This window comes from Taurulus bubalis (genome assembly GCF_910589615.1).
Source record: "Taurulus bubalis genome assembly, chromosome: 10".
Lineage (NCBI taxonomy): Eukaryota > Metazoa > Chordata > Actinopteri > Perciformes > Cottidae > Taurulus > Taurulus bubalis.
Window position 1 is genome coordinate 314,313 of NC_136598.1, and position 72,089 is coordinate 386,401.

The 72,089-nt window shown below is 45.7% G+C and overlaps 2 protein-coding genes across 2 annotated transcripts in view; one reads left to right on the top strand and one right to left on the bottom strand.

Annotated features, from left to right (window-relative positions):
• Positions 1 to 12,548: 12,548 nt before the first annotated feature.
• Positions 12,549 to 43,563, top strand: LOC306742043 (uncharacterized protein; the record flags this gene model as incomplete). The annotated part of the gene is made up of 3 exons (XM_079224384.1): positions 12,549 to 12,652; positions 40,994 to 42,533; positions 43,370 to 43,563. Coding segments are annotated over exons 2-3 (1,527 nt in total), but the record flags the coding sequence as incomplete, so codon positions are not given.
• Positions 43,564 to 57,688: 14,125 nt separating this feature from the next.
• LOC306742202 (transmembrane protein 87A) overlaps positions 57,689 to 72,089 on the bottom strand; it is a 29,789-nt gene continuing 15,388 nt past the window's right edge. The window contains exons 14-21 of the mRNA XM_079224542.1: positions 68,705 to 68,802; positions 68,566 to 68,624; positions 67,900 to 68,003; positions 67,725 to 67,798; positions 67,482 to 67,543; positions 65,132 to 65,184; positions 65,022 to 65,052; positions 57,689 to 58,319 (exon numbers count right to left, since the gene is read on the bottom strand). Of these exons, the coding sequence (XP_079080668.1) occupies positions 58,278 to 58,319; positions 65,022 to 65,052; positions 65,132 to 65,184; positions 67,482 to 67,543; positions 67,725 to 67,798; positions 67,900 to 68,003; positions 68,566 to 68,624; positions 68,705 to 68,802 (523 nt within the window). The 3' untranslated portion in view covers positions 57,689 to 58,277. The remainder of the gene's footprint in view (positions 58,320 to 65,021; positions 65,053 to 65,131; positions 65,185 to 67,481; positions 67,544 to 67,724; positions 67,799 to 67,899; positions 68,004 to 68,565; positions 68,625 to 68,704; positions 68,803 to 72,089) is intronic.

The following is a 72,089-nucleotide window of genomic DNA, read 5'->3' on the forward strand; positions in this document are numbered from 1 at the left end:
GATAAAGAAAATATAAAGGATAATGTTGCAAATTGCTGCATTTCTGATTCATTCTTGATACGTACACTTTAGTAATTCAGTTAGTCATTGAAGGGAAAAAGTACTATTCCTCTTCTATAATAAATATTATAGATATTTGATATTTTCAAAATAAACTAACACAAATAAGTTTTTTTATTATCAACATAATGAGTAACCACTTTTAAACAAATTAAATACTAATAATTGTCGTTGCATGTTTTTGCCGATCGGACAGATCTACAAAAACATGCAACGACAATTATTAGTATTTAATTTGTCTTCATATTCACTCTTGTTATACACAATATTCGCTTGTAACAGAAACAAAGTGTTTTAATGCCAAGTAGGTTTGCACAGACAAATAATTGATCGTGTTTGGTGCATAACAATAAATACAATGCAGAAGTCAAGAGACATAATATTACATAGAAAATGTTACAATATAACAAATGAATGTAGTCAAAACGTTGTCTCTCAGCGTATGATACAGAACTAACGTGTAGTTAGTGAAAAACACAAGTTACCATAGTTATATTTTGTGACAAACATTTATTTTAACCACAAACCATGATTTTTTCCTGAGCTTCACCACGTACTTTTGTGGCCTAAAGCCAACCAAGCCAACCCTATGAGTGAAGACACGGTGCTGTAACAAGCAGCGGTGGACTAGCACACACCTCCACACAACATGGTTGCCTTGTGTTTTTAGTTCACGGCATTGTTTAAACCCCCAAAATGGAGAAACCAAACCTTCAACACCCAGCAGCTGGTGTCCCAGCAGCTCTGTGGAGAGAAATGAGAAGAATAAGAGAGGAGAGGTAGAAGGGATTGTCCTGCTTTGAGATAAGAGCATTTTAAACTGGGAAGAGGACAAAGATATGACGGTATTCAGTATTTTGTCTTATATGTTGTACATTAGAACTTAAAGTTATAATCCCTACCTTTGCTGTCTCCTCATTCAAGCTCCGTTGTTCACGTGGGTGGTTGGCACTTGGACAAAGTGTCTGAGACAAGATAAGGGACCAAGATCTGTCTCTGACCTTCACCAAGAAGGTTTTTAACCCAAACCATGATCCCTTCCCAACGATAGCCAAGTGTGTTTTGTGCCTAAAAGCAACCTAAGCCTAACTGCAGAAGCGGCAGAGAGATTCTCACTCTCACCCGTCGGCATCGGATGCTGACAGACCTGTAAATATACGCTCGTTGCATCCACACAGGGAGTCAGGACGTGGCAACAAAAGAAGTTAGTTAGGTTCAGACAAAGAGCGAGGTTAGTGTAACTTGAATTACTCGCGATTCACGTCTCCATGTGAGTCATTTGACAAAGACTCAAATGACTCACGAAACTAACGACTAATTAGGTCATACATGCTAAAAAGGGCCTTTGTGTGTCAATTTCTGATTCCAAGGGAAACGTGAAAAGTTACTCCTCGTTATTCATGCTTCTTCTTCTTCCTCAAAAGCCAGCGACACATTTTTATTTCCGCTCGTATACGTGCATGAAAACTTCTGTCTTCACAGGAAACTAATTTAGGTTCGGGCAACAAAACTACTTAGTTAGGTTTAGGCACAGATTGTGACATACTTAGTTAGGTTTAGGCAACCAAATGAACTTAGTTAGGTTTAGGAAAAGGCTGCTGTTCACCATGGAAGTGTCTAACTAATGATGGAAGATACATCAACGATGACTTCTTTCACTTTGGGAACAAACAGCGGTCTCCTGGCTGAAAGATCACTGGTTGGATCATTTTGGAAGACAATATAAACCTGTTTTGATGTTTTAGGATTATCATTACATTTTTCTAAATGAAGTGTCTGTATTTATTATACAGAGAATGAAGTAGTGTGCACAGTGTCTGTGATACCCACTAACACACATGCTCAGTACTCACACACATTCACACAGAGCTCATGAGGTGTTTGCCCTAATGCGTGGCGATAGCATGAGTGGGAGGGAAGAAACCTGTGTGTGTGTGTGTGTGTGTGTGTGTGTGTGTGTGTGTGTGTGTGTGTGTGTGTGTGTGTGTGTGTGTGTGTGTGTCCTGGTTGTTCACAGCTGCCTGCTCAGTGCGGAGCTAAGATAACAGAAATTACTTCACTGTCAAATCTCCCACAAATCCCTCTGCCTTTGTGTGTGTGTGTGTGTGTGTGTGTGTGTGTGTGTGTGTGTGTGTGCATGCATAACCATGTCCTGCTCCAGTCACATAACGTCATCCTCTCTCCCTAACTCCCCTTCTCCCCCTGTCTTAATGTCTTAGCATGTTAAGTAAAACTAATATGTCATGTGAAATAATAATATAATATCACTAACCTGGGTATTCAATCGACGCAAACATAGCATACTAATAAGAAAATGAACAGTGTCTTTGGGAAATTAAAAAGGATTTCACTGGTATTCATCCAGTAAAACTTCTTTTATATTTCACCTAGTTAGCTAAATACTTTTTTTCACATGACATCTCAGAGAAATCAGGTCAGGTTATAAAAGAGCTACATTTTCACCAGCTACTAGTGTTATAGAGCATAGTGTGGCTAGCTGCCAACGTGTTGTAACCCGTAGACCCCAAATGGGGTCTGTATTTTTTTTCCTGTGTTCAAGTAGTTAAAGTATTCGTATGAACCCCAAATGAGTTCTATTACTTGTGTTATTTTTTTAGTCGAAAACTGTGTCGTTGGAAAGATTACTTTTTTTATGGCAATACATTGTCTCACTGGAGCATGCTGGGTATTAACATTTGCATAAGCCTTACCCCTTGCTGTATGACGTGTTTTGAGAAACCCGGGGTTTTAAACTTAACGGTTACTTTAATTATGTTTTACACCAGACGTATCTTCTCACAAGGTTGCGGTATTGTAGCAATTTAAATGAAGTTAAACAACGATGTGGTTCCGGAGATAAGTAAGGAAACGTTAAAACAAAACGATTATCATTTTTTTGTCCCATAATATGCGCGGGGGCGCTGCTTGCCCTCCGTGCATAAAAGGATACGTTTTTAAGTATACGACCCGTCGCCTTGTTTGATATCCCTAACACCATTTACCATGTTCAACAAACCTGACAAAGAAATATCCTTCAAAGAAATATACTCTTTGCCGCACCATTTTACCAACCAACATAATTTACCGTCACCAAGACTACATACCTAACATAACACCATTTCTTGTTTTTATAACCCGATGGCATTTAATATGCCAAACACTATTTACCAATCCTACTAAACCAACACTTTTCTCCATGCCTAACACAATTTACAATTCTTACGAACACTGCCTACTATGCCCAACGCTGCTCATCACTCCTATTAACTAAGCACCAACTACTGTCTCCTATTCATTAGCCTGCCAATAACCATTTATGAGCCCTAATAACAATTGATGTGCCCATTGCCATTTTAAAAGATCCCGAAGCCCCATTTGCTATCTCAAAGACCACCACATACATGCCACCAAGGATCATTTTTAATTGCTCATTCCCCATCCCTAACCTAACCATCAACAAAACCATTTAGTAACCAATTTACCAACCACAACACCATTTACAATCCCCACTCACATTTACAATTCATAATACCTTTAATACTTTGTGCATGTTCATCAAATCATTTCAGACACTTTTCTTCTATCCCCTGCACCATTTACTGGCCCTACCAATGCAACGTTGACTACTACAACCCCAAAGTACGAGCAATGTAATTTACAATCCCTACTCACCCAAAACACTAACCGTCTATACCACTAGTTTCCATTTCCACTCACTATAGCTAACCTGTTTATTATCAAGTCATACCAATGTAATACCGTTTACTTATCTCACCACCACAAGTTCTAACAACAAGCCTAAAGCCTAGTTTATGGTTCTCCGTCAGGTCGACGGCGTACCTACTTCGTCGACGCAGACCCCTACTTCGTCGACGCAGACCCCTACTTCGTCGACGCAGACCCCTACTTCGTCGACGCAGACCCCTACTTCGTCGACGCAGACCCCTACTTCGTCGACGCAGACCCCTACTTCGTCGACGCAGACCCCTACTTCGTCGACGCAGACCCCTACGCCGTAGCCTGACGCGCACCTCCAAAAAATCCTAACTACGCGTCGCGTTGACGCGGACCGTAAGCGCTGTGATTGGTCCGCTCAGAACGTAATTTCCGGCTGTTGCTTTTTCCCAGCCTCGACCGGTTTAGTGGTCGTACAGACCACCTCCGCAAACGTCTTCTCTGTCGCCTGCGCGTCAACATTTGCAATATAAGCATTTGCTCTTCAATATTGATGAGCTTCAACTCCAAATGCAGCCGCTCCAACTTGGTCGCCATTGTTTACTGTGACCGGAATTCGGCTATAACCCCTGAAACCACACAGCCACACAGACTCACCCCCCTGGCGGCATGGCGGTTAATTGCAGAGCAACGCGGTCCCTCGACGCAGAACTTCGAATGCTCAACGACGGAGAACCATAAACTAGGCTTAACACAAACACCATTTAGCAATCCTATTGCAAATTTACAAGTTCTGAAAACACCATTGAAATTCTCGACGGGCACATTTGCTAATTGTTGTATCTCTAAACACAATCCTCAGAATGTAACAAGCCCCACAGAATGTACTTTCTACTGTGCCATTCGCCTGTCCAATAATGTAACACCATTTACAAGTCCAACAAAAACCATTCACATTCCCTACTGGCACAAAACCTTTTCCATTTGGTATCCCCAAATAATTCCTAACAATTTATTATTATTATTTATTGCCTCTAACACTATTTCTACTACCATTTAGCAAGCCTCTCACCGTTTTGTTTCATAGCGATAACATCAATCTGATTAGCTCTCTATGTACGTCTGTCTGTTTTTCTGTTGTATCCAGCCCTTTTCCTCTGTGTGTCTGACATCCCAGTGACGGTTATTTATTACCCAGCAGCCCCTGCTTTAGCAAGGCAAGTCAAGGCTGGTCGCTCTGTCCTCGGGCAAACTCTCCCTCTCTGTCATTACCTCCTCTTCCTCACTCTATCGATGCCTCTATCTCTCTCCACTGGTTTAACGCCGCTGTACTGGCATTTTCTCCGTCTCATTGCTTCCTCTGTCTTGCTTTCTGTCTGTTGTTTTTTGCCCGCCGCTTTTCCTCTGTCCGTGTCGCTCTTCTCACACACACACACACACACACACACACACACACACACACACACACACACACACACACACACACACACACACTCCTGACACCAGAGGCAGAGGACTCTCGCTAGACATCTCTCTGTCTGGTGACATCCAGACGACATTGGACTGTTGTGTGTGTTTGTTTTTAACGCTTGTGCGTGTGTGTACAACTGTGTGTTTGTCCTCTGCTTGTACACATCTTTATTTCATATGTACGTGTCTTTATTTGACAGGCAGGTATACAGATAGATGCACAGACAGATAGACAGATTCATCTTTGCACAGATGCGTGTTTCCATTTGCATAAACTGACTAGAAAAAGAAAGGATGCTTTGAAGATGGAGTGATGGAGCAATAAAAGAAGGGAGGAGGCAGTCGAGGTTGAGATATTGAGGTAGAGGTGTGAGATGGGATCAAGCGAGAGTTTATTAAAGGGCGATGGTGGAAATGAATGCAAAGGTGGAGATAGAAGGAGTGCAGAATGAGGGGATGGGGGGAAAGAGATTTTTAAGAGGAAATTGAAGATGAAACCATCTCAGCATGTTTGTCAACTTTGTCCTGAAGGCGTGTGTGTGTGCGTGTGCTTGTGTGTGTGTGTGTGTGTGTGTGTGTGTGTGTGTGTGTGTGCGTGTGCACGCGCCGGTGCAATTACAGCCACGTACATCTGTAGAGCTTAATTAGCCTTCAACAGCACACTCATTGGCTTGGTTTGAGCTACAAGGCAAAAATGGGATATTCTGCATGGTAGCTCCTCCCATCAGTGTATGAATGCATGTGAATGGATGAATACGACATGTCGTGTTAAAGCCCGTTGAGTGCTCTAAAACTATAAGCGCTGTACAAGTACAGTCCATTTTCCATTTAACACACCATCAGTCAGTAATTTGGGCTAGATTGTGAACACAATATGTTGTGATCATAAAATTCTACTCAATTAAATTAATTAAATGATGCTTATTAAAATCAAATGCCACTAATCCTTAACTCAATACATGTAATTGTACACAACTTGTAGCCTAGGGGGAGTTTACTGCAAAGATTTGGCGGCAAAACTGTGAGAAATAGCCGTAGCTGTACCTACGATGTTTGAATGTGTGTGTGAATGTTAGCTACCACCTTAGCTCCTCCCATCAGTGTATGAATGAGTGTGAATGTGTGAATGATGTCATGTAGTGTTAGAGTGCTTTGAGTGGTCGGAAGACTAGATAAGAGATACTGACGATTGAAGCTGAAGATCAAAATTTGCATTTTCTCTACTGGCCAGCGGGGAGGGGAGGATAGGTCTGGTTGTATAGAACTCTATGACAAAATGACGATCCTTCTCTATTGATTTATTCCCTCAGTAAACATAGTAAACATGAGTGTATGGTCTCAATCTCTAGTTTCAAGTATTCTTCAATGCAACATGATGTTCATTTAGCAAATGATGGTCCATTTACAGTTAAATAGACTATATAACGGAGTATGCTTTAGGGCGGGCTTAATGTGATTGACAGGTCGCTGCCGCTACCAGAGCTGTATACGCCATCTCTACGTCACTCCTCCACAGTCCAAATACGGTCACTTACGTTTATTGGTTGCAAAAAGGCAAGATGGCGATGACTAAATCTCGGAACTCATGACTTTGAAACGACTTCCTTGGGGAAATTCTTCTCTGTATTTGACCCATCCTTGGTCAAGGAGCAGTGGGCTGCCCTGAGAGGTGCCTGTGAGTCTAAAAAGGCAACAATGCCAAACATTTCCTAGTTCAGGTTCCTTAATGAGAGTTCTTTGTCCAAAAATGCATAGTTTGGAGGATTTGAAGTGGGGTTTATGAGGTACCTATCCACAGTCAATGTATTACTACAGTAGATACGCTTGGTACTCCCCCGGTTTGGGGAAACTGACAGGAATACCAGCACAAGAGCAAAGCAATGGAATGCTGTGGACGGGGTAGGTAGCAGAAGGGCACTGTGAGTTGAGCATGATCAGCTGCTTGGTGGACTGACACCTTCACCCGCCTTCACCCGCCTTGCCCATGTCCACTTCCAGTTCCAGTGCTCTGATGCACGTGATGGTTTTTTTGGCTGGTGGTGGCCCATGCTGGTGTTGATGGCGACACTCTCAGTAATTGCCTTAAGCACTTGGTCATGGCGCCAATTACAGCGGGAAGCTGCTAACGAGGTGTTCCATGGATTCCTACCACCCTGCTGGCTCATACCACCTCCATACCAGCGGGCACTTACCTTTGAACAAGATGCTGCCGCTCTTCGCTCTGGACAACCTTTTTTTGGTTTCTCTCTTACTGAAGATCCAGACTAGGGGTTGCTATACCTTCCTGTCCTGGTTGTTGTCTTTCCAAGCAGTCAAATGTCTCTCTCTGGTTTCAGCGGTTTAATCGAGACACATCAGTATTTTCCAAAGGAGAATGTGAGAATGAGTTTCTTGGGATGGTCTATAGATCAAACCAACATAACAGTACAAATGCATCAGCCAAATGGGGGGGATTACTTGCAACGATTTCATCTCCAACTACAACAGAAATGCGCTCAGGTATGAAGTGGCTTTGTAAGTGAGTGTCAGCAATACCAAGCTCATCTTCCTGCTGCAAAGAAACAAACAATTCAATTTAGAGAATGACTCCAGCCCGGTTGGAAGTCATGTATGTAAGAATGTATGCTCATCTAAAAGGACAGTCTGTGTTGATTCAACTCTCTCATGTCAATATGTATGTTGAGAGTTACTGTAAGCAGAAAGGTTTACTCCCGTCCATGCAGGCAACCACTTCCCAATGTAACTTCACTGTAAACGGACAGTGTTTTCTCGCTGAGCTTAAACAGACGGCTACCTCCCTAACCTGAAGCACATGTGGGTTTGCTGCTTCTAACAGAACACCAATAGTAAAGTGGCACAACACAGCCAGGAACAAGAAAACCACTTAACCTCAAACCAAGACAGCTGAGGCCTCATATTGGCTCCAACTGACTTTTCGAATACATTTTTGCAAGTGTGTGCATTTGTCCTGCATTTCTTAGAGTTAGGTTGTGCTAGGCAGAGATTGCTCCGTGGCTAGGAGAGGAGGAATGATTACAGCCACCTATTCCTTGACTGTAGAAATCATATTCGAGTATAGTATTGAAGTAGAAAGATCCAGATAATCTATTTTAATCTGGAAAATGTTGGAGGAGTCTTTCAAATCGGTTTCCCATAATATAGCCTATGTATAACAGCGTAGCGATTGTTACTGACATTTCTGTTCTTTTCTGTGCTCTGAGTACTCATACTGAATAAAGAATAATAATCATTGTACAAATGTTATTCTAGCACATCAAGCGTGTCTTATCAATTTAATTTCTAAAAATAATTCATCCAGTTGCAATTATCTACAAGCCAAGTCCAATTAACACAAACGCAGTGACCCAAACAGTGGGTGGTCAATGGAAGCGAACTCTCACCCTAAGTATGACATTGTTAGGGATATGGAACACAGTGCACTACATAATATTGTACATGTAAAAGCTTTTTTTTACAATTTAACTTCACAAATTGATTTAGATGGTTCTATTTTTTAGAAACACATAGGAATGAGTTGTTTTTCAACTCAAAGGTGTTGAACCAGTAGTGAACTCCTTTCAGGAACAACTTGCATAGGTTGTGTGCTGGCAGCATAGCGAGTGTGCGTTAGTGACAACTTTGACCCAGGCTCACTTCTGAGCGGAGGAGTACGTTTTTCAAAAACCTGCATTATAAACAACGTTTAGTCCACATACTCCTGAATAATTAAAAACAAATGTTCTACTCCTGATGCAGAGATGTTTACAATTGAGAGCATACCTTTGAATGCTGGGGAAAGAACAGTGTCACTCAATCCTCAATTTGATCCTGCAAGAACAGATTTAACAAACAATACGGCATTCTAGTCACCAGAAGTCATGATCAAATGCTGATTATATAAATACACAATGTGACTAAGCCAATACAGTAGCTGCTTTCTAGTGATTCAGCTGATTTTGAACACGCTGGAATGCATTCAGCAGCACTCTATAGTCAGACCTGTTATGTATTCTCACACATGATTAATGAACAAAAGTCTGACCTTGATGACCTCTAACTTATTAGAGGTTCAAACTACCGGAAGGACCATCATACCAACCAATCATTTTAAATATTTGCCCCATGCTTTCTAGGTTTTCCCATAACAAAAGGTCACAGTATGCAGATGCTTTCAGGTTTTCTTTTTCAGTTACTCTTCTTTTTCAATACTACAAGGCCAAACCTCGACCTCAACAAACCAACTTCATTATACATATTTAAACACCTCAGGGACTTTATTTCCCCCAAAGTCATTTTGGCTGTGTATCTCTCCCAACAACTTCAACACATTTAAATCTTCCCAGTTCCAACAGACGACCTGATAATTCAGGATAACTGCAAATGGCTAGTTATCGATGATCTGAACCCGATTATTTCAGAAAAACTCAAGTGTTTTGAGCATCTACACAGAGATGGATTGCTGTAAATATTTGTACGGCTTTTTGTGACAGGCATTTTCTTCAGTTCCTCAGTGTGTGTCGACTGTGCCCCGAGTCTCAAAGCCTCATTAGGCGAGCGTATGACGGGATCTGGAATGGCGAAGTGGAGCAAAAACGAGTCTGACTCAGCACTCCTGCCGCTGAATTACAGCTGGGGTTTTTTCTCTAATATAATGGTTTATTGGTAAAATGCACTAAAATCCACCTGACTTGCCTTCACATATCTCAGATTTGTTTTATTGTCCTGCAGATGATTTTATGTCATCTTTACCAGAGGTAGAAAGTGAATGCCTTGAATCAATGTTTAGCATTTCTGACCCAGATATAAAGTATCCTCTGAGCAGTACAACCTGTTACTGTATTAGAGCTTCAATGGAGTCGTCTGTGTTTTGGTGCACGTAGACACATGCTTACATGAGTGCAAGGGATCTTTGTCCCCAGTTGATACAGGTATTCAGTTTAATTAAACACACTGCAAGTCAGTTAGTTAGTCAGATAGAAGACTATAGTTTCTGAATAATTCTTTCTCAGCGTATCTTTTCCTCATCTCCTCCACTCACAACCCTGTCTCCTAAAAATGACGTTCCCCCAGAGCTAATACGCATTCCCAACTACGTTTGATCAGAAACGTATCTCCTCCCTGATCATGTTTGTGTTTGACGTATTACACATACGTTGATTATACACGTATATGTTGATTAAACAGGTATGTTGGGGCGGGGTGAGGCCAGTGACCCGGCCCGGGAGTCGGCCGCACCGGGAGCCGAAGACCGTTTGCCCGCCGTTGTTAGGCCGGTAACGGGCCGTGTTCAGAGCGCTTGCACCGGGGCAAGCGATGAATGTGTTCAGAACATTTCTGACCACATCCAAACATCTTAACTGTACCAGTAAGTTGTGTTTGACATGTTGCAATATTTCTGTAAGACCAGTACAGTAAAGATGTTTGGATGTGGTCAGAAATGTTCTGAACACATTCATATCAGTTTTTTGAAAACCGGATGTTAAGTGTGGAATCAGCATAAAAGCATGTTACAGAATAATGATGAGCTACAATGACGTTTAACATGAGAGAGGGTTGGAGGTGACGAAGCTGTCTCCTTCACCTTGACCCGGGAATTCTCATATCATCGTTTTGCTCTGCCGCCTGTGTCCCGACTAACATGTGAGGTTTTCCTACGCTTAATTTACTAGTATTATTATATTATATTATATGTGTTGTATTATTATTAATTTTTCTTTATTATTGTAATCTTTTTTTTAAATATATATATTGTGCATTTTTATATATTTTATTGCGTAACACGTATGTACAAATACTGCTGAAGCGAAATAATTTCCCCTTGCGGGATAAAGTATATGGATAAAGTATCTATCTATGTATCTATCTGTCTGTCTGTCTGTCTATCTATCTGTCTGTCTGTCTGTCTGTCTGTCTGTCTGTCTGTCTGTCTGTCCAGCCGTGTCCACTCCATTCAGCTGCAACTTGTTCCAGAACTATATCTCTCTAATTATCGATAATTCATGTCCACTCACTTGTAGCTCTTTTCTGGGCTTTGCTGTCTCATGCATCGGGTTTATTTTGCAGCACATGTGCAATTAGTGTTAATCAGTGCAATTCATTTGTATTTTGTCACTTCTCTCAAAGAGCAAGATCGCTGCAGTTTTCTTATACCTTGCATACACAAATATAAAGATATATACAAACACTCAATACAGCTTTAAAGTATCTGTTAACTATTTGTTTTACTCCAACTATAGACGCTCTCAGTGGACGCTGAGCGGAGACGTGGTGCAGCAGCTGGAGGGCAGCGCGGCCACATCCAGAGGACGGCTGCATTTTACATGCAGCCGGCTTAGTGGAGCATGACGTCGTCCCTCTGCCTCTCCATCTTCTCCCAGTTCACACTGAATGGTTGATCTTTAAAAGAAGGGGGGCCTCCCCCTCCCTCTTCTTGCTCTTGATGCTTTGCCCCCATTGTTCTCCTGCCTTCACACACACACACACACACACACACACACACACACACACACACACACACACACACACACACACACTGGGACAAAACAATGCCTGAACCATGAATGAAGCAGCCACCATAGGGGAGAGTTGTAAGCTGTTGGCGCCCAGACTAGTGCTGACTCTCTCTCTCTCTCTCTCTCTCTCTCTCTCTCTCTCTCTCTTTCTTTCTTCGTCTCCAGCTCATTTATCTCTCTCTCCATCATCCATGTGTATATATATATGGAAAAGCTTGTGCGCATCACGTTGTGTTCTCAGCGGCTTTAGCGCGCAAATGAACCCCCGAGAAGATAATTTTCTCTAAACCCTCTTAACTGGGGGATGAAATTTAGGGCGGCGGCGGCGGGGGAGGGGGGGAGGGAGGGGGGCTGGTAGTGGTCTTCATAGTTGCTAGGGGCAACCATAGGGGGGAGGGAGTGAGGTAGAAGGCGTCCTGTGCGCCCGTGTGTGTGTGTGTGTGTGTGTTTGTGTGTGTGTGTGTTTGTGTGTGTGTGTGTTTGTGTGTGTGTGTGTTTGTGTGTGTGTGTGTGTGTGTGTGTGTGTGTGTTGGGGGGAGGGGGGGGTGTCTACCAACGTCCCGCTACGAAACCCCTCGCGCCAATTCCATCCCTCACAATTGGCCGAGAGAGAAAGAGAGAGAGAGAGAGAGAGAGAGAGAGAGAGAGAGAGAGAGAGAGAGAGAGAGAGAGAGAGAGACTAGAAATAAAGAGATTCAACCAGTGAGAGAGAGACCTAGGCACAGACGGGGGTGTGAGAGAGAGAGAGAGAGAGAGAGAGAGAGAGAGAGAGAGAGAGAGAGAGAGAGAGAGAGAGAGAGAGAGAGAGAGAGAGAGAGAGAGAGAGAGGATGGCTGGTAGGATTTAGCCCGGCAGCGTCTTTTCCCGTCCAACACATCAAGCTTATTACCTTTCTCTCCACGCGCTTGGAAACGGATTTACGCGCACGAAAGGAGGTTTGTTTGGCTCACTTATTTATCTTTCCTCTGCTCTCATCATCACCCCGTTCTTTGCATTCATCTCTTTTTCATCTATTTCTTTTTCTCACCTCCTTGAATGAACCCTTTTAATCGCCCCGCCGTTCACCGTGCTGAGGCTACAGGTCGAGGGAACACGTTTAATGGCGATTAGCCGGCGGGTAATTAGCCGTTAACGGGCAAATTAACCTGCTGGTCGTAGTAGTGGGAGTGGAGAGCTGTAGCTGACTGGGGGCTGCGGGAGGGACTGCTTTGTGTCGGTGCTGGAGGGTCTGCGGTGTGCGAGAGGAGACGGAGCGGTGGCGGAGGGGACAATGAGCCAGGCTGTTGTTTGGCGGTGCGGCGCGCGCGGGTTTGAGCCCCAAAAACATTGATCCTGCTGCTTCTGGACGCAAAAAAAAAAACATGAACTAGAATTATGTCAATGTAATGCTTTAGTCAATCACATGGCCCGGCTCCATCCCTCAGCCCGGCTTCGGTCTGGCGCGTGCGGGTGCGCGCGCGCGTGTGTGCGTGTGTGTGTGTGTGTGTGTGTGTGTGTGTGTGTGTGTGTGTGTCTGCACGCGGCTCCTTCTTATGAAGCAACACATGCACTTCAAATATATGTTATCATGTACATGTGGGCCTCAACAGAGGGCTTTATGATATGTATTATATTATTTAATATACTCCGGTGCATCTGACACGTGAGTCTGTCATCTGTTCGTGTGTGTGTGTGTGTGTGTGTGTGTGTGTGTGTGTGTGTGTGTGCGTGTGTACATGCATGTGTGTCTATAGAAAAGCACCCAACTCCAAAGGTGCATGCATGTTATCGTGTTCAGCAGCCATCTTCGTTGTCTCCGACGAAGCGCGTTTAAGAGGCGCGCACATGGCGACAGACAGACTGAAACACATCATAATCACAGGCGGCGGCCATGTGCGAGACGCGCAAACCAGGTCAGCGCGAGGAGAGAGAGGCACGCGGGGTTCTTTACGGGGAATCTAACTCACAATTCATCTTCTCGTGATTATTGTTATCATCATTATTATTATTGACTGCTGCAGTATCTTTTCGATAAGCAGGTTTTGAAGGGAGGAGTATGCAGCCCATCATCCCCACAATAGACAAGGGAGCTGCTTGTTGGGAATTTGGCGCTTCACTTGTTTTGCTCAATGAGGAATTCAATGTGAGCCTCTCTCTCTCTCTCTCTCTCTCTCTCTCTCTCTCTCTCTCTCTCTCTCTCTCTCTCTGTTGTTGTTGATGTCCTCCGTGAACCTCTTCCCTCGCTGCTCTCTTATCACCATCATTATTAGTACTCGATTGACTGATTAATTGATCATTTAACGGATGCCCAATGTGCAATTGTGACGTCACACTCGGTCTATTGTTCCCCCCTGTGTAGATGTGAGGAAGAAGAAGAAACGCGTTTAAATCGGCTCATTAACCCAAACGACATGTTGAGTTGTGTATAATGCTGCTCCAGTAAATCAAGAAGGTCAATTGTATGAATTTGTTTATTTCTCCTCTGATATTTATAAAATATTACAGCGGAGACTTTTATCATTATTGCTGTGAAACCTGTTATATAGTCTATAAAATAAAAAGGAATTATGTATTTATCTATTATTTTTTATTTTTTGGAGGAATAAAAACATGTCGCCATATTAGAAGCTTTTTGCCCCCCAAAATGGAGGGGGAGGATGCTCAGAGCAGCTCATCAGCGATGCAAATTAGCTTTCCCCCTTAACGGGGACTCGGGCACCTGCTGTCTCGAGCATGCGCGCGCGGCTGGATGGCTGACTGGCTTCCTCCTCCTCCTCCTCAGCCTCTGGAACGCGCCTCCCTCCCTCTTTCTCATTAGAATTATGCTCCTTATCCGCTGCGCGCACGCGCTATTGGAGCTTTGACGGATATAAACAAAAAAAATAGAAGCAGAGCTCGAGCGCTCTACTCTCCTACTTCATAATATGCTGTGTGTGTCTCGCGCTCTCAAGCCGCGGCCGCCTTCAGTAACAAAAGGAGGGGAGGACATGAAAAGAGGGCGATTTTGGAGGGAGAAATAAAATACACGGGATGAGGTGATTTAAAAGGAAGTACAGAGATAAAGGAGACAAATGGAGGATGGGAGGGGGAGATGGACGTTTTGAGCATTCCATTCCACTCCACTAATAAATGCAACTGTAATGTAATTTAAGTGTTTAGTGAGCTGGTATTTCTCCAGCCATCTTTACCACATCGTCATTCTCTACATTGATACAGCAGCCTCACTGGTGGGTGTCCAGGAGGAGTTGCATTCATTAACACAACCTTACAGTATGTTGTAAACCATTTATTACACATGATCCTAAGACCAACAGTACAAACCGATCTCAAATGAAAAGCAGACGCACTAGCTTTAAAACCAATGCAGCGCACGTTCTCACATCACGTCTGACCCTTTAACGTGAAAGTTGGGCCATAAGACGTCTACGGGGCGTCTGACCTCTCGTGTGGACTTGTTGACCCCAAACATCAGACACATCACCTGGATGCAGGATGCTGGGCCTCATCACATGTAGCTCAGAGAATACATGCAACATGTCATTGTTAAGTAACACTGCTTTACGGTCGTGGATATATTCAACAGCCCAGTGGACATGAGACACAAACGAGATACAAGCGAGACAAATTAGGGAAACAGAGAAGAAGAAGAGTGGGATGTTAGGACAATGAGAGGAGGAGAATGTAAAGAGGGACATGACAGGAATGAGGAGGAGCAAAGGATGGATGATGGACTTACAGAGAATAGAAAGGACAGGACATGTACAAAGGAAAGGTGGGACCAAGATTGAAAATGGGAGGATGACAGGACAAATCAAAGGATAGCAGAGTTATGACAAGAGACAGAACATCATTTGAGAAGAATGAAATAGAGTGGCGAGGAGGAGGAGACAAGACAGAATGAGAAGGAAATGGTAGAAGGCAGTAATGAAGTTGACCAGAGAGGAAAGCAGTAAGGAGACGAAAGGGAGGATGGGGGAAATGTGGACATGTGGAAGTAGGAAAGAGGAGACGACGAAGGAAACTGGGATAACTGATGCTAGAGGAAAAGGGAGAAGTTGAAGAGGGAAAGGAGACATGTTAAAGCAGAAGATGGGGATTCCAGTAAAATAAATATTAATGAAAAGAAAGAGGACAGGAGACAATTTCAGGACGAGAGATTTAAGACAAGCGGTTGAGAGAGAGGACAGGAAATGAAAGGAGTAGGAGAGAGAGAGCAAGTGTGGAGAGGAGGTGAAAGGAGGACACATTTAAAAGGCAGATAAAAGAAGATGAATGAAAGGAGTAAGTGCTGGATGACAGCGGGCGGATGAGCAATGGAGAAAAGAAGAGGAAGAAACTGGAGGGGAAAGCTGGGAGAGACATAACCGTTCTGTGGGCATGAACTACACATGGAGCTGATACGGCAGGTGAAGAGGAGGAGGAGGAGGAGGAGGAGGAGGAGGAGGAAGAGGAGGAGGAGGAGGAGGAGGAGGTGCATTCAGCGTCGGCCTCGCGCACGCCAGCGCACCGCAAAAAATCCTGCCGAGCAGATGGAGGAAAATGGTTGATTAGACGTGGAACATGGCGTCCGCTGTGGCAAGAGGAGGAAACTGCTCAGTAATGTACAGCACATTACACTCTGCTCCTTTCCCCTTCTCAACGCCACATGGAACCAGCGTGTCCTGGAGAAGCAATTCCCTTCACCCCGAGTGTCAAGTTTCCCTTGGTGTGGCCACCTTTGCCTTTCCCCCAGCCTCTGGGTTGATACAGACTGGCTGAGCCTAAACAACGGCCCCCTCATCAAACACGCGTGAAGCCGCACCTGCGGGCTCTCCCTGAAGGTTATTGTTTCATTTCATGAAGGTGTGACGAGCGTCCGTGGGTCAGCTGAGGTGAGCTTTGTTTCATAACCAAAACACTGAAGGAGACGCTCATCCTGGTGTCTCTGAATATTCAGCCCATTGACTCTGGTGCTCATTTGGCAAAGCATCTGCATGCAGGCTGAATACTTACCTTTCCAGTACGCAGCAGCAACAACATCAGCTGGAGTTTACGTTTGGCCAAGTACAGTGTGTCATTGTGAAAGCCATCACATTACAGTGTCATAATTCTGCCGTGACGGTGATGGATCATGCAGCTCCGGAAGATTTCAGGTCTCTGCAAGCTGTTTTGTTGTACTGTCGAGAAATGACGGAAGCCCACTGGCTGTGTGTATGAAACCCACGCCGGCCGTGGTCGCATGTGCTTCAGCAGCAGGAGCTCAGTCCGTGGGGACCTGAGTCTTCCCCATGGATCCCAGGACGGAACGAGGAGGTAGCTGGAGAGCTGGCCGTTCCTCCTGGGCACTGCGCCCTGCATTGTAATGCTGTTAGTACTGTTAACTGCACCCTAGTATACAATGTGTACTAGCAAGCTCAAAACGCATCCAACTTTAACACACGTTGCTCTCGCTTCGTTTTTAGGTCGAACAGTTGAATGCATTATGGAAACGCTTTTACCAAATATGTTTGACGTTCACATGACTCATCCGCCGTTTCTGCTGTCAGCGTCTTCCCGGATGTTTATTTATATGTTCTTCATCTCAACATTACCAATCGCTGACATGAAAGAATATTTCAAACTTGTCCAATTGGTGAAAACCTCCTGAAGACCTCTCAACAATTATTCTCTCGTTGATGGTTAGATGAAACGTGGCAACTTGTTTTCTTCCAGTTTTGCAAGCTCTATTTCTTTGTCTACTTGTGGATTACGTCCATTCATTGGAAGAAAAGGATGGTTCGTCATTTTGTACACAGTCTCCTTCAATTGAGACTCCCGTATTTGTGACTTTAGGAAGCCTTGATATTGAGACTTTAATAAAGCCCTAAAAGTGAAAAGTGCGGACATGCTGCTCATCTGAGCCTGACACTTGTATGTTATCTGTCTCTCTGGAGATGCACCTAATTGGTGCTGACATCATTAGCAATAATTGAATTGAAGGAGTTTTGTCAGAATTTTTATAATCATTTAATTGTTTAAGCCATTAATCACGAAAACACCCGCTGGTTCCGATCTGCAGCTTTTATGTGTTTCGCGTGATTGTAAAGTGAATATCTGACGCAATAAGTGATTTGAAGACTTCACCTCGTGCTCTGGGAAACTATGAAGGAAATAGTTGGGGATGATATTTAGAGCCAAATGATGAATTGCTTTATCAAGAATAATAATCAACGGATTATTTGCTATTGAAAACAATAGTTTGGTGCGGCTTCAGTGGATTTGTCTCCATCGAGGTGCTTGGTTGCCTCATGGCAGACAATAACTGGACGTTTACAGTCCAGCGTCTGCACGTCTCCCATCCAGAGAGCTGGAGAAGACAACGGCATGACATGGTGCACAGTTTAGATGTTGCACAGAAGAGATTATTTGATCAGAAATAAAATATGTGTGTGAGGGGAGCTCTGCTGGAAGACTTAGGAGGTAACATCAAATCGGTATTAAGCTACACAGACAGATAGCATGGCCATGGATGAAATACTTAGCTGGCTTCCCAAATCAGTCTCTTCCCCCTCACTCTGCATGTGTGTGTGTGTGTGTGTGTGTGTGTGTGTGTGTGTGTGTGTGTGTGTCCAAATCCTAACCGGCATGCCTGTTAGCTGTGGAAAACAGGGTCAGCCTGGAGAAGAAAAAAGAGAAAGAGGGAGAGAGCACATGATGGGCAGATAAAGGCTTGTCTGTGTCTGAGGGAGAAGAGAGCAAGGAGGATGAGTGGAGGAGGAGGAGGAGGAGGAGGAGGAGGAGGAGGAGGAGGAGGAGGAGGAGGAGGAGGAGGACAGCGTGATGAAGGGGCCTCTCTGTTGAAGGAGGGAGTCGCGGCTCTATAGAAGGCTCCCATGGCGATCAGAAACAAGGCATTTAGTCTGCGAGTTGGCCTCTGTAACGCCGTAATAGGCTCTTATAATGATGCCACTATGGACAGCTCGGCGAAAAAAGAAAACCCAGAATGCCTTGAAACTGGGGGCTTGTTGTGAGGAATGCCTGTGGTAGGATGGAGGTGGATGAACTGGTGGGAGATTGGTAGCAAGAGACAGCCTGATCCGGGTGAGAGTTTGGGGCCGGAACGGGAAAACCTGAACATTAGAGCATCTGATGAGCCCCGCTCAAATCTGTAGTCCCCCTGCAATCCTGACTTGGTGAGAATATGCAGTGGGTGTATGGGTTCAGCCTCCGCCGGGTCGCTGAGGTTCAAGATTGTATAAACCAGAGGTGGGTGGGAGAGAGTGAGGTTGGATAAAAGGAGGAGGAGGGTCTGAGATCTCAACCGCGTCTTCCATAAATCACGTTGATTTACGACTAATGTGCAACAGCAAATACGCTTTGAAGGAAACGTAATGATATCTGGATTCCATTTGTTATCAACAAAAGTGGATAACACTCATTAAATGATCTGCCGAAGGCTCACTGACAACGCATTTCATTGGTTTTCCCACGATGTCGACCTTTTGAGTCACTCTACACGGTCACTTGTTAAACCCCCAACACCAACTACAGCTGCAAGTTATTAGAAGTGATGGCGACCACTGGACTGATGCAAAGATGCTTCTGCTTGGAGCGGCCATTTAAACCCTCTGAGTCTCTGTCATGGTGCTTGATGTTCTGGACGTGAACACTTAGTTGAAGCATCTGGTGATGTGTTTGCTGTAACTTAACACGCCAAATGCATGTCTGTATCTGGCCAGTAAACATGGGCTCACTTGCTAATGTATTCTACTCAGTCACTAATAGGACACAGATCTGGAAAGTGTTGCATTTGCCATCTTTGGTGCGTAATTCACTTCGCAGTATACTGTTGCCGAACTGCATGCGCTTATGTACGTCATCATTGATGTTTATCCTTCGCAGCGACGAAAGCTGAAGTAAAGATTACATGTAATGTGTTTAAGATTCACGAAAGATCATGCTTTTCATTTATTAAATTCTGAAATCATATGTTGACGGAACATTTAACTAAATCCAAGATCTTTCCCAAACCTAAACCAAGGTGCTTTTGTCCTGCCTGTCCCTACCACTTGTGTGCGTTACCAAAACACCCAAATCCATCCCATCAACACAACCCGGGAACCAATTATGTTTCCTTCCAAACATAACACAATTGTATTGTAATCGGGAGTATTTAAATGTTAGAAACTATTAGTTGAAAGTGAATTATTTGGCTTAATGGAAAAAGAGCTGTAATGTGACCGGTCTACAGTTTGAGAAGTGAGTTTGATTGCTACATCAGGACAGAAAGTGCACAGTTGGAATTGAGATTGATTTTTGGAAACAGACAATAATGGAGATCCAGTTAGCTTTGGGTCCACGATGCATTTCTGCTTCCACTCGCCTACGGTTCCAGCCATCCAGCAGATTTCAAATTGCAAATGCTGTGTCTTTTGTTTTGGAGACTTTCCTGCAGCTTTATTCAATCAGGACTGAGCTGGAATTATTAGACAAACAGTTGCAACAACAACCAAAAAGGAATTATTTTGCTTTTGGGGAAATGACAAAGTTGGACATTCAGTAGGAAGACATGTTTGAGTTTTGGCAGATGGTTCTCAATGGATTCATTTCAGTCTACCTCCTGTGCAGGATTCTTTTTAATAAACCAAATACATCATCCATTCTTTCCCTGACTATAATACCACTGGAACGAACCTAGAAGATACATGACAGCCTTACATTCACCAATTGGTCTGTTTAAATTGCTGTAAACGGTTATGTTTCACAGACAGGGCATGTGATGGATTATAAATATGACATTAGGTCAGTTGTGTTTGTAAATTCGGACAAAGATGTCGTCAAGATTCACGAGAAAAGTTGATTTATTTTCTTGACACAATGAAGCCTAAATTGGGTTTAGAAACTATTAGATTTGACACAATAATTAAAAATATGTCATAGCTGCTCTTGTTCAAAAATAACTAGTGCTTACACATAGCACGGCTATGATGGAGGACGACGTTTAAACTCTCTCATGTTGGATCCTGAGATAAAGTCATGCGGCTGCTTTGAGGTCCCTGTTCGTCATGACCTGTATTCATTCTCATAAAAAGAAATACCTGAAAGAACATCTGAAAAAGTTAACGTGTTTCAGGATGTCCAACAGGACTCTGTTTACTTTAGTGGCTGTGGGTTTCTCAGAGTGAGAATCTGAATCATAAAACTACCAAGTATATGCTTGCACACACAAATGATTTGACTCGGTGATGGGCATATAGCCATAATTAAAGATAGGAGTATGAACATGTTAAATATAATATGAAATATGATGTGTATGTTAAAATATGTCTGTTCTGTACAGTTCAACATGGCATGACTAACGTCACTCCGCCTCTGCTTTTGATGTGTTTTGGGCGCAACTATCCTCAAGCCAATTCGATTCTTTTCCCTTTTCATGATCAGGATCGTCTGTTCGATCCCCGGCTCCTCCAGTGTCTTTGGGCATTCGACCCTAACTGGCTCCCGAAGGCTGAGTCATTGGTGTGTGAACTAGTTTAGATCCTGATGGGCCAGCGGCACCTTGCATGGCAGCTCGTTCAGCGTGTCCAGGTTCTTACGTCATGGAAAACCTGGAAAAGTCATTGAATTTTAAAATGGTTATTTCCAGGCCTGGAAAAGTCCTTAAAAATTTGAAAGTTTGAAATAATGAATATGCTTTTAAAAGAAAGACGCTCAAAATATAAGCAGGCATACATACAGGTTTATTCTTTTCATCAAACTATTCAACGGCGCTTTGACTAGAGATGCTCTTTAAGACTACATATTCTTTGAAATCACATATTCAGCGGTGGTTTGTGCTCGTTCGTTTAGCAGTTGACTTGCACAGGTCCATTTGGAGGATGACATCAAACTATCTACAACTACAATCTAAAGCAGAAGCCAAATGCAGCTTGTGTATTTTAGCGGTTCGACCTGCAGCCAGGCCGGCCGGTTAGAAGCCGCTCATACTCATGTATGATGTCTCAGGTCGTGTGTTGCCCTGCTGCCTGTATATCCTCCTTCACATGTAAACCTGTGTGAGCGCTTTGCGTGCAGCCTCTTTTGAGCCCTCTGATAGATTTAACAGGCTTAAATCAAGTGCCATGTAATTTGAAACTGTATTGCTCCCTGCAGGGAAATCCTCTTTTCTCTCGACCCTTGACTCTCAGGGGTTAGAGGTCAGAGGTGAGTCAGCTACAGAGAAAAGAAAGAGGACAACAGTGCAGGTCTAGGGTTTTGCTCGAGGACACGTCGGCAGGTGTTTGTTACATCACCCTGCAGCTCTGCCAGCATGTTAAAGGCGCAATCTGGGCTGTTAAACAAAACACAGGACTTGAATCGGAGTTTCACTTTGTTTCCTGCATTCTGGTGACTTTTGAGGAAAGAAAATAGCAAAATAATACAATACCCTGCAACAGATTTCTTTTAAATCTTCAAATACTTTTAATACAGAGTTATTCTCTTGCGGGAATTTGTGTGATTCTCTGGCATGAACTAATATATCGTTTGTATTCGTTTTGTCACTAATTTGTTTTTGGCCCCTGCTTGAGTATTACCTTTTCTTAGTACTCTCTATTTCTCTCACACTCACTGAAGGTCCTTTCAGACAAAACGCAAATACTGCGCTTTTCTTTTTACTGTTATTTGGCCAGGATCATCTCATTGAGGTTTTGATTCTCTTTAGACAAAGGTCCTGGCAAAAGTGGCAGCGTATACGAGTCACTACTTAACAAAACAGACAACAGCCTTAAAAAAAAGAGAAAAAGAAACCTGCAAAAAAGAAAAAAAACATATGATGAAAGGGGGGGAAGTAATTAATCAGGAGAAGGAAATGAAAAACATCAATCATGAGGGTCGTGAGCCTTCATTTTGATATTTATTCAGTTTTGATATATGTATAAATGCAATATAACATAAGGCTATGTGACGGTGCAATTCAATTCAATTCAATTCAGTTTATTTTGTATAGCCCAACATCACAAATACAAGTTTGCCTCGGAGGGCTTTACAATCTGTACACGACATCCCTGTCCCGGGACCTCACATCGGATCAGGAAAAACTCCCCCAAAAAGATAGTAAAAACCCTTTCACAGGGAAAAGAAAGGGGAAGAAACCTGAGGGAGAGCAACAGAGGAGGATCCCTCTCCCCGAATGGACAGAAGCAATAGATGTCATGTGGCCAGAATGAATAACGTAACGGAGTTACAGCACATTACATGAATGTGACAGAAATGATTCATATAATGAGTAGTAGGCATGGTCCACGATCCAGATAGCCACGATCCATTAAGCAGAAGAAGGTAGAGAGGAGGGGCATCCCAGGGGCAGTGGGAGGAGAAAGCAGGGCCATGGCAGCTGGCAGGACCGGCTCCAGGCCAGTTGCATCAGCAGGGCCATGGTTGTATCAGCAGGGCCATGGTTGTATCAGCAGGGCCATGGTTGCATCAGCAGGGCCATGGTTGTATCAGCAGGGCCATGGTTGCATCAGCAGGGCCATGGTTGCATCAGCAGGGCCATGGTTGTATCAGCAGGGCCATAGTTGTATCAGCAGGGCCATGGTTGCATCAGCAGGGCCATGGTTGCATCAGCAGGGCCATGGTTGCATCAGCAGGGCCAACCAGGGGGAGGACCGCGGTCCTCCCCCTGGTTCCAGGCAGCCACGAATCCATGGAAAAAGAAAGTAGAGTTAGTAATATGCATTGAAGAGACAATCATTTATCCAGAAGGAGAGAAAGAAGAGGTGAAGAAGAGGAGAGGAGGAGCAAAAAGAGGAAGAGAAGGAAAGGAGGAGCTCAGTGTATCCTAAGATGTCCCCCAGCAGTCTAGGCCTATAGCAGCATATCTAGGGGCTGGACCAGGGCAAACCTGAGCCAGCCCTAACTATAAGCCTGAAACAGCCCTAACTATAAGCGCTATCAAAGAGGAAAGTCTACTCTTAAATGAGGTGACTGTGTCTGCCCCCCGGACTGAAAGTGGAAGCTGATTCCACAGAAGAGGAGCCCGATAACTGAAAGCTCTAGCCGCCAACCTACTTTTTAACACTCTGGGAACCACAAGTAACCCTGCATTCAGTGAGCGTAATGCTCTCGTGGGGTAATATGGCACTATAAGGTCCTTAAGATTTGATGGTGCATCACCAGTTAAGGCTTTGTAGGTAAGGAGAAGGATTTTAAATATGATTCTCGATCTTACAGGAAGCCAGTGGAGAGCAGCTAGTACAGGAGTAATGTGATCTCTCTTCCGCGTCCTCGTTAATACACGAGCTGCAGCATTCTGGATCAGTTGGAGAGATCCAAGGGATTTACCAGGGCAGCCTGAGCTAAACGCTGATAAGCATCATAATAAACACTGTGAACATGTAATAATATAATGTTCACCATCTAAGTTTCGCATGTTAACAAGCTCAAACTGAAAATGGGGTTTAAATTGTGTCCTTCTGACTGTGTATATAACATTTGACCAGTGAGTAGATGTTGAGAGTTATCTTCTATAGACCTTCAATATCTGTAGCCAATTTCATGGCAATCCATTTATTAGACCTTTCCATCCCTAAAGCCGTGCCTTTTCCATCTATAGATCAAAACTGTTAAGTTATATACAATATGTGAATGTTCCTATAACGTATAGGGCAGGAACACGTAGGGATTGAGAAAATAATGTATCAGTCTGTTTCCCTTTTGGCCTTTTTTGGCATTTTATTCATTTTTACATATCCTCTTTTAATCGAATCTGAAATTATTTAACAATCCTCCCAAAAGTGAAAAGGTTCTTTCCCAGAGTAATGAGCACTCTGCTACACAGAACTCTTGCTCAACATTCTTTTTCTTCTTTTTTTATGTGGACCAACTGAGTTGAACATAAACGGCCCCTCACAGCGAGGCACATGAAAGCCTTTTCAGAACACCCCCTCTCATCTTCTGGTGCAAAACTACGACAGCAGGGATAATTAGTGAATTGTATTTTTGAAAATATAGGTCTGCATGGTAATGAGGGCATACAGCCGAAAAAGAAAAAAAACTTCAATTCAGCTCAAACTGCTCGAGAGCCGCAAAGAAGAGGAATGGCTTCGAGGCAGATATTGAGAAAAAAAAGAATGTATTACTGTGGATTAAAACAGATCGCACGCACACACACTGTTAAATCTCCACAGGGCCGTGACATATGCAGGAATGGAATAAAAGAACACAGCAATTTATTAAAGGAAGATCACAGAGAACAATGATACACATGTTTAGAGCTGCGACGAAGAATTTTCAGTATTTATTAACCTCCTGAGTCCAGATCTAATACCGGGAACATTCAAAAACACCATCACAATTTCCCTGTCAGCACATGTCTTGTTTTATTAATCTAACATGACATTGTGGTGACCCACATACGGACTGTGAGAGACATTCACCTAAGGGCTACTGTGCCTTTAAGAGCTGGTGGGGTTTCCGGGGTCGGGGTTGGTGTTGTTGTTTTTGGTTTCCGGGAAGCGTGGGGTTTTGCGCTGCCGCTCTAGTACTGTATTGTAGTATAGTACACAAGCATTGTACATTTGATGTGGAGAAAGAGTAAACTATCTCGACTGCAACTACGCCTACTGTCTCGCTGTTTCTCAACTCTACACTGGTGACCCTGAGAGTGAATACGGCATGTCCGACAACGAGAACGGCGCCGCCGCACCGACCGCCGGTGCTAACGACATGGCTAATGTCTACGCCGCTACCGTCAAGTTGCCGGACTTTTGGCAGCATAACCCACGGCCGTGGTTTCAGCACATAGAAGCCCAGTTCCAGCTCAGGGGAATAAGTCGGGATGCCACGAAATACTTCCACGTGGTGGCCGCTTTGGATGCTTCGACGACGGCACGAGCGATGATGCTGCTGGAGGCTCCACCGGCTGCCGGCAAGTACGAGGCACTGAAGACATTTCTGCTGAAGCTCTTCGAACTGTCTGAACTGGAGAAGGCGGACCGCCTGCTCTCCCTCAACGGCCTCGGCGACAGCAGGCCGTCGGAGATGATGGAGAAAATGCTAGCCGTGCTAGGATCGGCTGATCCCTCCTTCCTTTTCACGCACATTTTCCTGAGGCAGCTCCCAGTGCCTGTACGCACGGCACTGGCCAGTTCCCCCCTCGCCGCGTCCAAGGACTATCGCACTCTGGCTGCTGAAGCAGACCGGGTTTTTCTGGCCAACCGGCAGCAGTTTGTCCATGCCCTGCTACCCCACCAGGGCACCCCGCCCCCGCCCATGGAGAACTATTCAGACACTGCGGCTGCGGTGACGGCCCGCCGCCAACCCGACGATGGGCTCTGTTACTACCATGCTAGGTTTGGGGCCAAGGCCAAGCAGTGCCGTAGGCCGTGCAGTTTCAAGCCGCAGGGAAACGCCAGGGCCGGCGCTCGTTAGCGGCTATGGGCGCCGGCCGGGGCTGCAAGCTGTTATTCATCACTGACTCCTTGTCGGGCCGGCGGCTGCTGGTCGACTCGGGCGCACAACGCAGCATCCTGCCAGCTCAACCCGTGGACACCGTGGCCGGCGGACGCGGCCCCCGGATGGACGCCGCTAACGGCACGCCCATACGTACCTACGGCACCAGGCAAGTGGAGGTGTGTTTGGGCGGCCGCCGTTTCGGCTGGGACTTTGTTGTGGCTGCGGTATCCACGCCGCTCCTGGGCGCAGATTTCCTCTGTGCTTTCAGCCTGCTGGTGGACGTAAAGAACTGTCGCCTGATTGATGCCCTTTCTTTTGCCTCGTACCCCTGCACGCTGGGGGGGGCTGGGGCGCTCTGCCTGTCAAACACGCTGGTCACCGGGGACCCGTATCAACACCTGCTCGCCCAGTTCCCCGACCTCACCACACCCACGTTCTCGTCTGCGGTGGCTAAGCATGGCGTGGAGCACCATATCACCACTGTGGGTTCCCCGGTCTACGCCCGTGCCCGCCGCCTTGACTCAGCCAAGCTGGCAATCGCCAGGGAGGAGTTCTCGACCATGGAGCGCCTCGGCATTGTGCGCCGATCAAACAGTCCATGGGCGTCCCCCCTACACATGGTTACTAAGGCCAACGGGGGTTGGCGCCCGTGCGGCGATTTCCGTCGCCTTAACAATGCCACCGCTGCTGACCGGTACCCCGTCCCGCACATACAGGACTTCTCTGCCCACCTGGCAGGGGCCGTCGTCTTCTCCAAGGTGGACCTGGTGCGGGGATACCACCAGGTGCCGGTCCACCCACAGGATGTCCCAAAGACGGCCGTCATCACGCCCTTTGGGCTTTTTGAGTTTTTGCGTATGCCGTTTGGCCTCAAGGGGGCGGCGCAGACGTTTCAGCGCCTGATGGACTCCGTTCTTCGGGACATGCCTTTTTTGTTTGTTTATTTAGACGACATTCTGGTGGCCAGTGCGTCCATGGAGGAGCACATGACTCACCTCCAGCAGCTGTTCGGCCGCCTCAGCGAACATGGCCTCATCGTCAACCCAGCTAAGTGCCAGTTTGGCCTGTCGTCCATCACCTTCCTCGGCCACCACGTCACTCCGCGGGGAATCGTCCCCCTTCCCGCCAGGGTGGAGGCCGTCGCAGGTTTTCCTCGCCCCCGCACCGTACGGTCTCTGCAGGAGTTTCTGGGCATGGTGAACTTTTACAACCGTTTCCTTTCCCGTGCTGCCCACCTCATGCGCCCTATGTACGAAGCCCTGCGGGGAAAGCTGCCCAGGGATGTGTTGGACTGGTCCTCGGAGATGGACATAGCCTTCACTGCGGCCAAGGCCGCGCTGGCCGACGCTGCTCTGCTGGCGCACCCGTCTTCCGCTGCCCCCATTGCCCTCACCACGGACGCCTCTGACTACGCGGTGGGGGCGGTGTGCGAGCAGTGGGTGGGGGGCGCCTGGCAGCCGCTGGCGTTCTTCAGCAAACAGCTCCGGGAAAACGAGCGCAAGTACAGCACCTTTGACAGGGAACTGTTGGGACTTTTCCTTGCCACCAGACACTTCAGGTTCTTGTTGGAGGGCAGGCGTTTTACTGCGTTCGTGGATCACAGGCCCCTGACGTTCTCCATGGCCAAGGCCACGGAGCCGTGGTCGGGGCGTCAGCAACGTCAGCTCTCGGCGATTTCCGAGTTCACCACGGACATCCAGCACGTGTCGGGCAAGGACAACTTTGTCGCCGACTGCCTCTCTCGGGTGGTCGTCAGGTCCGTCCACTTGGGGCTCGACTACGCCGCTATGGCGGCGGACCAAGCCGCGGACTCAGACATTCAAGCCTTCCGGTCGGCTCCTACTGCGCTGCGGCTGGAGGACGTGGTGTTCGACACAGCAGACGCCACCCTCCTCTGCGACACCTCTACCGGTCAACCGCGCCCGCTGGTGCCTGCTGCCTGGCGGCGGCGGGTTTTCGACACCATCCACGGCCTTTCCCACCCTGGGGTGAAGGCCTCGGCTAAGCTAGTGGGCGTCAGGTTCGTTTGGCCTGGTCTCCGGAAGGACATTAGAGCCTGGGCTGGCTCTTGCGTCGCGTGCCAGCGTGCTAAGGTGCACCGCCATACAAAAGCCCCTTTGGCACCGTTTGTGGTGCCAGAGAGGCGCTTCGACCACGTGAATGTGGACCTGGTGGGCCCCCTGCCCCCCTCCCGCGGATGTACTTACCTTCTGACCATGGTGGACAGGACCACCAGGTGGCCGGAAGCTGTCCCCCTGTCCTCCACTACAGCTGCGGAGGTCGCCCGGGCATTCATCGGGTGCTGGGTGGCCCGATTTGGCACGCCGGGTGACATCACGAGCGACAGGGGCCCACAGTTCACCTCGGAGCTCTGGACTACAGTGGCTGAGCACCTGGGGGTGAAGATACACCGCACTACGGCGTACAATCCGCAGGCTAATGGGCTTTGTGAGAGGTTCCATCGTGACATGAAGGCCGCCCTTCGTGCCAGCCTTACGGGCGCCGACTGGATTGACCGCCTCCCGTGGGTCATGCTCGGTCTCCGCTCTGCCCCCAAGGAAGACCTCCAGGCCTCATCCGCCGAGCTGGTATACGGCCAGCCCCTGCGGGTCCCGGGGGAGTTTCTACCGGACGCGACTGCACCCTGGTCCGCCTCCTCTCACCGAACTGTGTCCCGGGGCGTCGCCGACGCTTTCGTGCCTGTCCCGACGACTCGCCACTGCCTCCCCCAGTCCTATGTCCCCAGGGACCTGCCAGCGGCGAGGTATGTCTTCATCCGCCATGACGGCCATCGGTCTCCGCTGCAGCCCCCCTACGACGGCCCCTTCCGGGTCCTGGAAGCGGGCGCTAAGAACTTTGTTGTAGACAGGGGTGGCAGGCCGGAGAGAGTCACTATCGACCGTCTCAAGCCTGCTCATTTAGACGTTGATGAGCCCGTCCAGTTGGCCCTGCCCCCACGCCGGGGGCGCCCCCCTGTTTCAGCCCCGCACCCGGCCCCGGCCTCTGTCCCTGCCCCGGCCCCACTGGAGCCCCCTGCTGCGAAGCGCAGCCGTTTCGGCCGTTTGGTCCGCCCCCCGCCACGTTGACTTTGCCTTTTGGGGTCGGACTCTGTTCACTGACTTTCGTCTATTGCACTTTTGGTTGGGTGAATTCTGGGGGGGCCTGTGTGGTGACCCACATACGGACTGTGAGAGACATTCACCTAAGGGCTACTGTGCCTTTAAGAGCTGGTGGGGTTTCCGGGGTCGGGGTTGGTGTTGTTGTTTTTGGTTTCCGGGAAGCGTGGGGTTTTGCGCTGCCGCTCTAGTACTGTATTGTAGTATAGTACACAAGCATTGTACATTTGATGTGGAGAAAGAGTAAACTATCTCGACTGCAACTACGCCTACTGTCTCGCTGTTTCTCAACTCTACAACATGTATCTTTAAAAACATAAAATATCCAGGTTCATCAGTAATCTCTTAAAACTGCCCGTCACTGTAGTTTCCATCAAACAAAGAAGAGGAAGTAGTACATTTGTAGTGGATTATTTTCCTGATGGATCAATCCACAGTTGGTGCTCTAGTATTTGGGGCAACAGGAAGTCTTAAGTGGGATTGAGTCAAAATAAACTACAGTGTGTGAGTGAGTTCATGGTAATGAAGGAACCTCATGGATGCGTTTTTAATGGAGCTCTATGGCACAGAAGAAGATATATGGCCGTTCTTGTTTTTAATTATTTCATGAGATTTATTGGCCAAAAGAGAACCGTAAAATATCGCCAGGTCACTGAATACCATACGGGAAAATGAAGAGTGGTAGTGGACATGAAAGCATATTAAAGACATAATGGAGGGAACATCCCAGAGAACAACAGAGAGGCTGAAGTAGGCCCTAGAGGCTAGAGAGGGACAGATGAGCGATGTGTTGAATCCCGTTTAAATTGGCTACTCTCCGAGCTCTGGATTAGACCTGGGTTTAATACCTTTACACTAAAAGGCCTGTCCCTTCCCTCCGAGGGCAATCTGCTGCAGGAACACACCAGGCTTTAATCCACAGCAACAACAACAACAACAATTTATCTGGCTGAAGCTTGGCGGGGTAGATCACACCACGCCAGGCTTGCTCATCCATGCTCCATGTCAACATGTGATAGTCCATTCTGGATGCCTCAGAGCTGATTAAATCAGCGCATGAAAGAGACGAGTAGCCAGACAAATGGTAGCGGCTTCCGTTCCTGGCAGCCATCTTTGTTTGGGCCAAAGAAGAAGCAGCTTGTGAAATGATTTTGAGGTCTGTAACAGCAGCAGGACCGAAGGGACTGCCAATAAGATGAGTTACTAGACAGAGCTCGAATGAACAACCTTTTTGAGAAGAGATTATTTGTGTATGAAGCAAAAATGTCAAGTGAGAACAGGTTGCATATAGAGTCCCTTCTCTCTGTGCCATGGGAAGTGTCTATAATCAACCTATTGGCTCAATCATTTCCAAGAAAATAACATTCCACAGTGAAATAATTCACCGTTTTCTGCCAATATAAATTTCACCTTCATTGAGAACTAGTTTCTTCGATCAATCTTAGGAGGCTTCAAAGAGAAGTCTTGCTCTTGCCCGAAAGGCTCACAATCATTGAACATGGGAATGATTGATTAGTTTCCAAAGAGTCCAGGAGGGTGTCATAGTAAACCAATGTATATGTGAGAAGTACTATTCTGCAATTATCTGAGTGATTTTCAATAATAAACAAAGTATTTATTTTCCAGAATGTTATATTGTAAATCAGCCACCAACCATTTGGGCCCCAGGCTTCATTTTATGGACCCTTTCACAGCCAACCCCATCAGAAATATACAGTATGCGCACATGTTGGCAGCAGAAGCGGCGTTTGGCTGCTCGAGATGAATTAGGACGCTTAACAAACTGTGACCAGAATCAAAATGTTGTTGGTTGTTGCATGTTCGGTTTTCATGATCTATATTCCAACCGCCGGGTTCCACAGAATTCCGAAGTGACTGTTAACTGGTGACTTCCAGCTGAATTATTCTGTAGTTGCGTTGGCGTGGATAATAAACACAGATAAGAATATATTATTTTTGTTTGTAGCACCCAGTTTGAAACTCTAAGACTCAAATCTCTATGTCTATATCGTGGTATCTGTACATGGCCACAGACGTGAGCATCTAGGGACTTTTTTAGAGACATTCTTCGCTGGTGTAACAGTACACACTGGGTTTCTCCACCAAATACACACATAGGTCATATACGTCATTGTTTGAAAACTGTATAAGGGGCTGGATCAACCTCAGCTTTGTGCAGAACATCCAATCAGGAGCCTGCGTTTATCTGACTTGCTCACAGTTGGACTCCAGCAGGGACCTTTCACAGAGGGGCAAGAATGAAGATCAGACTTAAACGGGTAATCAAGGCAATCAAACTGATATCGCATGCGGCTTTGATTTATCTTGCATCGATTTCACCTTCACCATACATTTGTTGGAAGAGTGAATTGTTTTTTAGGGCTTTTTAGTCTCCAGTAGATGCTGTGCTGGAGGCCAAATGAGCTCCCAAAGCAATGATTTAATGAGATTTCTTTTTTTTTTTTGATCATTCTTCGTGTTTCCTGATGTTGGTGACCATTTTTGTTTTTGTGTGAGAAAAAACACACAGAACAGTGTGGTTAAAGCAGCAACAGCAGAGATGAGATGCCGTTGCTGTTTAGAGGCAACTGTGCAGAAAGCATTGTTGGAGGTATCATTACTCAGGCAGCTGCTGCATGTGTGTTACACTGCCTGTACCATTCAATCCTGGGAATCAGCAGGAGCTGCTGCAAGATCAGTTTGTCTGTCTGAGAGCAGGATTTATCTAAAACCTTTTGAGCAGCTCTCCGTGAAATTTGGCAGTTGACAGTTTGGCCTCGAGCCAACGAACAATTGATTAGATTTTTTACAGTGATTTGTGTCTTGGATTTTGTTGTGTAGCTGTGGAAGTAAAGGAGGCTTTGGTTTAAATTCCAGCTGGGATGTTTTCAGCATCAATAGAGTTAATTCATCCTAAATAGAATAAATAAGTGTTTTAGGTGCAACAAGGAGCTGGATCTGTACTCAGCAATCAGGTTGTGATGTCGCTGCTGCTCTTCCGTCTTGAGGCCACTTCTCCTCTGAGTGTAAGATGTGTTATATTCCTTCAATGGGAACAGAGACTCACCAATCAGAGGGAGATATGGACTGCAGTCATATCCTCCTCCTGGCGGCATCCCACCATCTCCACAGTCCTCTGCATGTGAAGTCTCAACACACGGGTTTGTACAAGTAGAGATGCACACTCTCCAATGGTCTCTCCTGGAAGATGCAGGATGAAGAAAGAAAGGTTGAGATCAGTTTTACACCTAATGGCAGGCAATTTTTTGGGGTTGTCTTTTTCAGAAAGTTACAAACATTTCCTCACTTGAATGCTCGTATGGACGCCCAGTACCCTCCATGTCTTTGCTGAAACTGGAGTCGGGAAAGCCGGCAGATTGGTCCGGTGTGTGGAAGAGAAAGCAGCTGAGGTCTGAACTCCTCTCTCAGGCGTTCTCTTTCACTCTTCAGAAAGGTACCATACATCCCATTCGGAGCATCCTGGACCCTTAAGACGAGCCGACAATAGCTTTCTTTGAAGCATACTTATGCTTTTAAGATAAGGTTACAAATCAGGGCGCCGACACAGACTTTAAATAACCAGCATGGATCCCAAAATGATGCAGTTATCCATACGATTGGGAAGAATATATAACAAATATTGGTAATATAGTTTTAATTGGTTTAAATGTTTTTTGTAATTTTCTTTCCAAATGAAGCACATTCATTTGCCATTTTCCTCCAATTAGAGTCTGATTTTGTCGTATTTAGTGAGTCATGCTGAGTGCACGCCGTAGTCCTGGGAAACTTTCTCTCCGCTGCGACCTTTCATCTGGTCACAGGGTCGCTGTGGCCGTGCCGTGTGAAACCTGATTTAATGCCGGCCCGTTTACAAACCACACAAATGAATGCGGCCCGCTCTCGCCTGGCCGGACGCAGTTTGCGTTCCGCTTAGAGGCTCTGTCTGAGAAGTCACAGGTTCAATTCCCACAGCAGCTACTGCAGAACGAGAGGCGGAATGTCGACCCTCTCTCAGTGAAGTGTGAACGCTCCGAGCGGAGCGGTTTTCCTGCAGGCCTGATTCCGTTCAACGTGACTGATGGTTTTTTATTACAAAATGCTGCAGACACTCGGTGTTGCCAGCTCCATATTTCCCTCGTACAACTTCATACATCACCTGAAGTGTCACCTTCAGTGGTCTTTACATACATTAAGGCTTTTTTTCCAGACTCATCATGGCTACAATATGCAAAATCATTTTAATATTCAAAAGTCATCCAGTGCCCTTAACAAATATAGTTTATTTCCTTCTGACCAAAACTTTCTGCATAATCAATACTTTTTCTGGGCTCACATACATTAAAGCATGAGGATGACCTTGACACTCACGCGCATCACCTTGATCAGTTTTAGACTCACTTATATCAGTGTAAACATCTGATATTGATAATTGATCACTTTTGCTCTTTTGCATTTCAATTTAGAACTCTTGTGAACGTTATTTCCTCATAGTTACTTTTCACACACGCACACACACATGCACACACACACACACACACACACACACACACACACACACACACACACACACACACACACACACACACACACAGTGGTCGTCAGCTTGGACTGACATGAGTGAACGTGTTTGAGCAGAAATGGGACGTGTAGTTGTTGTGTTAGAGATTGTGCTTCACATGCAGCACTTCAGTTCAATTCAAAATGTATTTGATAGTAACTTTGTTTGTAGAGGAAAACAAATGTTGCACAATCTAACGTGAGCCCCATCAGATTATATTTAGAAACACTTAATGCAATATGTTCATGGGAAATATATGGAGTCCATAGCAGGTATAGCAAAAACAAATATGTTTGTGCTCAGTATACTTCATTTGTCAGCTTGTCTTCATTCATGCACCATCCCCGATCAATTTAATTCCTGTGCGATTTGTTGTGATATGGGTGAAAATAAACAAACCAAGGCCATAATGTAGTTTTTCAAGTGTAAAAACTCTTTAACTGGAGGGAAGAAATCAAATAATTCATGGGTATAACTTATTCAACTAAAGCAACACAATATTGAGTGCATGATTTAGCCTGACTAGCGGTTTGTAGTGTAGTTTGTAGTAATTGGGCAGAATTTTGCACATCTGTTTATTAAATTACATTTGCACTCTTTCCTACTTTGCACTGGAACTGTAGCAATTTCCCTCGAGATAAATGAAGTCCTACCATCACTCTTATCTTAAAACACGTCTCACCTCCACATGAGGCTGTTTTCCATATTCAGGTCCTGAAAGGTCGCACATCTGCACCACAAAGGGTTGAACTGAGGACCCAAAGCCGTGTGCTTGTGTGTGAATGCACTGGGTAGAGGACATGTTGGTAGGAGGAAGGTGTGAAGATGAGGGCTATTATCAAAGTGTGAAGAGGAAAACTGTGATTGGCCACTCAGCCGCCTCCCCATTGACCCCCATTATAGCTGCATTAACTGGAGGATTAGATTGCCATCAGAGTGAAAACAAGGCATTGCAAGACCTCACATAATGACAAAGTCATCTGAAGCAGAAGTTTCTTGCCTCCAGAACTTTGAAACTTTCTAAGATAAACAGAGTGCATCTGTGAAAAGTGCCCGACAAGACAAGATTACTTCTGAGATCTCTACATGTGTGCGCTTATCGAGCTGCAGGTTCTCCAGCAGAGGCAGCTTGTCTCATGCAAACCTGCAGCAGCCCAGTCACCAGGAAACAGATCTTGGCATTGCAGATTTCTGCAAACCACAGATAAGTTGAATGTGGACATGTTTGCAAGTGACGTTCGGTATCTAGCCGTCGTTATTAAAAGTTACATGGTACAATAAAGAGCGAGAAAGCCCAACCAGGGAGGGTGTGGGGAAAACACACTAACCCTAACACACTAACCCTAACACACTAACCCTAACACACTAACCCTAACCCTGCTGCCATGTTGAGAGTAAACCAACATGCTTCAAATCATTCAAATGCATTCAAACAAGTAGTTATGTTGCCCAAATCATATTTTCAATAATGGTCGCTCAATAGCTCACGTACTCTGACTGGCAGACAATTTGATATTTGCAGATGCTGTTATTGAGTTTTTTGCATTTATGACATGTAAGCGGAAATACAATATTAACTAATTGTGTTAATATGAATAAATGCATTGTTGGCTCTGTGAAGTATAAATGCCCGTACATGAGGTGTTGCTTTCTGAGTTGTATAGAAACATGGTCAGGGGGGACAAACCGCGTTGTCTTTCCAGAACCATAATCATAATCAATAATCATAATCATAATCATAATCATCATAATGAGAGCTTCCTAAACAGCTCCAGAAATGATCAGGAATGCATTCGTCATGCCAGACACATGAATTGTTAGAGAAGTCCATTGTCTGTGGACATTTTGTGACATTGCAGATACATTCATTCAATGGGTTTTCTCATTATGCAGATGAAAAAAAACATAAAAAATATGTAATGATTAGATTTTTTTCTAAATGTATTTGCAGTTGTAAATTAGCGGATTCACGTTGTTTCCAGGGGACAGACTTGAATGTTGTGTCCCACTCCTGAAATAGAAACACAAATCCACTTCTGGCTGTAAAGGAACACAGAGAGACGGACAGTCTCTCGTCTCTCGCTCAGTTTGGTATTATTCATCCTTCACATAATGAGCATTGATTGGCCAGTCGCTGTACTCTTGCATCTCCTTGTGTCCTCCATAGAACGTGACTGACATCCTGCTGCTTCTTGTCTCTTTGCAGTTGCATGTGTGAACACCAGATGGTCGCTGTGGAAGGTTTTGGAAAAATAAATGTATTATTATTTCTTAACATCAGTGAAACAGGCTTTATCTCAGCATGCTGGAACCGGGTTCATGATGTTATCTGGAGTAGCATCCGCTTGAGTCTCGCTTAACGTTGACTAGCTACGTCAACTGGAAACACAAATCCACACAGTTCCATCTGTGGAAATCATTTCAAGATCCCAATGTCACGAGCAACACTTACTTATTTCACAAAGAGGGAATGCAAGAAGAACAGCAGAAGCTTTTGTGTTCTTTTAAATAGTAAATGCCATTGCCGGAGGTAAAAAGCCAATAGGCTAAAAACAGGTACTACACCACGGCTGCATGACTTCACATCACCACTATTAAGCTAAAGGCTTTAAAAAAGCGAAAGAATTCAAGAGTGGGTTATTTACTGACACATTTTATGTCAGATAAAAGAACATTGGAATATCTAAAGCTTGTGTTAACTACTGAGCTTATTTCAGGCATCTAACACAAAACCCACTGAATAAAATATTTACTTTGGGTCAAAACGCTGTCTCGTTTCCTGGTTGCAGGACTCATTCCTGCAGCACTCAATAACACCAACTCTACATATATGTTATGGTATGCTTCACACAGTTCATGTAATGTAGTAGGCATGGGCCACGATCTATGAAGCAGAAGGAGGGAGAGAGTTGTATGGATAATGGAATGGTAAAATATGAATTGTCACACATAGCCTGTTAAAAGTGCAGCAGCTGTTACTTCCCTGGCCTGTAGGTGGCGGTTCGATGGGAACCTGGTTTCAACCTGTTGAACTTCAAAGACGCTGCGTGTCCTTGATTCTATTATTTTTAAATGTGACTTCTATATTATAGGGTTATGGGAACATTTGCTTGGTCTCGGCTATGTTCAGTTACATGTGATGAATTCTGAACTGAAGAGTCAGTCAGACATAAAGGTCATGAACAGAAAGAAAGAGAGATGAAGACTGACGGAAGGGAAAAGACCGAGAGACGCAAATCGAGAGGGATGGAGACACATGGATAGAGGGCATGTAGGTGATTAAGACAACACATGCACAGGACAAAAAAGATGGCGAGAGAGGATGACAATGATCACGAAAGGGGAGAAAGAGTCAGAAGAGCAATAGAGAGCCCGAAAACAAGACACAGGAGGGGAATGAAAGAAAGCCACAGAGACAAAAAGGCAAAGAGTAAAGAAAAGACCGACTGAAAAGGAGAGACTGAAAAGATAGATAGAATGAGGCAGAGACGGAGAAAGACATCAGCAAAGACATTGCAAAGAAAGGATGGAGACAGACAAGTTGAATCAGACGATTCGCAATCCCCCCCCCCCCCCCCCCCCCCCCCCCATCTCATCCCATCCCCCCATTTTGTCGTCCTCCTCTGTCTGATGCCGTTCCAACACCTCGGGGCTTCAGCCTCACATCCACCATCCAGCCAATGCTCCTCTGCTGCTGCAGCAGCGTAGTCGCCCACCAAGAGCATATATATATATATATATATATATATATATATATATATATATATATATATATATATATATATATATATATATAGCATATATATATATAATCAACCCAAAACAAAGAGACAACCAAAACAGAGGCCGCGGTGGAGCTTTGTCTCGTGCGGCCGAACGTGCCTCAAACAGCTGGTTAGAATCCAGGAGAAACACACATGTATTAATATTATACGTTCAGTTTCAAGCTGCAATTTTGGGGATTTTTATTCCTCCGTCTATTGCTGTTCAATTAATCCTTAAATGCTTTTTGATGACTTGAAACCAGTGAAATCGGGGTTGAGATGATCAGTCTGCTCCTGTATTGAATAAGCTACCATTTTGTAGACTACTCTTCCCATTGCTTCTTGTGACACTTCAAAACGTCCGGTCTTCCCCCTCTGGTAGAATCTTGGATTTAAAGGCTGGGGCTGTGTTTGATAATAACTAGTCCATACAACGTGTCATGAGGCCAAAGGGTTTATATGGCCACATTCGAAGGTGTGGTGAAAAGAGAAAGGAGACTTCATAATCGCTCATGGCACACACCTTTCGACTATAGAAATTATGAAAGAAAGAAAGAAAAATGGCAGCTTGAGAGAGAACTTTTAACCCAGCCTACTTCCTTGCCTCCACACACCTGGCTAATGCGTGTCTGGAAGTCTCAGGAAGGGTCGGGCCCTCCCATCCAGTTCTGACCCTTAGAGGGATTAAGATGTAGTTCAGTTGGAGCAAAGCGCTAACATAACTGGTGCCGTGCAACGACGAGTGTGATTGACTAGCAACAAGTCTTGTTGATCTACTTTATATTCTTTTTTTAACATTGGAATAACCGTAGCAGCCTTCAGTTCTTGTGGAAATGCCCCTAGCTATGATAGGATGGTTCAACAAACACACTTTCACCCAAGAGACCGCAGTGAGCATGTGTTGGAAAGACTTTCTTGGCTTGGATTGGTTAAGAACTTGCCTTCGGGTTAATGGAGACAACTCAAGTTTGAGGCGCATGCTCACTTTATCCCTGAAGACAGAAAGCACCTCAGACGCGTCACAGTCCTGGAGTCCGTGAGGCCTCAGTCAAGTCCAGAAGGTTTCTAATTGGATTGAACTGCTGGCTCCAGTTGTTCTGGGAGAACAGTGCCATCGGTTTGGCATTTTCAAGAGATTTACCTCCACATGTTGCAGCTCATGTACATTAGAGGATACAAAGCCATTAGAGGCTTATAGTCTTGTCACGACAGGTCTAATTTATATTCTATTTATTTAAAGATAGACTCTTTGATTAGTTTTAGTGCCAAAGAGAACCCTTATATCACACCATGATATCCACTTTGAAATCTGTCGAGTCTCAAAACTATAATTCCGCATTTTAATTTAGAAGTTCATCAAGATTAACATGAGATTAACATGATGACAGAGCAGGCTCAAGAAAGGAGTCCAAATACGTATACAGTGGAGGAGGAAACATGCAGAAAACAAAATTGGACAAAACTAAAATGTAAAGTATGATTTCAGATATTTTCCTGCAGAGGTTCGAATCCGACAGAAAGGAATACTGAAGGTCAATGAAGCCAGCAGAGTCTCCTTGGACGAAACAGCAGAGGAGATTCTAGTGTTCTGAATGACTGATTACTAGAATATTAGACAATTGACATCTGCAGATAGCTGATAGTAAATTCTGCTCTTGTGCTGTCATTAGCCTTTGCATCGGTGTACTTGTAAAACCCGTCAGGAAAGCAAGAGAGGAGGGGATCACATGCTCCAAACGGTGGGCTTGCCATGAAGGTAATACAACACGCCCCTGCCCAGCAACAAGGGGGCGAGTCCGGCGCTGCCTCGGGTCCCTCTGAACAGCATGACAAGCACAGAGCACAGACGACCATCAACCAGACTCAGATCCACGGGGTTTCCACCAGAAGCAGCTCTGTGTTTGAAGAAGGCATTGGCGTGTGGTTTCAGGCCCCAGTGAGACGTTGACATATGATCCACGAAGGCTGGTTTGAGTAATAAATACAAATTATTTGGACGGACAGTAAACTGCAACTTGACTGGTTGGCGGAGGCGCCTTCTAGTACACTAGTACTAGTTGTTTTTACCAAAGTCCTCTGACTGATCAAACGGTTTGATGTGAGTGAACGAACTAAGCAGCCAGTCACTGAATCAACTCAAAGCTCAAAGGCAGCCAGTGGAGCGAGCGAGCCAATAAGGCAGTGGCTCGACCAGTGGGCCATCCAGTCGGTCAGTCAGTCAGTCAGTTGTGGCAACAACATAGCGAGATTATCTGGAGCATGTGATGCATGTGTTTACACCTCTTTCTCTCTCTCTGTCTCTGTCAGTCTGTGTTTTCCTCCCTCGCTCGCCCCTCCATCTCCCCTGTGTGATTGTGCCTCTGTCTGCATCTCTCCTGCAGTCTGGTTCACTCGTTCACTCCCCTTCTCCTCGGAGAGTGTGCGAATGTGTTCACTAAACGACGTGTCACACAGCTGAAAAGCATCGGCGTGTGACTCACAAATTCATTGATCTGCTGATTCATTCATTAAATTATCCAAAGGTGTTACAACCAAGCAGCCTTTAAAGGAGACATCTGGTATATTTTTCTTATAGTCAACAAATCCCATGAAAAGACAAAAAAACAGCAATGCATTGATCCAATTAACAAGTAGTGTGTGTGTGTGTGTGTGTGTGTGTGTGTGTGTGTGTGTGTGTCAAAGGTTGATATATCTTCTTGCTCTGTGCCATAGAGCTCCATTAAAAACACATCACTGAGACACACTGTTGAACTGAGTGACATGTTATCATGAATATGAAATATTCTAAAGATGTATTTCAGTCAGTATACCAAACCGTTGGAACGATAACGTCTTGTGGTGCTTAGAGGATCAAGCAGTGATGAACCATTGAAAGATGTGAGTGTTTGGTGGATGCATACGTCTAACCTTGTGCAAGTCTTTATTGAACCTGTCGTAGCCAATATTTTTAGAGCTCGACCCATATTAGCGACCATTCTGTTTTCAATTGAATCAGTAAGTCAACTTCATGGCCGTGCCATACCAAATCCCTTGAGTAAACATTCAACCCATGAATCGCCTGCTTAAATAACGTGCCAGAGCTTTTTCAAACCCAGCTCAGGACCGTCCATCTGTGGGTTTGAAACCCCAACTGATGAAAGTTAAGCATCAAACTCGGATCAGAATAAATAATGAGGCTTTGAAGAGCCAAGGCCTTTTTATTGCTCCTGTGTAATGTAATGTCGTTTCAAAAAAGTAAACGTAGGAGTGTGTGTGTCCTACAGTAGATCACACAGGGTGTGAATTCCAGAAGTGTGACTGATTAGGAAACATCATAATTGCATTGCATTTCCTCTGAGATTCTCTATTTTGTTACACTTCATTCCCCATTCAATGCACAGTCTAGACGAGACTAATTGAGTGTCTATGGTGTTGATTCAGGCTATTAACCATCTGCCCCTCTTCTCATCACTCTTTTCTCTGCAGGAGTTTGGAGGACTAGTAGGATGCTGAGTGTCTTTCCTCCTCATCACTCTTCTCCACCCTGCTCTCCATGACCTGAGAGCGTCACCACAGCGGGAGGAACGAAAAAAAACACAACAGAAAGAGAGAGGAAGAGGAGGGCAGAAGGCCAGGGAAAGAAGGAAAAGAGTACACGTTTTATTTTGTCGTTGTTTGTTTTCCCTTTCCAAAATGGCGGCGACGGAGGCCAGCGCGGCGCCGGTGGTCCAGGAAGACGGGAAAACCCCGGAGAGCAAGCCGGCGGAGGCCGAGCAGCAGGCTGAAGACGCCAACGCCAAGTCAGAGACTGTCAACAGTGAAGTTATCGATAAAGATGGCACCGCTGTCAACAGCGAGGTCGTTGACAACAAAGAGACAGTGAATAACGACACAGCAGCGGTGACGGGCGCCGAGGAGGGAGAAGCAGCACCGAGCGAGGAGGCGGCTCCTCCTCAGAGTTCGGAAAACGCCTCCTCTGCTGAGCCCAAGACCTCGTTCTTGGACTCCTTCCTCAACAAGAGCGGCCTGGGGAAGGTGATGGGAGGGAGGAAGAAGAAGGAGCAGAGCACAGCCACTGCAGGAGGAGAGGAGAATGCCACTGAAGGAGGGGAGAAAGAGGGAGAGAAAGGAGGCGAGGAGGGTGCAGCAGTCGAGGGCGGAGCAGAGGGAGGGGCAGAAGGAGACGCAGCGATAGAGAAAGCTCCAGAAAACGGAGAGAAGGAGGAGGAGAAGAAAGCAGAGAAGGGAAAACCTGCAGAGGCTAAGTCCACAGTTCGAGATTTAATTAGGAAGCCGGTGGCGAGGATCTTCTCCCATCGCAGCACCGAGAAGAAGGACGGCGCCGCCGCAGAACCCCAGAAACAAGTAAAGGTGCGATCCAAGTCCCTGGACCGGCTGGAAGATCCTGAAGCACTCAACGCCATGGCAGACTCCACCGTAGAGGAGGGTGCAGCAGCAGCAGCAGAGGGAGGTGCAGAGGGAGAACAGAAAGCATCGTCCTCCTCGGCAGCCACCAAGCACATGAAACGCTGGCACTCCTTCAAGAAGCTCATGGCTCAGAAGGCTCACAAGAAGAGCGGAGGAGGAGGAGGAGGAGTAGAAGACGTCAAGGAGGATGAAGCTGAAGGAGGAGAAGGAGGCGGAGACTCCTCCACTCTGGACTCCAAGGAGTCGGGCCAGAAGAGGTGGAAGCTGAAACGCTCCTGGACCTTCCAGGGCATGAAGAGGGACCCATCCATGGTCGGCATCAGCGGTAAGGCCAAGGGTTCCGACAAAGACTCTGGTGACAACGCAAAGCCGGAGGAGGCGGCAGGAGGCGAGGAGACAGGAGAGGAGGCGAAGGCGGAGGGAGGAGCAGAGGAGGTCAAGGCGGAGGGAGGGGAGGAAAAGGCTGATGGAGGGGAGGAGGAGAAGGCAGCAACGGCGGGAGGTGTGACGGTGACGCAACACGCCAACGAGATCTGGACCTCCTTCAAGAAGCGCGTCATCCCCAAGTCCAAGCGCGCCAACACGGAGTGCGCCCCCAGTGGGGAGGAGGACGCAACTGCAGCTGCCACCACAGGTTAGATGACAGAAATTGTGACACACAAAAAAAAACAAAAAACACAGCATCTGAGTTTTAAGCAGTTTCACCAAAGACACGTTTCCCCTGTTTGAGGCCCAAAAATGTGAAATTATCCAATATTTCAAAAATACTCAAATAAATCCACAGATCAAAGGAAAGTGTAGCAACACTTTACACCATCAATCATCTCATGACCCCTACCCCCTTCAGGTTTATCTTGTGACCCTTTTAGAGAAGGCCAGACACAGAGGTCAACATGGACCCCATTCAAGCATTGAAGCTCTGACACCATGTCACGCATGGCGTGTGCGTGTCTGTCCAGGGAGCACAGGCAGCAGCTAGTGGCTTGCTAACTCTGGGGGAGGTAATGTAATTGAACATTGTCCCAAATAAAATATTCAACATCTGATGTGAAATTCTACTCACGCTGTGGATTCAGTCAACAGTAAAGACTACATTTAGCTGCCTCTCTACTTTCTGGCTGCAGAAAGAAAATTATACAAAAATACAGAACCCTGGTCATTGAGACCCAAAAGGAGCTAAAAGTAGAGTAAATATTGGACTTTTATTCATCAGTTGGTCTCAATCTTCAATTTCCGCCTAGGGACCACAAATGAATTACGGCAAGCTTACATTTAGTTACAGGTATACTTATCATTATGCTCATTAAACTCAACTATCAATTAATGTATGTTAATCCTTTATGATGGATCATTCAGATGATTTTTCAGAGGTAATCAATGAATAGCTCATTAGCTATGAGGAAGCTTTAACCCTGAACTCTCTTCTTCCTGCAGGCGAGGATGGAGCAGCAGAGGAAGGCAAAGACGGCAAGTCAGCCAAGGCCAAGCGCTCACATTATGGCCGTGCAGTTTCCCTGAAGAACTTCATCCTCCGAAAGGGCAAGTCCACGAGTGTGGACATGGGTGAGGGCGCCAAGGAGGAGGAGGAGGAGGAGGAGGCGGCCGCGGAGGGAGGAGAGGAAGGAGAGGCCGTGGAGAAAGCGGCTGCGGATGGGGAAGTTGACGCGGCGCCCAAGGAGACCAATGACAAAGATGTAGCGGAGGAGGAGAAGAAGACGCCGGCAGCGGAGAACGGAGAGGAGGCGGCAACGGAGGTGGAGAAGACGCCCATTGAAGCTCCCGTGACCAATGGGGAGAACGGCTGCTCCAACGGCACGGGGGAGGAGAACGCTGAAAACAATCACCAGGAGGAGGAGAAGACGACGGGGGGCAGCCCCGTGAAGAAGAGCAAAGAGGCGGGAGGCGCGAAAGAGGAGAGCAACGCCAAGATCATCAATGCCACAGCCGTGAACAGCGGTGAGTTAGAGCACACCGACCGGGACTCTGATGAGACACAAAACAGCAGCAGCAGCAGCAAAGAAGGAGATACTAACAACAGACAACAACAACAACAACAACAACAAGCGCCAGCACTAACAAACGGTAGCAGTAAACAAACTAAAGCCAGCCGTCAAGAACCTGAGCTAGCACTAGCCGTTAGCAGGGAGGAGGAGGAGGAGGGGGGGGAAGCAAGGGGGGCGGAGTCTTCACAAAACAGAGGTTGTTACGACGGTGCAGAGTCATGTGACCAGGGAGCGAGGGAGGAGGGAATTGAGGAGGAGGAGATGAGGAAGAGGGATCTTCGCGATGCAGCGGTGGCCATTGTTCAGAACGTGATGTCAGCCGCAGCTGACCAATTAGAGAGGGAGCTGTGCATCGACAACGGAATGAATGGGTGTTACGACGCCGACATTTGATACCAAAAACATGCACACATGATAACACAAATGCACAAATGCACTCTCATGTATGTGGAAATACACTCTTCATACTTAAATCGTGCCAAATGTAAATTCACAGATATTAGTACACGCGTTTCACTTTTCAACATTTTGGGAAGCACACTTATATGCTGTTTACCCCCAAGAGGGAGATGATGAGATATCCATCTCATGTCTGTGGCGAAATAGAAGAGCTGGAGTCAGGATGTGGTAAACCTAGCTTAGCACAGAGACTGGAAGCAGGAGGAATCAGCTACCTTTGGCTCTAAGTAAAATATAAAATACACCGACCAACATCTCTTACGCTCACTAAGGCCCCTTTACAATTGCTAAAACCTTCCCCAGAGACTAGACACCTTCTGAGGAACTCGTTGCGCCTCAACCGCAGGTCTAAGACCTATATTATGTTCTTTTTGTCGGCTTCAAGAATCACTTGAAAAAAGACAGAGAGAAGAGATAAACATACTGGCGCTGGAACTTAGAGGTTATTTTATCTTAATTTTTTCTGATTGGTTACATTCTAAAGCCCAAATTAATATCCATAAAATACTCAAACAATGATTTTCTGTGGTGACAGACAGTACATTCAACATGCATCAGTAAATCCGATGCAGCAGGCTGTAGAGTGTGTTTACCCCTGCGACGAGATGTTGTTTGCCTAATATTCACAGGTCTTACGTCCGATATGGAAACTCAGACAGCAATGGGCTGGTGTTTGTTCCTTGAAATGTAGTCCAGGACCAAGATTACCTGGAACTTCTTGGTGGAAACGTGGCTTAGTGCGCTTTAGGGATCTTGGTGTCTGTAATTCTTTAACTTTGGACAAGCTAGCTGTTTCCCCTGCATCTAGTCTTTGTGCTAAGCTAGGCTAACCACATGCTAACTGCAGCTCCATACTTGATACACAGGATTAAAATAGAAAAAGCTTATTTTCTAAAATGATGAACTATATATTTTACCCACACATAAGTAAAACCACTGTAACTTTACCTGAGTGATTGCATGACACAACAATAATGCAGCATTTCTTCCTGAATTCATTTCAATGAAATCTTAGTTGTTCAATAAGTGTAAATACCCAGCGTGCGTTCGATAGACGAGAGAAAGAGCTGGAAGGAGAGCGAAGCACCCCTTTGACTTTGGTGACGGTTAATTTCATTATCGCGACAAGTTGATGAACAGCCAAACAACTGAAACTAGGTAACTTATTACAAGACTCGCAGAGCAGCTATGGTTAGAGGCTGACTGTTCATGAGCTTCTGTGCTAATCTGTTTACATGGCACTCTGTCAAAGTGCAAGCTAACTACAGCGCCCACCAAACCAACCCTTCCAGAGCAAGGGCCTGTTTGACTCTCCGCTTTTATTTACCTGGATTTAGCATTGATGTGAGGAAATACAAGGGTGGAGATGCAATTTTTTATGCATTTATCTTCTGATATTTTCAGCTATTTTGGCATTTTTTTGTTATTTTCTTTCAAGGTACTTTTCCAGCAAAGCTTCACTTCTCTTTGTACCGTTTTACACATTCCCACCTGGGAGCGCAGGTTTGAAAGCCGTTGGACACTAAGCAGGAGGAGGTGAAGTGCCTGTGAACCAGAAGGTGCTGTGTTCCCTCCTCCATTATTTATCGGTCCCAGCCTCTCTCTACATTCAAGTGCAGTGTGGGGCTCTATGTCCAGCAACCCACCTCGCTTTGATCCCACGTAGCCCGGCAGATGTTTGTGGAGAGCACACAGCTGCTGCTGCTGCTGCTGCTGCTGCTGCTGCTGCCATTTACTAGAAGCCTCTTTGAAGCTCCAATTGAACTTCATTGAACACCTAGCGTTTGGCTCTGAACTCTAATTGATCTGCGGTATTGGGCTGTATGAATTCAGTTGAATAGCCGACTCTCACCAAATGCCGTATGTATGACGTAACAATTGTAAGTTATTTTGCTTGCAATAAGAACGCCTTTCTCGCTTGTAGCGTGCCATTTGGGCGCCATGTAGTCTGTACTGACTGCAACATATACGCATCCGCGTAACAGGCCGCTTATGCTGGATAGGTCAAGACTGACATGAGATCAGTTTCAAGTTACATTAGTGATGCTTTCCTTACTAATATTGTTTTGTTGCCTAAACATGACCGCAACCTTTTCACTGTAACGACGTAGCACTAAGTGATAGGCTAAACGCTGTTTCACAACGCTACCCGTGGAAAGTTTAATGGACATGCAAAAAAACTAAAATGCAGAACGATCAGTAAATGACGGGCTATTTATAAGCCTTCCCGAGAGACGGGGTTGGTTTCAGATATATTTTTCTTAAATGTAGTTTATAGACCTCAACTGTAACTGAGCCTTTGCCGTCATGTGGGGCGCTAGCTTTCTTCCCATTTACAATTTACAAGCGTCATCAAACTACTCAAGATGACTGTAGACTGTAGAGTTAGTGGTTTGATGGTGTGATTACCATTTAGCACTATTGAGTTAGATTTTCTCAAACAACAGACTTTTTTTTTTAGGCACATTTGTAGCGCCATGTTATTTTTATTATTATTATTATGTTATTCAATGAATTAAGTCAAAAGTTTGTCATCTCAAACTACTTTCTTTACATATGTATATGCACATATGCGACTATTCTCCCACAGTCTGTCAGAAACGGTTGCTTATCGGCCCATACACCATCCATTTTGGATGGAAATGATGACTTCGTAATCAAAGACTTCCAGCCAACACTGAATGTGTTGCTAACCCATTTCAGTTGCTATAAAATATTTTAATTGGACTGGGCAAGTGCTCTTTCTTTCTAGTAGTCTTCCATGTTAACACTGAATGAGCCCAGGCTGCATAACACCAAAAATGATAATTGTCTCAGGAAACATTTTGCAAGATAAACAAGCTATCTGCTGACAATGTTTCTACAAATGCTCAAACTGAGCGTGTGTTAAACAGTTGATTCGCCAGGGAAGATTTAGTCATTGCACATTTTTGCAAACCATGGGATACATAAGTGTTGAAGTCAAGAACAGCTAAACCAAGACCAAATAAGGACCAGGACCAGAGTGTTCCAAGTCAAGACCAGATCAGTGTGACTATTTGATTGAGATTAGAAAAAAAGATCATGGTTTGTGTTAAAATAATAATGCAGCACCTTAACTTAACAATTTAATGTAACTTCAACAACCACCCTTCATGGCTTTCCTTTGCAGAGTTAAGTAAAGATGTTCTGTTGCACAATGTTGCGTAGCACAGCCTGATGTAGCATTACGCTACGTAGCACACCATACGTCGCTCAATATACGTAGCACAATATACATAAATCAACGTTAAATAAAAGGTGTGATATCAATGTTTACTTTTGATTACCACGGGACATAAACAGTAGTCTCTTTTTTACAGTGGTTACATTGTTCTTATTATTTTAACACTAAACATTACCATTTTCTAACCTCAATCAAGAAGTTTTGTTTCACAAACCAAACCAATCGTTTCTCAGCGTGAACCACAAGGCATTGTGCGTTTCTTCCAGCACGAACAAATCCTACGGTTCGCAGAAACGTGCAATACAAAAAAAAATTCTGTCGACCGAGTTGGTGATTATGTTTATGTTTTAACGATGCCTTTAAATTAGTACAATCACCAATTTACAAAAGATAGACGCTGCAAGACTCTTTTTTTATGAGGCTAGTCAGTGAATTGAACGTGTTTGCCATTTCAATGGAAGAATCTTGAGGAAGACAGAAACAACTTTTCACTGATCATAAAGGCACCGTAAGTTGATGAACATGAAAAGCATGCGTGTGACCTTGGGTAGCCCATAAGGGTGAGAACCATCAAAAGGTTAATTGCGGACTCTCGACCTTTGTGTTTCGGCCTCCCTCCTCAACCCTCTAGCTGATAGGCAGCTGGCTGCTAGCTCTAACTAGCTGTAGCTTAGGTAGTTAGCTCTCTGTTTGCTGTGGAAACGAAAAGCTGGTTTAGCAGACATCAATAGAGTTGAGTCCATCAACGGATTAGTGGACAAAATCAAAGTGTCACGGAGCCTCTTCAACAGGCCAGATTAGTAGCCTTCTCTCTCTGCCGCCTCTCATGGGGGAAGCCAACGGGAAGACGAGAACATAGCAGATCAGACGATGGTCAGGTTATTCGATTTCAGGGAAACACCTTCTCTTTACGATCAAGAGTCTGAGGGGAATGAGAGACAGACAGCCTGTCTTCCTATTGGTTATCATGGGATGATGATGATGACGATGATGATGACGATGATCCTCCACTTCTCTCATGAAACTGTTTGTTGTTGTTGTTTGCTTTGTCTACATCCTTAACAAAGAAATAACTTAAACTAACCCAACACTAGACCAACATCTGTACTAAACCACTAAACGCACATTCAACATATAACCCTTTTTATGACTGTTTATTATTATTATCCTTTTTTCAAGACCTATTTTTTAATACATTTTTCAATCTCTTCTGTTATCATTTACCAGACAAAAAGGCGGGAAACGTGTGAGGCCACACAAAGAGGATTAGAACTGCCCGGGATTCGCTGAGCAAGGAGCTCTGAGCCCCCCACCCCACCCCTCAACTCCTCCTCCTTCCTTCCCCTCCTCCTCCTCTCTCCCTTCATCTCTCCTCCTTCCTCACAAATAAACGGAGTAATCACGTGTTAACAGAACACCATGGTGAGAAAGAGAGAGAGAGAGATTGAGAGAGTGAGAAAGATGCAATTCATGTAGATGACAAGTGAAATTAATAATTACTCAGAAAGCAATAATTCAAGCCCTTCTTTTTATCCATCCATCCATTCATCCCCTCCGTCCGATACATGCAAACATACATACATACATACAAACATGTACATCCAGTGCTTTTATTATTTTCTTTGCTTGTCTGTGATATTTTATATTGTCTATGAGAGAAAAGAAAAAAGCAGAAATGTAAAAAAAAGTAAAAATCGAGACATCCCCCCCCACACCTATTTCCCCCGCTGCCCTATTTTCCAACTCTTCAAGCTACTTAACTCTGCTCTCTGTCTCTGCCGACTCCTGATTGGTGGATTTAAAGAAGGAAAAAAAAGAAAAAAGAAGACTGTTAGTTTTGTATTGACGGCCATTTTGGTTTGTAGTCCCCCGTCATCCCCTCTCCGCCCCCCCTCCCCATCTGCCCCAGTAGATATTCGACAGTACAGCAAGACCATGTTGCTAGAGTATATAAACTGCCCTAAAGACTGCCACCTCCCAACCAACACTGCAATGTCGTCAGCTCTGTGTTCAATGTTTTTAGACTGTTAAATTGTGTACATGGAAAAAAAAAACAAAAAAAAAACACCATCAAATATTAAAGTCAAAATGTGTTTTTTTTTCCCGTTTGGTTTGAATTCTCTTTATTCTTTGTTTTATTTTTTAAAAACACATCTTCTCACTGTTACCGCAGTCTGGCGATATGCTGTAATTAAAAAAAAGATAATAATAATGATGATGTTTTGTTGGTCAAAGTTTTCACATGTCCGCTAGCAAATTGTCAAGAAAAAAAATAGTACAATAAAGACTCAAATCTAACAACTAAACTGCAAGTCATTGTGGGGTTTTCTATCTGTATCTGGATAATGGAAGTGTTGTGTTTGATGCACAGGGCAGAGCGGGGGATGTTCATTAATCTGTGTATCGATAATCTCATCCTTTTACGTAATGGCCCGACTAATACAAGAGTTCTTTGTATTAAAGTAGATCTGCATGTATTATGTGGCAGCAGGCTGCTGCTGTTTCATGTAGACAGACGTCCATATGCCGGCAGCACATCACCGCTTCCCCTGTGTTTACAGTCACATCCAGATACACCTCTAAAGGACACTGTGACCTTTAGCCTTTCCATTGCCCATGTTTTAGTAAGTTTAATGGATCATTTCCAAATGTAAGTTATTGTCGTTGATAGTACAGAACATGCAACTAGGCTACATGTCACAGTGGAGCTCCAACCATGTGAGTCGCCTTGACGACACACTTAGTGCACTGAGACTGATCTTCATGGTTCGATCAAGGCCCCTCTGTTCCAATGACGGAAACTCATTGTGTTCAGCATGAAGTCATATTTAAGAGTAGACCATTGATCAACAATATTTGATCAGGACATCCAAAGGCTCACCAGAACAATCTGAGGGGTTGCTAGATGGCATTTGAAAAGTGTGGATGAGCCAGCATCGTTTGTTGCAGAATACGCCTCGCACTTCATGAGCTGCTTCAGTCTCACAGCAACTGTGCAATGGTCACACAATTGAAACCTAGTGGCAGGTGGACGTGGACTCAAATCTTCCACAAAGACCACTTACGGTGGCAGGATCCAACATAGGACCTTCAACCACGAGACTGGTGTCATTGCTGTGAAATAATTCAGAAAGGTGAGAGTCTTCTGCCTCCCATCTTGGACACTTGATTCACACAATCGCAATCATTTGAAATTGACGGGCGCTTGGTTGCTATTTGCAATCAGCATACGGTGACGCTGTTACAAATACAAGCAGAGCCCGACTGAAGAAAATTAGACGATTGTGTCCGAGGTGGAAGGTCGAAGGTCACAAGTGTTTCCACCGGAGTGACGGGGAGAAGAATAAGAGGCTTGGACAGGCAGCGTCTGCTCCGTCAGCCCGAGATGAGAGACTGGATGCCACTACTGGACAAACCTCCATGAGCAGATGTGAAGCAGCGAGGGTGAAGGGACGTCCAGCAGGTGATTTGTTTCATTAGTGTGTTAGAAGTGCACCAGGCACTTTGAAGCTTCATTCATAGCATATTCCATTTGAATGCTGCGCAGCTTGTGTTATGGTGGTATGTGGTGGTATGTGGTATGTGTTATGGTTATTTGGATGGAAAGAAGATAGATGTAATCATTTCCAGTTATCTTGACTTTTATCTTAATCTATTTAATATTCTGCTTCAATCCATATTTGCTGGCCTTTCAAGAACAACATTTTCACTGCAGTCAAAAAACAGTTTGCTCTCCTGCTTGCCACCACGCTCCTGTATTAAATGGCTGTTCTCAGCACTCTAATAGCACCATGAATTTCATTTATACAAAAACATGACATAAATCATAGTTTTCTCTTTTGTGTGTATTTCCTTCAACAGTAGGCGACATAGTCGGCATGAAGAGGAGTTAAAAGAAGGAAGAGCGGTTGCTGCCGGTAAATGGAGGTTACAAGCTCAACGAAAAGAGGACTTTTTCATTATTTTATCAAATTATCATAGAAATTAACAATCAACATTGATATTCCATAGCCAGTAGCGACATTGTTGGTTTGCGTCGCAAAGTGGTGCACATTGGTACCGAGAAATTACACTAACATTAATTTATTCTGATGTCATTGCAGGTGAATTGAGCCTTTCAGTCTTCATGCAGCTTGGGAGCAACTAACTATACGGGATGACAAAGGAATGAGTTTTCCTTTGTCATCCTAGGATAGTTTTTATGGTATATATATTTTTATTTGTAGGATGTATATGTTTGGCCGCAGACATGTTGGTTTCTGAAGCATTAGAAAAGTGTTCGTTTGATCATATGCTTTATTAAAATGCATGAGCTAGCTCACGGTGTTTGGTGTTTGCAAACAGCACTGTGTCTGTTCGTGAATCGTAGGATATCTGAAAAACATATTTACTGTGTTTGTTACATTTTGACAGAAAAATGAGCTCTATAGACTTCAGGATCTCTGAACTCACGTCAGTTAACCTGAATTTATTTCATGTTTAATTTGACGTTCATGCAATTTAATCCAAATTCAAACTCATTTAAACAGCTTGCAAGTGTGACGAGGGGGAATGTACAGCGAAGTGGTACTTTATATGGTAATTTGATGTATTTCTATGTAAATCGGTAGTTTAGTTTAGTGATTATGTAAATTTTGCAGAGTTGAGTCTCTGGAAAATAGAGACAGATTGTAGTCAATTACATTTTATTTGTATAGCCCAATTTCGCAAATGTTGCCTCAGAGGGTTTACCGGTCTGTACGACACCCTGTATGGACCCTCACCCAGATACGGAAAACTCAAAGAAAAGATAGTTTAAGAAAGGAGGGAGAGCCACGGAGGAGGGATCCCTCTCCCAGTGTGATGTATGTCGTGTTTACAGAATGATCAGCGTATGGAAGTAGCAGCAGCAGCAGCAGCACCAATAATAGCAGAACTAATAATATATAAAGGTTTACAGGTAAAACCACAACAATGGAAACCTGTGAGGCGAGAAAGCAAAGAGACTCCGGGGAAGACGGCAAGTTCGTAGCATGTGAAATGAGAGACGATGATGATTCATAACAGTGAACGTTTATGAAGTGGTTTCTGATGATATTGCCTAACGGAAACATACAAGGTGGCCATAAACTTGTGGAACTCTGTGACTAATGTTGGTGTTCATGGGTCATTCGTCGTTGTTCAGTCAGGGCGGAGATCTGGTTTATGTGGTAAGAAATGGACACGTTTCATGTGAGAAAACGGTTCAATTTCAAGGTTTTGGGTTTGTTTGGACTTTTTTGCATTTATAAAAAATATATAGATGAATGGAAATGTTGCTCATGTTCTTGATAATCTTATTTCAATGGAATATTAACATTTACTTGTATTTCCCCGGCATTATGAACCATCACGTGGACAGTGTTCATTGGTGCATATTCAAGGTCAAAGGTAGAACGTGTTGACATTCTCTCTCTGCTATCAGTATGTAGGGGAACGGAATGTTTCTTCAATGCTACGATTAATACAAGAACAAATAAAAGTACAAAACACACAAAAAATACAAAGGCAGTAAAGTGCAGGTAGCATTACGTTGAGTAAAGTGCAATGAATGAAAAGTAAAAATGTACCAAATAAAAGAGCTAAAACAATATTCATATACGTCACGTTAAAAGGAATGTCTGAACTTTAACCATACACGTTCCTCCAAGCCTCAATCCCCACAGTCAGCGGCCCTCGGAGGGTTGGCGGGCCACATGTTGAGACCCCAGCAGCAATAATAACACATGTCTGGCCGTCTGTGAAGTGCGTGGAGACAATAATTCCCTACTGTCAGTTGAAATCGGCAGCATACTGTCTTGCTGTCGGGCCAAATCTCTGGGATTATGTTATTACAGCCGTAATGCCAGAGTACAGTAGCTGCGCGCGCACACACACACGCACACACACACACACACACACGCACACACACACACACACGCACACACGCACACACACACGCACACACACACGCACAGGATATCTGATGCTTTGTGGTATAAAAACGACTTAATGGACAAAGTGGGGGCATAATAATCACGTCAGTTTTGACAATGTGTGGGAGTGGAAATGAACTGCAATGGAACCCAGACCAACACAGAGCGCTCTCCCTCAACTGAAGCAGCTTTGAATAGCAGATGGAGAACATGCTGGGTTACACTCGTCTTTAGATATGTCTTTCATTGGGTTACAGTTGAGGTCAAAGACATGGAGGGGGAGGGGAGGAGAGGGAGAGAGGGAGAGAGAGGGAGGGAGAGAGAGAGAGAGAGAGAGAGAGAGAGAGAGGCCTAACAGATGGATTACATGTCAGGATTATAACATAAAGACACCAGCTGCTAAATATACACCTACTGTGTGAGTACTGGGCTGATGGACCAGTCTTCATTCCGTATACTTAAGATGAAATGACATGAGCAGGTTTGGCGATTAGTAAAGTACTGACTGGCGTTTTAGGCGAGCTGCTGTCATTAGATCACAATGGAGTCCGCAGGAGGGTTTGGGTTCAAGTGTGAAGACATGTTGAGCACAGAGGTGATGTTAGTGCAACAGTCATCACACTGCACAATAAGAAAGTGGGCTGCTGGCCTCGTGGACACAGTCCCTTTGGCTTTTCAATCCCCGCACAAAGCGTAGGAACAGATTCTCCAGCATGCTGTGCAGCCCAAATTGTAATATATAGAATTTGGACCCCAATATGCAGACACCCCAATATCCCCAACCAGCGCCCCCCCTGAGCCTTCTGAGAGTCACAACGCCCCGGGTCACATAGCACCTGACAGAGTCCGACCCCACAGCTATGCTCGTGTCTCACAGGTGCTTCATTTGATCAGTCAGTCTTTTCGACTGCCAATCAAATTGTTCCCACTTCACATCCTTGCTTTCTGTTTTGATCGGTGCTTTTTGAAAATACAAATGTGTTTGGGACCTGGATCTTTTTTTTTTAAACAGTTAAATAGGATGTTTGCCATGGGGTGTTCATTTATAACACCACACTATCAGGGGGTTCATGGACACGCTGTCAAGTCACGTGGAAGGGAACAAACCCGTTTCCTGTTTCTCTGGGGGAGGGAGGGAGAGGGAGAGAGAGAGAGAGAGAGAGAGAGAGAGAGAGTCACACACACACACACACACACACACACACACACACAGCATTATCGACGGGGTGAAAAACACCTTTTATTATTACGGTTTAAGGATAAAGACATTGGTAACAAACAGCACTGCACCGCTGGCGGTCTGCAGTTTGGACTTGCTGATCAGTAAAGTGACGTTGTGGGCGACTGTGGTCAGCGGTGAGCAGGGTCGTCCTTCAATCAGAGGATCGGCGGTTCGATCCCCAGCTCTGCGAGGCCCAATCTCCACCCTCCACCACACGCAGTTCCCAAAGGAAGAATGGAGACGTAGAAAAAAAGGAGGCACGTGGGCGTTTAGCCCGATAAAATACCTTAACATTACGGATTAAAGATGGAACATAAAGACACATTTTTACATTCATCAAACATTTCGTTTTGACAAAAACAAGTAAATAGATCATTTAAAATGACTTCAAATCAATGAATAAAAAGTATAAAATAAATACACAATTGTACACAATATGTTTTTATGTAGTCACGTGAATGTTGCAGCATAGTGCCCATTCATATTCACACCATCAAGTCCTCCAGCCTCTCACACTCAGAGGTGACGTCAGGGAGTCCCTGGGGGTTCAGGGCTTGAGGGTCCAGGGCTTGAGGGTTCAGGGTTTGAGGGTTCAGGGCTTGAGGGTTCAGGGCTTGAGGGTTCAGGGTTTGAGGGTTCAGGGTTCAGGGCTTGAGGGTTCAGGGCTTGAGGGTTCAGGGTTCAGGGTTTGAGGGTTCAGGGCTTGAGGGTTCAGGGTTTGAGGGTTCAGGGTTCAGGGTTTGAGGGTTCAGGGCTTGAGGGTTCAGGGTTCAGGGTTCAGGGGACACTGGGATTGAGGGTTCAGGGTTCAGGGTTTGAGGGTTCAGGGCTTGAGGGTTCAGGGTTCAGGGGACACTGGGATTGAGGGTTCAGGGTTCAGGGCTTGAGGGTTCAGGGTTCAGGGTTTGAGGGTTCAGGGCTTGAGGGTTCAGGGTTCAGGGGACACTGGGCTTGAGCCTGTGTCCTTGACATGTAACCACACGTCTCCCGTAGCTGTGTCTACGGTGTGTGACTGCCAGCTAGTCCTGATGGGCAGGAGGCACCTTGCATGGTAGCTCCTCCCATCAGTGTGTGAATGATGTCATGTCGTGTTAAAGCGCTTTGAGCGTTTGGAAGATTAGAAAAGATCTATACAAGTACAGTTGATTACCATTTACAATGCTCTCTCGCTCCACATTCTCCATGTTTTAAAAGGGCCGTCTGAGAAGACACTCCCCGCTGCCGTGATGCTGTGGAAGACTCCACGCTGCCAGGACTCACAGCCACATCACACTGATCGTGCTGCATCTGTACCAGATCAATACATCACTGCGAGGCTACAAATAGGATTTTAAGGTCCCAGAACTGTAATTATATTTTTCACAACCCCCCCCCCCCCCCGTAAAAAAAGACGTGAAAAATTAAGGTAATAATTTACTTGCCAAGAAGTTATGATGGACTTTTTATTTATTTACAAATCAAACAGCATGTACATAATCAGTGTTGCTGGGCGACAAACAGATGCTGCTGAGTGCTATGACACCCAGAGACGTCAAACAGCATTGCTCTCAGGAGTGAGACATCAACCCTCGATACGTCCTTTCAGGCCGATTAGAGGCAAAGGTACTCAAAACGCTTTAAAATAAGTGTGATGCCCGCCTTCACGTTTCAGACTAGAAACTGAACAATTCAGAAGGAACAGATGTTTAAATCATAAAATCATTTTCATCGCTTTTCTTTCTGACAAATACTCCGAGGTCTCACACTGTGGCAGATACTTTGGTGTAATGAGTTTTGAATGTGGGTAGGAAAATAAATGAAAAAACTAAACACCAAACACTTGCATTCCCTTTGGATTTGATACCGCAGTATACAATACATAGACAGTGGCACATTGTTTAGTTGTAATGGTCCTGTGCTCCTCCATAGTGGATGTATTACTAGCTGTCAAACATCTCGTCTAAATCTAGCTTATACAAGCAGCTGCAAGAAAACAGATATGGAATCAGACATGAAATATATTCAGATCATGATTGTGAGGAAGGGGGAACAACAACAACATACATTTCATGAACCTGATAACCGCGAGCTGTTGCAGGCCGATGGAGCTGACAGCAGACAGGGAGAGTGGACTTTTCCCTGCGCCTGAACGGGATGATGTATGGAGCGTTTAGTCCATTCAGACAAGACACTGTCAACACTTAGCAGGCTCTCTCACACACACACACACACACACACACACACACACACACAGGCCAAGTTAACGTGTGGTAAAAGCAAATAAAACGACAATGGAGTGGTAAAAGTGTAGTATGAGGGTTAGCATGCTAACATGTTTAAGGGGTTAGCATGCTAACATTTGCTTCTTACACACAACAGCTGAGGCTGATGGAAACGCCACTGGCTTAGGCAAACATCGCAGATCGCAGTGGCGTGCCGTCAAGCCGGTCACTGGGCCCCTCATTGACCGGTCGTAACGTTAGCATATCACGCAAAAGCACAAATTGATGAAGTCAGGGGGTGAGCACAGCCACTGGGGTTCATCCTCTGACCGCAGGAAGAGCGGAGAAATCCATCCAATAGTTATTGGTGTCTTAGTAAAAGTAAAAAAGAATTGCCAACTTGCTGGTGGCGCTACAAGTCGGAGGACCACCAAAAGAACAGCAGGGTTCATCCTGTGGGGAACATGAACGTCTCTCCAAAATGTAATGAGGACCGATCCAGTCTTGACCTAAGTGCTGGACCGAGCAACTGACATTCATTGAGCCGCTGCTAGTATGACGGCACGGAAACACAAAGTGAAAAATTAATTTAAAACTATTTATTTGGTAAATCTTCTATTTACCTGAGTGAACAGCCAGGTAAATAGAAGGGTATTGTTGCAGAGATTCCTTTACACGGACACAAAGAAAAAAGTCCAACAATAACACAAGAAAGTTGTCATATACACAGTCTGTATAAAATGATCAGTTTTAATGGTTCAAATACAAATTACACTGAAGCCAAAGCTGGAAAAATATGGATCCAAAACCGAAGGGACCGAAAGCAATTTAGAACTTTCTTCTTCCTTCTCATTCATCTACCCAACAAAAACCCAACAGCACTGACAGAAAAACTCAGACATGAAATGTCCGATGAGACAATATTAGAAAATCCCATTTCAACATGTGAAAAAACAAACAAGCCTCTCTATAGCAGAGAACCTCATTAGATCAAATTTGTCAAAAGAAATAAAAAATATCACATATCGAAATATAAATACTAACAGGCAATGAAAATAAAAAGGATCTTTGTGCTGCTGTGACCGTTTTCACTCCCAATGCTTATACAATCAAGGCTTACAAAGCTCATAAAGTCGGGGGTCAAACAGACACAAGCAGCTCCTCGTTCCCTCGCTCATCACCAGTTCCTCCATCACTCTGAAGCCTCCATCCTTCTCTCTTAACCCACCTGGTACACCGGCATTACCCTCTATCCTTCACCCGCCTGTCCACCAGACCCTGCGTTTCACAAACACTCCTCTCCGTCCCTCTTCGGCTTTTTACTCCATCTTGGACATCTCAAACTTGGTCGTCAAGGTTTCCTGGATTTTTGGAAGACAGGGAGAGAAAAGTGGCAGCTGATAGGTGGCAACAAAAGACCGCCAAACCCTTTTTATTCCCTCTTCTAAATTAAAAGAAGAGTTATTTAATTTGTTCCCTACAAATTGAAAGCACTAAGTGTGCCATTTGTGGTTATGTGTGCAAGATGAGGCATGACATGGAGTGTGTGTGTGTGTGTGTCTGTGTGTCTGTGTGTCTGTGTGTGTGTGTGTGTGTGTCTGTGTGTGTGTGAAAATGCATCTAAAGTTGAAGGAATCAGATTCTTAAAGGAGTAAAAACCAAGCCTGTGCTGGGATGCGATCAAAAGAGCATCTGGGCATGGAGGCGGTGGAAGGGAAAAGCCTATTGTCTTTCATTTCCTCCTTAATTGTGATGAATTACATACTTTGTTATTATAGGGATAATGTGCAGGTTAGAGTCAGATTCATCTCTTGAATAACAAGAGCGCATTACATAACCTGCCATATAGGACATGCATAGTGGGGAGGCTACGGCAATGTTTCCTCTTAATTCCATCATCTAATAAGGGAGATTCATGACACTGTGAGGGTTCGCTCACGATTTAAACACTCACACAGAATCATTGAAATTAAATGTTATATATAAATAAGTGGGCTACAACCTTCAATTATGACGACTCGTACAGAGAAAAGACCTTCAGCACGCGCCATTTTAAATCAAAACCCCGTCTCCCTGCTTTGCTCCGTCCCTTTGGACTCGTTCCCTTCTTTGCTCCGTCCCTTTGGACTCGTTCCCTTCTTTGCTCCGTCCCTTTGGACTCGTTCCCTGCTTTACTTGTTCCCTTCTTTGCTCCGTCCCTTTGGACTTGTTCCCTTCTTTGCTCCTTGGACTTGTTCCCTTCTTTGCTCCGTCCCTTTGGACTTGTTCCCTGCTTTGCTCCGTCCCTTTGGACTCGTTCCCTGCTTTACTTGTTCCCTGCTTTGCTCCGTCCCTTTGGACTCGTTCCCTGCTTTGCTCCGTCCCTTTGGACTCGTTCCCTGCTTTGCTCCGTCCCTTTGGACTCGTTCCCTTCTTTGCTCCGTCCCTTTGGACTCGTTCCCTTCTTTGCTCCGTCCCTTTGGACTCGTTCCCTTCTTTGCTCCGTCCCTTTGGACTCGTTCCCTTCTTTGCTCCGTCCCTTTGGACTGGTTCCCTTCTTTGCTCCGTCCCTTCGGACTCGTTCCCTGCTTTACTTGTTCCCTGCTTTGCTCCGTCCCTTTGGACTCGTTCCCTGCTTTGCTCCGTCCCTTTGGACTCGTTCCCTGCTTTGCTCCGTCCCTTTGGACTCGTTCCCTGCTTTGCTCCGTCCCTTTGGACTCGTTCCCTGCTTTGCTCCGTCCCTTTGGACTCGTTCCCTGCTTTGCTCCGTCCCTTTGGACTCGTTCCCTGCTTTGCTCCGTCCCTTTGGACTCGTTCCCTTCTTTGCTCGTTCCCTTCTTTGCTCCGTCCCTTCTTTACTCGTTCCCTTCTTTGTTCCGTCCCTTTGGACTCGTTCCCTTCTTGACTCGTTCCCTTCTTTGTTCCGTCCCTTTGGACTCGTTCCCTTCTTTGCTCCGTCCCTTTGGACTCGTTCCCTTCTTTGCTCCGTCCCTTTGGACTCGTTCCCTTCTTTGCTCGTTCCCTTCTTTGTTCCGTCCCTTTGGACTCGTTCCCTTCTTTACTCGTTCCCTTCTTTGTTCCGTCCCTTTGGACTCGTTCCCTTCTTTGCTCCGTCCCTTCGGACTCGTTCCCTGCTTTACTTGTTCCCTGCTTTGCTCCGTCCCTTTGGACTCGTTCCCTGCTTTGCTCCGTCCCTTTGGACTCGTTCCCTGCTTTGCTCCGTCCCTTTGGACTCGTTCCCTGCTTTGCTCCGTCCCTTTGGACTCGTTCCCTGCTTTGCTCCGTCCCTTTGGACTCGTTCCCTGCTTTGCTCCGTCCCTTTGGACTCGTTCCCTGCTTTGCTCCGTCCCTTTGGACTCGTTCCCTTCTTTGCTCGTTCCCTTCTTCGCTCCGTCCCTTCTTTACTCGTTCCCTTCTTTGTTCCGTCCCTTTGGACTCGTTCCCTTCTTTGCTCCGTCCCTTTGGACTCGTTCCCTTCTTTGCTCCGTCCCTTTGGACTCGTTCCCTTCTTTGCTCCGTCCCTTTGGACTCGTTCCCTTCTTTGCTCGTTCCCTTCTTTGCTCCGTCCCTTCTTTACTCGTTCCCTTCTTTGTTCCGTCCCTTTGGACTCGTTCCCTTCTTTACTCGTTCCCTTCTTTGCTCCGTCCCTTTGGACTCGTTCCCTGCTTTGCTCCGTCCCTTTGGACTCGTTCCCTGCTTTGCTCCGTCCCTTTGGACTCGTTCCCTGCTTTGCTCCGTCCCTTTGGACTCGTTCCCTGCTTTGCTCCGTCCCTTTGGACTCGTTCCCTGCTTTGCTCCGTCCCTTTGGACTCGTTCCCTTCTTTGCTCCGTCCCTTTGGACTCGTTCCCTTCTTTGCTCCGTCCCTTTGGACTCGTTCCCTTCTTTGCTCCGTCCCTTTGGACTCGTTCCCTTCTTTGCTCCGTCCCTTTGGACTCGTTCCCTTCTTTGCTCCGTCCCTTTGGACTCGTTCCCTTCTTTGCTCCGTCCCTTTGGACTCGTTCCCTTCTTTGCTCCGTCCCTTTGGACTCGTTCCCTTCTTTGCTCGTTCCCTTCTTTGCTCCGTCCCTTCTTTGCTCGTTCCCTTCTTTGTTCCGTCCCTTTGGACTCGTTCCCTTCTTTACTCGTTCCCTTCTTTGTTCCGTCCCTTTGGACTCGGTCCCTTCTTTACTCGTTCCCTTCTTTGCTCCGTCCCTTCTTTACTCGTTCCCTGCTTTGCTCCGTCCCTTTGGACTCGTTCCCTGCTTTGCTCCGTCCCTTTGGACTCGTTCCCTGCTTTGCTCCGTCCCTTTGGACTCGTTCCCTGCTTTGCTCCGTCCCTTTGGACTCGTTCCCTGCTTTGCTCCGTCCCTTTGGACTCGTTCCCTGCTTTGCTCCGTCCCTTTGGACTCGTTCCCTGCTTTGCTCCGTCCCTTTGGACTCGTTCCCTGCTTTGCTCCGTCCCTTTGGACTCGTTCCCTGCTTTGCTCCGTCCCTTTGGACTCGTTCCCTGCTTTGCTCCGTCCCTTTGGACTCGTTCCCTGCTTTGCTCCGTCCCTTTGGACTCGTTCCCTTCTTTGCTCCGTCCCTTTGGACTCGTTCCCTTCTTTGCTCCGTCCCTTTGGACTCGTTCCCTTCTTTGCTCCGTCCCTTTGGACTCGTTCCCTTCTTTGCTCAGTCCCTTTGGACTCGTTCCCTTCTTTGCTCAGTCCCTTTGGACTCGTTCCCTTCTTTGCTCAGTCCCTTTGGACTCGTTCCCTTCTTTGCTCAGTCCCTTTGGACTCGTTCCCTTCTTTGCTCCGTCCCTTTGGACTCGTTCCCTTCTTTGCTCCGTCCCTTTGGACTCGTTCCCTTCTTTACTCCGTCCCTTTGGACTCGTTCCCTTCTTTACTCGTTCCCTTCTTTGCTCCGTCCCTTTGGACTCGTTCCCTTCTTTGCTCCGTCCCTTTGGACTCGTTCCCTTCTTTGCTCCGTCCCTTTGGACTCGTTCCCTTCTTTGCTCGTTCCCTTCTTTGCTCCGTCCCTTCTTTACTCGTTCCCTTCTTTGTTCCGTCCCTTTGGACTCGTTCCCTTCTTTACTCGTTCCCTTCTTTGTTCCGTCCCTTTGGACTCGTTCCCTTCTTTACTCGTTCCCTGCTTTGCTCCGTCCCTTTGGACTCGTTCCCTGCTTTGCTCCGTCCCTTTGGACTCGTTCCCTGCTTTGCTCCGTCCCTTTGGACTCGTTCCCTGCTTTGCTCCGTCCCTTTGGACTCGTTCCCTGCTTTGCTCCGTCCCTTTGGACTCGTTCCCTGCTTTGCTCCGTCCCTTTGGACTCGTTCCCTGCTTTGCTCCGTCCCTTTGGACTCGTTCCCTGCTTTGCTCCGTCCCTTTGGACTCGTTCCCTGCTTTGCTCCGTCCCTTTGGACTCGTTCCCTGCTTTGCTCCGTCCCTTTGGACTCGTTCCCTTCTTTGCTCCGTCCCTTTGGACTCGTTCCCTTCTTTGCTCCGTCCCTTTGGACTCGTTCCCTTCTTTGCTCCGTCCCTTTGGACTCGTTCCCTTCTTTGCTCGTTCCCTTCTTTGCTCCGTCCCTTCTTTGCTCGTTCCCTTCTTTGTTCCGTCCCTTTGGACTCGTTCCCTTCTTTACTCGTTCCCTTCTTTGTTCCGTCCCTTTGGACTCGGTCCCTTCTTTACTCGTTCCCTTCTTTGCTCCGTCCCTTTGGACTCGTTCCCTTCTTTGCTCCGTCCCTTTGGACTCGTTCCCTGCTTTGCTCCGTCCCTTTGGACTCGTTCCCTGCTTTGCTTCGTCCCTTTGGACTCGTTCCCTGCTTTGCTCCGTCCCTTTGGACTCGTTCCCTGCTTTGCTCCGTCCCTTTGGACTCGTTCCCTGCTTTGCTCCGTCCCTTTGGACTCGTTCCCTGCTTTGCTCCGTCCCTTTGGACTCGTTCCCTGCTTTGCTCCGTCCCTTTGGACTCGTTCCCTGCTTTGCTCCGTCCCTTTGGACTCGTTCCCTGCTTTGCTCCGTCCCTTTGGACTCGTTCCCTTCTTTGCTCCGTCCCTTTGGACTCGTTCCCTGCTTTGCTCCGTCCCTTTGGACTCGTTCCCTGCTTTGCTCCGTCCCTTTGGACTCGTTCCCTGCTTTGCTCCGTCCCTTTGGACTCGTTCCCTTCTTTGCTCCGTCCCTTTGGACTCGTTCCCTTCTTTGCTCCGTCCCTTTGGACTCGTTCCCTTCTTTGCTCAGTCCCTTTGGACTCGTTCCCTTCTTTGCTCAGTCCCTTTGGACTCGTTCCCTTCTTTGCTCAGTCCCTTTGGACTCGTTCCCTTCTTTGCTCAGTCCCTTTGGACTCGTTCCCTTCTTTGCTCAGTCCCTTTGGACTCGTTCCCTTCTTTGCTCAGTCCCTTTGGACTCGTTCCCTTCTTTGCTCAGTCCCTTTGGACTCGTTCCCTTCTTTGCTCAGTCCCTTTGGACTCGTTCCCTTCTTTGCTCAGTCCCTTTGGACTCGTTCCCTTCTTTGCTCCGTCCCTTTGGACTCGTTCCCTTCTTTACTCCGTCCCTTTGGACTCGTTCCCTTCTTTACTCGTTCCCTTCTTTGCTCCGTCCCTTTGGACTCGTTCCCTTCTTTGCTCCGTTCCTTTGGACTCGTTCCCTTCTTTGCTCCGTCCCTTTGGACTCGTTCCCTTCTTTGCTCCGTCCCTTTGGACTCGTTCCCTTCTTTGCTCCGTCCCTTTGGACTCGTTCCCTTCTTTGCTCCGTCCCTTTGGACTCGTTCCCTTCTTTGCTCCGTCCCTTTGGACTCGTTCCCTTCTTTGCTCCGTCCCTTTGGACTCGTTCCCTTCTTTGCTCCGTCCCTTTGGACTCGTTCCCTTCTTTGCTCCGTCCCTTTGGACTCGTTCCCTTCTTTGCTCGTTCCCTTCTTTGCTCCGTCCCTTTGGACTCGTTCCCTTCTTTACTCGTTCCCTTCTTTGCTCCGTCCCTTTGGACTCGTTCCCTTCTTTGCTCCGTCCCTTTGGACTCGTTCCCTTCTTTGCTCCGTCCCTTTGGACTCGTTCCCTTCTTTGCTCCGTCCCTTTGGACTCGTTCCCTTCTTTGCTCCGTCCCTTTGGACTCGTTCCCTTCTTTGCTCCGTCCCTTTGGACTCGTTCCCTTCTTTGCTCCGTCCCTTTGGACTCGTTCCTTTCTTTGCTCCGTCCCTTTGGACTCGTTCCCTTCCCCTTTCCTCACAACAGAAACGCCATAAAGGAATTACTTCATACCGTCTATGGGGTTTAATATCTCTTAGTGTTAATACAGCAGCTTACATAAGAAGTTGATTCCACATAAGAGGCACTTGGTTGATTGCTGGATCATTTATAAGCAGAGGGGAATCAAAATAATAAAAAGATATTACATATATAAATTTGGACCGAGTTATATTTAATATCAGAAAATGCTTTCTTAAATTTTTCGTATTTTTGTGTTTAAGATGATCATTAATGTCTAAGCAGCAACAGCATCCCAAACACACACGCAGTCACATTGTTCTGCTCGCCATGACCACAGAGAAGAGGATAAACAAGTGTGACGTAACCGTGGCAACAGCTGCTCTCGGCCTTGATTGTTTGCCACCCTCTGCTGCTCACAGGTCAGAACTACAATATTATAAACCAGCGGTATTTGTGACACACAAAGAAAAATACGTGTGTGCCGAGTATTTAAGTTTAATATATTGTGATTTTACAAATCCCATAATTTTCTCTTCCTCTGTAGTGTTTACATCTGGTAGTTGGGGTCGTATTTTTGCAGGACACGAAGAGTTTAAAGAGTATTAATATCTGTCTAAACAACGTTTCACAATAACTGAAAGTGCATAAAAACAAGCGTCTGTGTTAAAAGTGTCTTTGTCTTGCTTTCACTCATTTTCAATTATTATTACTTTCAGGTTAAAGAGTCTTCAAGGTATTTTAGCAAAACGACCTGCATTTCATACTTAATATACTGTACACAACTCATTTTCATCATTCGGTGGGTAAATGTGACTGGCAATACATGGGAATAATGAGGCCGATCGCCTGAAAGTTATGACTTATCATCTGGTTATCAGTGTGTTACAGCCGAGTTTGGTAATGAAATGAGAAAACCAGAAGACTTGCCTCATCAGAGTCCAGCAGGGGGGGCAGGGCGCTGTGAGGGAAAAGATTTGAAGAATATTAATGTGTGATCTTTCTCATATGTAATAATCAGTGTCAACATGACGACTTACACATCTGCCATCGATGACGGGAGGTTCTCTTCTACCCATTTCAGATCCTCATCCTGGAAAAACAACAAAGTCAGCCGATGTGTGCATTTTCCTCCATGAATTCATAAAAAGAACACGATTACATTAAGTGTGGAACTTTTGACTGACTGATGTCGAACAAACTAACGATATTCCACATGATGGAGATCAATAAATGAGTCATTTTGGGGTTTTGTTTCACTCCGTTTCAAAGCGACTGCTGAATAACTGAGCTGTACCTGTATGTTGAATCTTTTCATCCTCACAGAAACTACTAAGAGCCCAGTTATCAAACCAAAGCTCAAATTCTACTTCTCGCGTGGCTGCGAAGGCCCCGCATGACACAGATTTCATCACCTGGCCGTGCAGCCCATAATATGTGGTCAGATGGGCCGTGAGCCCCGATAACACATGTGTGAGCGTGTGTCAGCATACAGGAAGTGGTAGTGGTACGTTTTTTGGAATGCATCCGTTCCTGAACTGCGTCCCGCCCCTTGCCGCAGTATCGTGACGGACATCTACTGCACTCAGAGCTGCAGTGACATTACGCAATCTGAGGAAAAGCTGAAGTGGAAATACTGCTGCAATAATGGTTTTATAAATTTGGTAAAAATGGTCACTTACTTGACAAAGTACTCGTGGGCAGGATTTGTGTGTTCAGGAAATTGCAGTTATAAATGCAGGGCTGTGCATGCAAATGTACATGTAAAAGATAATTAAAGGGGTGTCGGGTGAGAGTATTTTTTGTTTTGTTTTTCTGCCGTTTAAAAAAAAAAGTTTATTATTGTCTGACAAACCTCATTTTTGTATTTAGGTGTATATATTGTGGCATCACAAGGGGACAGGTTGTGGAGGGACGATACATGCCCACACCACAAAATGGCTGCCGTGGGCGACACTACATCTCCCCGACTGCCTCTCCACGTACCCAGCTGCAGGTGCTTAAGGCCCCTAATTGAGGCAGGGCTGGGAGGCTTGACAAAGGACAGCCGGGAGAGCACAAGAACAGAGGGAGCTGGACGAGCAGGAGGACTGCCACCGGCTTGGAGGAGAAAGGGCTCCCAGGACCAGGACCAGGACCAGGAGGAGGACCAGGACCAGGACCAGGACCAGGAGGAGGACCAGGACCAGGAGGACACTATCCCTTGGACTAAACCGGGCTGAGTTTTGTTTGTTTGATAACCTCTTTCTCCCCCTGGGACGCTTTCTGTTTATTCATGGCTTTAGTTTTTGATTTAAAAGCAACTACCGGGGAAATGGAATAATAAACTTTTGTTCTCATTTATACCGTCTGACTGTGCCTGTTTCCGGCTCTCTCTTGCACTGCCCCACCCTCGACGGACAACCCGAGACATTACAATATCTAAATCAGGGGTCAGCAACCTTTCGTATACAAAGAGCCATTTTGACCTTTTTCCACCAAAAAAAAAAGTTTGATATCACAGCTTCTGAAGTTTTATATAGTCATATTATATATACAAAAAACTATAATTTGTTATATTTATGAAATTATAGAACAAGAATAAAGATTATTTTTTTTACATTGTATTGCTATTATACCTGTTTATAACTATCAAACAAAAAATAGTCATGTCGGCTACATTAAGGTTAATTAAAAACACCACTATACAGCCCTTCAGGTCTATCTATATTTGTGGCTCAAGTGGTAGAGTGTTTGTCCTGTAACCACAAGGTAGCAGGTTCAATACCTGTCCTCTTCAGTGAGTTTTACATTTTAAACGCATATCTTTTGCTACGTTTACACTGAGCGTTCTCCTCACTAGAGCACCGCAAACGGAGGACGGATCCGTTTTTACTAACGGACGCCTCGGTGTCTCATGAGCTGACACAGAACCAGCAGCAGTAGTGGAGTTTGGAGACGTGATCCACTTCCTGAAAGTAGATCTACTTTACTCAGTTTGCTGCAGCAGTTGAGGAATCGCTCTTCTGCACTCATCTGCGCGTGAGGGCGGGGCTCTGAGTCACGAGGAGCAGCTGCAGGGCGGAGGCTTGACAGCGGCGTGACCACATTTCAGTGAAAGAAATATTTAAACATTTATTTTTATTTTCAGTGACACAATATCACCTAAAACTCCAAGATAAGAGGACTTCCCTTTAAAAGTTTTTCCACTGGGCAAAAAAAAAGCCTCAGGGAGCCGCAACAGACGGGCTAAAGAGCCGCAACAGACGGGCTAAAGAGCCGCAACAGACGGGCTAAAGAGCCGCAACAGACGGGCTAAAGAGCCGCAACAGACGGGCTAAAGAGCCGCAGGTTGCCGACCCCTGATCTAAATGAATAAAAATGTAAGTGCCAAAAAAAATAGTCACTTACCATCTTGTTGGCTTTGGCCGTGCCATTGGTCTCATTTTTTGCGCCCCTCATTTTCATCCCCTCTGGAGACACAAAGGTAAATAAAACACACCCAGGTGGTACATTTACAGTTAACTAACAGACTGACAAATGAACTAAATGTAAAATAGGAAGGCACTGAGGATGGGGAGACAGAAATAACACCGAAGGGTAAGAGGAGGGAACAGGTGAGGAAGGAAAGGAGGAAGGTTTCATGTTTCTGACCGAAAGCCTCGTTCATCATGGGCTCCTGCTCCTCTTCCTCGCTCTCTTCATCAAACAGAGGACTGAAGGCATACCTGGCAAACACACAGCGAGAGAGGGAGAAAGAGACCGCCTTTACTTTGCAGTTGGAATGAGAGGAAGTGTCAATAAGGCGGGCCCGACCATGGCCCCCTACCTCTGGTTATTGGCTGACGGTCGCCACAGGAACATGATGACCAATAGGATGATGGAGAACAAGAAGCGCCAGAACGCATCATCTATCCACAGCTCCCTCCAGTCCTGCGAGAGAGAGAGATAATAATTCATTCATTTACATGCAGAAAAAAGACAGGATGAACATTTATTTCTCTGCTGGCCTTAGAATAAATCCGAATTTGACTTGAAGAAAAATGATATGAGAAAAGTGTTATGACAGTACTGAAATGTATATCGATGACAAAATATATGAAGGGTGACATAAGCACTTTTGCATACAAGCTTGGCTTATTCCAAGTTTCTATTTAATAAACGCTTAAAGACATTGAAGTGTTTCACATCGCATTTGTTTTCTCTAAAGGAGATTGATAAGGTTAATGCATTTCCATTACAATGAGAAGTTCATAAAATCAACACCTGACTTTCAGAAAGAACTACAATCATATCAACCCTGTAAGCCAGCATATATAGCTTACATACTGTTACTTGTCAGCAGCAAATGGGTTTTGAGAGCAACATGTTTACATTTCAAACACCTTGAACTGTGTTTAAGGTCTTTACAGTTAATCATCTCTTCATGTTTGTGCCAAAACACCACATCTAACCGAGGACCACAGTTCAGACTCCACCCTGCTGATGTACTCACAGCCTGACACTGAGAAGTCCTGAAGGTCTTGCTGCTCCACATGATGAAGATGACCGACACTGGGAAACACACACAAACAAGCATTAAAGAAGGGACCTGCGTTTCAGAAGGCAAACAAGTATGTTTTTCTTTCTTGTACCTATGACAGCGAAGATGAGCGTGTTGGTGAAGTGTCTGTAGAGAGAGAGCTTCACCACGTTCCTCCTCAGCTTCAGCAGCTTCATCGTCTGAGCCAGACTCACAAAGATGTGACGACACCGTCAAGGAACATCCACACAGGTGACACAAACACTGCCAGCTAGATTGTTGGAATCATCTCCAATTTCCATTTCTTAATGAAAAATGATTGTACAATGAAGACCAAACTAAAGTGTTTAACCCTGGAGATGTTTGCCGTCCCACACTCCTGTGGTTGGTGAGGTTTGCACTTGCACGAGGGACAAGATAACGTAGGTCCGAGAGTTCTTAAAGTTTCACATGCTGCACATTGTCTACAGTCTAAGATGTTCTATTGTGAATATAGGCACATGGAAATAAACCCAAGGGTACATTAAAATAGTCCTATACTTTGGTTAATTGCCTGATATTAGCATTGAGATGGGTTTTGACACAAAATTATACACAGAGACGAAGAAAGCAGGAAAAAGAGGAAAATAAAGAAATAAATGAGTGTGAGAGAGAGAGAAACATTTAGTTTCCAGTAGCCAGTAGCAGATGTCCACCAGCAGAGTAGAGTGGAGCACAGCCAGAGGAATAGCAGCCAGGATAACTACATCGCCTTCAGCCTACAGGGAGAGAAAAAGAATGACTGAAGACAAAGAGGTGAAAATAACAGTCAAAAAGAAGAAGGGGAGAGTATGGAGGGCAGGAAAGCAGGATGTGGAAAGAAAAGAAATGGTGAAGCATTGTACAACAGTCAATGAGCAGCTACAGTTAATTATGTTTGGCTCAGATGGGTGCACTAGAAGGGTGCACTAGGTGGGTGCACTAGATGGGTGCACTAGGTGGGTGCACTAGATGGGTGCACTAGATGGGTGCACTAGATGGGTGCACTAGATGGGTGCACTAGAAGGGTGCACTAGAAGGGTGCACTAGGTGGGTGCACTAGGTGGGTGCACTAGGTGGGTGCACTAGGTGGGTGCACTAGGTGGGTGCACTAGGTGGGTGCACTAGAAGGGTGCACTAGGTGGGTGCACTAGGTGGGTGCACTAGGTGGGTGCACTAGAAGGGTGCACTAGATGGGTGCACTAGATGGGTGCACTAGGTGGGTGCACTAGAAGGGTGCACTAGGTGGGTGCACTAGATGGGTGCACTAGATGGGTGCACTAGATGGGTGCACTAGATGGGTGCACTAGATGGGTGCACTAGGTGGGTGCACTAGGTGGGTGCACTAGATGGGTGCACTAGGTGGGTGCACTAGAAGGGTGCACTAGATGGGTGCACTAGATGGGTGCACTAGAAGGGTGCACTAGGTGGGTGCACTAGGTGGGTGCACTAGATGGGTGCACTAGGTGGGTGCACTAGATGGGTGCACTAGGTGGGTGCACTAGGTGGGTGCACTAGGTGGGTGCACTAGGTGGGTGCACTAGATGGGTGCACTAGGTGGGTGCACTAGGTGGGTGCATTAGATGGGTGCACTAGGTGGGTGCACTAGAAGGGTGCACTAGAAGGGTGCACTAGATGGGTGCACTAGATGGGTGCACTAGGTGGGTGCACTAGAAGGGTGCACTAGGTGGGTGCACTAGATGGGTGCACTAGATGGGTGCACTAGGTGGGTGCACTAGGTGGGTGCACTAGGTGGGTGCACTAGAAGGGTGCACTAGAAGGGTGCACTAGATGGGTGCACTAGGTGGGTGCACTAGGTGGGTGCACTAGGTGGGTGCACTAGGTGGGTGCACTAGGTGGGTGCACTAGAAGGGTGCACTAGATGGGTGCACTAGATGGGTGCACTAGAAGGGTGCACTAGATGGGTGCACTAGATGGGTGCACTAGGTGGGTGCACTAGGTGGGTGCACTAGGTGGGTGCACTAGGTGGGTGCACTAGAAGGGTGCACTAGAAGGGTGCACTAGATGGGTGCACTAGATGGGTGCACTAGAAGGGTGCACTAGGTGGGTGCACTAGATGGGTGCACTAGGTGGGTGCACTAGGTGGGTGCACTAGGTGGGTGCACTAGAAGGGTGCACTAGAAGGGTGCACTAGATGGGTGCACTAGATGGGTGCACTAGGTGGGTGCACTAGGTGGGTGCACTAGAAGGGTGCACTAGGTGGGTGCACTAGGTGGGTGCACTAGATGGGTGCACTAGATGGGTGCACTAGATGGGTGCACTAGGTGGGTGCACTAGATGGGTGCACTAGGTGGGTGCACTAGAAGGGTGCACTAGAAGGGTGCACTAGGTGGGTGCACTAGAAGGGTGCACTAGATGGGTGCACTAGATGGGTGCACTAGGTGGGTGCACTAGGTGGGTGCACTAGGTGGGTTCACTAGGTGGGTGCACTAGGTGGGTGCACTAGGTGGGTGCACTAGGTGGGTGCACTAGGTGGGTTCACTAGGTGGGTGCACTAGGTGGGTGCACTAGGTGGGTTCACTAGGTGGGTGCACTAGGTGGGTGCACTAAGTGGGTGGGGTTTACCCAAGTACAGTCTGTAAACCTGCAGAGCAACAGGCAAGCAGAAATTAACCTGAATCAGGACAGAAATGATGTGTCTCAATACACTTGTTATTTTGAGAGCATAAAGTCATTCACACTGACAAATATGGCAATGCACTGATTTCCAATGGTGTATTAATAATAGTTGCGATAACATGCAAAAACTCTTGCGATACTCTCTGCCTGATGACCCATTTTAGCCTCAACCTTTCAAGGTCAATACCTAACCTCAACCATACCAGGTCAATACCTAATCTCACCCTTCCATGGTCCATACCTAATATCAACCATATGAGGTCCATACCTAATATCAACCATATGAGGTCCATACCTAATATCAACCATATGAAGTCCATACCTAATATCAACCATATGAAGTCCATACCTAATATCAACCATATGAGGTCCATACCTAATCTCAACCATATGAGGTCCATACCTAATATCAACCATATGAAGTCCATACCTAATATCAACCATATGAGGTCCATACCTAATCTCAACCATATGAGGTCCATACCTAATATCAACCATATGAGGTCCATACCTAATATCAACCATATGAGGTCCATACCTAATATCAACCATACCAGGTCAATACCTAATATCAACCTTTCAAGGTCAATGCCTAACCTGAACCATTTAGCTTCAATGCCTAACCTGAACCATTTAGCTTCAATGCCTAACCTGAACCATTTAGGTTCAATGCCTAACCTGAACCATTGGAGGGAAATGCCTAACTTTAACCCTTGGAGGTTAATGCCTACCCTAAACCATTCTAGGTCAATTCCTAACTGAACCATCTGAAAGCAATGCCAAACTTTAACCATTCAAGGTCAATGCTTAGCCTCAACCAGCTTGCCAGAGTTTAGCAG